Source organism: Mixophyes fleayi, chromosome 7 (genome assembly GCF_038048845.1).
Source record: "Mixophyes fleayi isolate aMixFle1 chromosome 7, aMixFle1.hap1, whole genome shotgun sequence".
NCBI lineage: Eukaryota > Metazoa > Chordata > Amphibia > Anura > Limnodynastidae > Mixophyes > Mixophyes fleayi.
Window position 1 is genome coordinate 5,831,489 of NC_134408.1, and position 71,601 is coordinate 5,903,089.

The 71,601-nt window shown below is 42.5% G+C and overlaps 4 protein-coding genes across 10 annotated transcripts; 3 read left to right on the forward strand and 1 right to left on the reverse strand.

The window, feature by feature from the left end:
- Positions 1-11,161: 11,161 nt before the first annotated feature.
- On the reverse strand, positions 11,162-23,094 carry PPIL3 (peptidylprolyl isomerase like 3). Of its 2 annotated transcripts, XM_075178798.1 has the most exons (7): positions 22,916-23,094; positions 22,777-22,796; positions 13,095-13,169; positions 12,922-13,015; positions 12,098-12,165; positions 11,892-12,010; positions 11,162-11,600 (listed from the first exon to the last, which is right to left on the reverse strand). In XM_075178798.1, the coding sequence occupies exons 2-7, from the start codon at positions 22,777-22,779 to the stop codon at positions 11,474-11,476; spliced, it is 486 nt and encodes a 161-aa protein (XP_075034899.1). In that variant the 5' UTR covers positions 22,780-22,796; positions 22,916-23,094; the 3' UTR covers positions 11,162-11,473. The 2 variants fall into 2 exon arrangements, with proteins under 2 accessions (XP_075034899.1, XP_075034898.1); XM_075178797.1 differs by lacking the exon at positions 22,916-23,094 and having other exon boundaries at positions 22,777-22,886.
- A 118-nt stretch (positions 23,095-23,212) lies between these two features.
- NIF3L1 (NGG1 interacting factor 3 like 1) lies at positions 23,213-26,713 on the forward strand. Its single transcript, XM_075178796.1, has 7 exons — positions 23,213-23,315; positions 23,751-24,211; positions 24,530-24,683; positions 24,760-24,886; positions 24,963-25,101; positions 25,411-25,494; positions 26,361-26,713. The coding sequence occupies exons 2-7, from the start codon at positions 23,785-23,787 to the stop codon at positions 26,543-26,545; spliced, it is 1,116 nt and encodes a 371-aa protein (XP_075034897.1). The 5' UTR covers positions 23,213-23,315; positions 23,751-23,784; the 3' UTR covers positions 26,546-26,713.
- A 2,836-nt stretch (positions 26,714-29,549) lies between these two features.
- Positions 29,550-41,604, forward strand: PFAS (phosphoribosylformylglycinamidine synthase). 2 transcript variants are annotated; one of them, XM_075178799.1, is made up of 28 exons: positions 29,550-29,620; positions 31,235-31,372; positions 31,821-31,956; positions 32,076-32,181; positions 32,921-33,107; positions 33,307-33,412; positions 33,539-33,679; positions 34,045-34,169; positions 34,279-34,539; positions 34,642-34,770; positions 35,040-35,113; positions 35,226-35,382; positions 35,505-35,566; positions 35,719-35,880; positions 35,962-36,072; positions 36,157-36,288; positions 36,375-36,605; positions 36,691-36,871; positions 36,979-37,062; positions 37,180-37,335; positions 37,416-37,535; positions 37,630-37,775; positions 38,975-39,185; positions 39,276-39,367; positions 39,447-39,561; positions 39,675-39,827; positions 39,910-40,062; positions 40,686-41,604. In XM_075178799.1, exons 2-28 carry the CDS (start codon positions 31,255-31,257, stop codon positions 41,042-41,044), a joined length of 4,008 nt encoding a protein of 1,335 aa, XP_075034900.1. In that variant the 5' UTR covers positions 29,550-29,620; positions 31,235-31,254; the 3' UTR covers positions 41,045-41,604. The 2 variants fall into 2 exon arrangements, with proteins under 2 accessions (XP_075034900.1, XP_075034901.1); XM_075178800.1 differs by having other exon boundaries at positions 37,630-37,697.
- Positions 41,605-46,432: 4,828 nt separating this feature from the next.
- On the forward strand, positions 46,433-51,955 carry LOC142097175 (very long chain fatty acid elongase 4-like). 5 transcript variants are annotated; one of them, XM_075178802.1, is made up of 8 exons: positions 46,433-46,535; positions 47,264-47,515; positions 47,814-48,001; positions 48,362-48,442; positions 49,164-49,220; positions 50,147-50,261; positions 50,968-51,095; positions 51,510-51,955. In XM_075178802.1, exons 2-8 carry the CDS (start codon positions 47,458-47,460, stop codon positions 51,678-51,680), a joined length of 798 nt encoding a protein of 265 aa, XP_075034903.1. In that variant the 5' UTR covers positions 46,433-46,535; positions 47,264-47,457; the 3' UTR covers positions 51,681-51,955. The 5 variants fall into 5 exon arrangements, with proteins under 5 accessions (XP_075034903.1, XP_075034902.1, XP_075034907.1 ...); XM_075178801.1 differs by having other exon boundaries at positions 47,420-47,515; XM_075178806.1 differs by having other exon boundaries at positions 47,428-47,515.
- The last annotated feature ends 19,646 nt before the right edge of the window (positions 51,956-71,601 follow it).

The window sequence follows — 71,601 nt, forward strand, 5'->3', positions numbered from 1 at the left end:
ACATTGACAGAACTGGAACTAACCTGTAACTAATCACATCATTAGAACACTAACAGAACTGGAACTAACCTATAACTAATCACATCATTAGAACACTAACAGAACTAGAACTAGCCTATAACCAATCAGATCATTAGAACACTAACAGAACTAGAACTAGCCTGTAACTAATCACATCATTAGAACACTAACAGAACTGGAACTAACCTGTAACTAATCCCATCATTAGAACACTAACAGAACTGGAACTAACCTGTAACTAATCCCATCATTAGAACACTAACAGAACTAGAACTAGCCTGTAACTAATCACATCATTAGAACACTAACAGAACTGGAACTAACCTGTAACTAATCCCATCATTAGAACACTAACAGAACTAGAACTAGCCTATAACCAATCAGATCATTAGAACATTGACAGAACTAGAACTAGCCTATAACCAATCAAATCATTAGAACATTGACATGGCTAAAGTAACTTGTAACCAAATGAACCATTAGTAATTTTGGTGACTTGAAAAATGTATTTAAAGAAGATTGTATCATCAATTGAAAAAATGTTCAATGATTAGATAAACATACTGAGATAATGGATGTAAATATGTTTGTTCCATGGATGGTGATAACTCCAAGATCTAATCTTAGTCTTGTTTTCAATACTTGAAAATTAACTGTTTATATTCCAACATATCTTTTTCTTCCATTGTTTTTTTAAAGTTCCTTCAGGGTCCCAGATCTTTCATATCAATCACAGAATGATCTGAACTACAAAGCTGACAATAGTATATTACGTGGATAGTGAGGGTTGTTTATTTATCAGAACAACTGTTCATCTGCAGTACAAAAAACATTTTGTTGTAACTTGTATTTATTATCATTTCTATAGCGCCACAGTAACACAGATCTGTATAGAGACTATTTAATAATTCAGATCTGTCCCTTCCTCATTAAAGCTTACAGTCTAAATTCTTCACCAAACATAGACGTCAGGGTCCATTTTTCTCACCACTCAATTAACCTACAGTATGGTTTGTTTGAAGTGTGGGAAAAAACCAGAGCACCTGGAGAAGACTCACTCAAACACAGGGAAACATACAAACTGCCCACAGAGAGTGACCTAGTTAGAATCAAACCCACGGCCCCAGCACTGAGAGGCAGCAATGCTAACCACTGTGCCACCGTGCTGCTCGATGCATTTCATCTTCTTTTGCATGATTAACTCCCATTTATACAGACATGGATTAGAGTGCCATTGTGGAGGGTGCAAAGTTTTTGTAATTCTCATAGGAGGAGCTGGGCAGAATTGAGTGTTCCTTTGCTAAATGTGGGCTGTGGACTGCACTTTGCATTGCACCCGTGTACAAGAATGAGACTTCATCTTACAGAATTTGGAAACAGCATATTGTGGAGACATTCCTGGGATAATGGGTGGATGATTCACACCCTGTATCTAAGGGACATTCATGATGACTGCAACATCCACCCATTTACCCCTGTAATTAGCCCCATCCTACAGATTCACACCTGAAGGTGGACTGACTGATCGCTATCTAGCTGTTCAAGAAGAAATATGGGAAATGTGGTTTATGATTAGATCGGTCGCTAATGCTGTCCAGTCAGTTGACATCATCATCTTTCATCATCTATTTATTTATATAAACCCACTAATTTCATAGACCTGTACAGAGAACTCATTCACATCAGTGGGTGCCCCATTGGAGCTTACAATCTAAATCCCCTAACACACACAGACAGATTGAGAGAGACTAAGGGCAATTTGATAGAAGCCAATTAACCAAGCAGTCTGTTTCTGGAGGAAACCCATGCAAACACGGGGAGAACATACAAACTCCACACAGATAAGCCATGTTCGCTATTTACATACTGAGTTGGAGTTTGACTTTTCTGATCAGTTCTTACAATCAGTGGTGACAACTTTCTTCTCCCCTATAGAATGCCAGTGAGTGAACGTAATCTAGTAATGGCGGGACACAGAGGAACGGTGGACCTACCTAACTAGCTGAGGCTGTACAAAGGTGTTCAACTTCTTCAAGTGCAGCCATGTCTACCTGGAACCAGTCCCTTGTTATGTGTTTCTTTCATGTTCTGCTAAAAGAATTGAAACATTGATTACATGTTGGCTTCTACAATTATAACAGTGAAGTATTTTGTGCTTTCAAAGGATACTTTCATTTGTTTAATGCATCCTGGTCAATTGGTTCGCCTCTCCCCTCCCCGCCTCTCTAGCTGTGCTTTGAGCTCACTGAGTTACTGTGATTATTGTTTACTGTACTGTGCTGTCTCACCTCGTATTGTATATTTGTTTGTCCCTGTACGGCGCTACGGACACCTAGTGGCACCCTATAAATAAAAATTAATAATAATAATAAAATGTCCCTACCTGTCTCTTGCTCACAGAATTCTATTTATTTAAGTTTGTCCGTCTGCAGCTCATTCCTAATATTCCCAGTGTTCTAATGCTCTACATGCAAATGAGCCATTTCCGTTTCCTGTCAAATATAAATAAATTGTTTTCTCTTTTACAAGAGTGGATTACAGTCATGTTTTAATGCAAATGCTCCAACATGAACTCTGATTTCCAACCTCCCACCTAATGCATTATTGCAGCTGTGCCAAATCAATTAATTTGTTTTACCATTGATTAATTAAGCATAGTAAACTGCAAAAAGTAAATTATTAGGAGCAGAACATATTTTTTTATGTGCAGGAGTCTCCCGGACATTCCAGGAGTGTAGACAACTATGCTTTTAATGGATAAGGACCCTAAATGGAATGAATACTAAAGAGAGTGATACAATGTACTGAGTGTTATCTTGGTAATTGAATGTTGAAATCTCTCTATAACAGAATGGGTGGATGATGTTTTTCAGCAAATAATTGCTCTTTTACTTTCTGTTTCATGCACTCTGCTGATTTCATCTGTCAGTTAATACGTATTTGGGAACAAAGACAGAGCAGGTTACTCACTGTAGACCCAGCTATGGATAAAGATGATATGAGACATTATATTCGGGATTTCAGCCTTGATAACTGTGCACATGGCAACCAGGGATATAACCGGGTTCTACTACAGCTCTTTGGATACACAGGTCACGGTAAATCCACCTTCATTAACAGCTGTAAGTATGTGGTGGATGATGGCCAGTACAAGGTCTATGCCCGGGTTGCTAGGTCAGAGAATAAACCTGAGACAATGATAAGGAATTCGTATCAGCTGACCGAGACCATCACACTGGTCGATAACCGAGGATTGTGACAATGAATAAGGATGAAGCTGTAGAGATATGTGCACAGCTAGGTAAGTTATCTTTACTCTTCATGTAATCAAGAAAGAAGTTCAGCATGATGATTGTAGACTAATTGATGTATTAGTCTTATTATTATATATTCACCATTTTAATGTAACATTGCTTCCAGATCATGCTGAGTGACCATTTCCACGTGGTACAAAATGCTCTGCTCACAAAACTTCCAATTTACTTTATCATTGCAGTTACTTGAGCTGAATAAATTAGTAGAAATATAGAGTGTTTTTAAACACCAGCAGCCTGATTCATTAAGGAACGTACTAGTTGATACGTGCCGTATTTTCCGTAAAATTACTCTACGCATTGTCAGCACCAGGCCATATGCCAAAAACGTTCAACTCATCTTCAACGCAAAGGACCCTTACTACAGTCTACTATATCAGGGTGGAACAGGGAGGGGACTGGGCGTACGCACGTAGTCAATGTACAGTTAGGGTGTGCCAAGCTCGAGGGCACGCAGCAGCATCTGATTCAAGCTTTGGGCGTCTCAAAGGTACGTGGTTTTTCTGTCGTTTCCTTTGTACCAGCTACATGTTGGGTATAAGTACTGATTACTAATGATGAAGGCTGTGTATACATGCTATAACATATGTTTGCAATCAACAAAAAATGAAGAAATGCATTTTATAAGTGTATTTTATGGGTGGATAAAAAATACTTTTTCTTTTATATTGTTTTCTCATTAATGACTATACAATTAACATGTGAAATTAATTGAATATTTTATTTCTGTGCAGTCTGCTGGGACTTTATATTTCACATGTGTATCCTGCAGTGTATTGTATGTCAGAGCAGAGTGCACTTGGACCCGTGCTCAAGAAGAGACGTTTCTTAAGATCTGCTCCTTGTTGAATACGGGCGTGCGTATGCCCGATTTATGTGCATTTTGTTTAAAAAAAAACAGAATTTACATTTGTTTTGTGTGCCTTAATGAATCAGGCACCAGATATTTAATTAGGTTTAGATAACTGCAGTAGGTAGGAGGACTAATTTGTGTGCTACAGTGTGCGCTACTCATACAGACGGAGCACATGCTGGAGCATGGGGTATTATCTGGCAGCCACCGAGTCACGGAACATGCGATCAGTCACACCATATGCAGCGCTCCATCACATGATAGATGCAGCAAGTTACAGGTATCACTTATAACAAGGGTCTCATCCTATAATGATACTTTTCATCTTCCAGTTACATCTCTGTGGTAACGGGTATTTCTATGTGCACTTTGATCAATGTAAGAGAAACTTTCAAACAAAAAAGTGACACATGTAATAAGGACAGTTCTAATATCCTATCACTTCCACCAGGCATATGTGAAGCGGCGTGCTGCCCTGAAAAGCACGGACAGGGCAGCACGGTGGCTTAATGATTAGCACTTTTACCTCACAGCACTGGGGTTCATGAGTTTGATTCCCGACCATGGCCTTATCTGTGTGGAGATTGTATGTTCTCCCCGTGTTTGCGTGGGTTTGCTTTCACAATCCAAAAACATAATAGTAGGTTAATGTTAACTTAATGTATCCTTCCAGGTATATCTACACCTCATTACAGCACCATTTTATCCTCCTTCTCATTTAGGGAACTTTCTACCACTGGACACTGAAGTTAAATGGTTCCAAACATATGCTGATATTTTGACTAAAGTGCTGGAATCAGAAAGAAATAATCAATTCACTGACTTCATAGTCCCTGTCTTTGTCTACAGGTAAGCCCTGAATCATAACATTATACATGTACGCATAAAATATCATAGGGCACATTATAAGATATCAGAAATTATTTATATGTCCATATTTAATTAGTAATAAATACTATTCAAATGAATACATTTTGATGGATTTCACTGTATTTGTGAATGTTGGTTAATGTGTTTTATCATTTAGTGCGGAAAAACTGATTGCTGGTGGTGAAGCTGGGGAGCTGAAAGCGTTGCTTGAAAAGGCCAAAAAAAATAACAGGTGCAGTATATTCCTCTCCCTGTATGTCTTACTGGGCAATGGTGATATTCCTAAGCGCTAATAGTGTTTGTTTATTTTTTAAATATGGGCTTAATTTTACATCACAACTTCAAGAGCAAGTGCAGCCACTAAATGAAATGAATATATATATGAATGACTGTGTATTACTGAGCTGATTAATATACATAGAATAACTGGAGTGTCATACTTAACTAAACATGACCACCATACTCTCACTGGATGCCATGTTAGGAGGGGGGTGACTCTCTAACTAAAGAGGCAGAGAGTGACTGACATCTAGACAAGGTTTGTATTGTAAAGGCAGAACCCGTGACTCAAAAAGTGATTTCAACTACATGAGATCCTATAAAGACACTGTGGGAGGGGCTTCAGCTGTCTGTAATATAGAAAGAGCCAATGAGGTAATACTGCAGTGGGATGTCAGAGTATATTTTACATACCTTTAGACTAGGAACAGTGGGACATATTCATTAGAGATTTATGAGCGATACTGCCCCATGTCGATGACTTAACTTGGAAGAAGCAGGATGGAGCTGAGAGGTGGTGATGAGCTCAGGGGAGATGTGGAGAGAAACTAGAAATACTCTTATCATTAGTGAATGCGCTATAAGACATAATGGGAATTTATCAATGAGCAGGTGTGATGACGAGTTAAAATCCACTGTACATCACCCGCAATTGTAACCTCCAAACCACAGGATTTATTATCCGAGGTTTGGAGGGTTGAAATGCAAATCACCTGACGTGCAGCAATGTGCAGTGGGTTAGTCACTGGTGATTTAGCTGGTTTACTGAAAACCGTCGTCATTTGAGCCCCCGATGCGGGTGGATAACAACTTGTTTTATACCAGTGGTGCCATATCTTATGGTATTTATGTATGGCTTTCCTACTTCTCTACCTCTCATGCCTCTCAGGTCCAAACTTTAGTAACTAGATTGATCCAGTGAGGTACACTAGAGGGTTCAGTTGCCATCCACCCCCCTACCTATAATAACCTTAACCAGGGAGGCTTAGTTAAATATATATTTGAAGAGCGGGTTGCTCAAATTCTTTTCTAGTGCAGTGCCAAACAGACATATCTTAGGGCATAATGAAGGGGTCTCAGCTGCAGATACTAGAAGAATTGGTTGTTGGGTAACGGGAAGGCCGCTCTTAATTGTTCATATGTAGCTAATTGACTGGCTATATATTTTTGACCAATGATGTAAATTCCTGCTCCCTTTCACAGCACTGAACCTTCCAACCCCATCAGCTTCTTGAAACCAGTATTGAACCACAAGGGAGTATCTGGGTCCCTCCCTTCACCTCCTATAAACGCATGTGATATTGCCCAAATCATTGATGCCTGACTTATTATAGGGGCCACCTGCTTAGGTCTGTGCTTAGATAACAAAACCTGCAAAGCTCCAAGGGAAGGGTCCGTCCATTCGCCCAAGAAGTGTCCGAGAGAAGAGTTCCAGCACATGTCAGAGATAGCCCCACTCAAACGAGTCAAAGGCCTTGGCCGCATCGGAGGACACGACCACTGCCCTCTCGCCGGCCGACCGGGTCTTCTGAATCTGCATAGTCTTCTGATATTAGTAAGCGTAGATTTGCAAGGCATAAACCTCATATGATCTGGGTGGACAATCTTGTGAATGAACCCATTAAGTTGTATGGATAGAAGTTAAAATCTTGGCATCTGTGGTAATCAGGGAGATAGGGCGATATGAACCCGGGTACAAAGGATCTTTATCAGGTTTCAATATAAGGATGATTATTGCCTCAGACATAAAGGGAGGAAGTGAACCATATTCAAGCAATTTATTATAGATCTCTAACAGCCTAGGGACAAGGAATTCACTGTATTGTTTGCATACTTCTATCGAGATACCATCAATGCCCAAAGCTTTGTGGTTGGGAAATGAGGAAATGGCTGCTGCAATTTCCTCCTCCGTGAAGGGGGAATCCAAGAGGTCAACTGCTTCTTGGGACAACCTCGGGAGTTATATATCGTTAAGGTAGTTAGCAAGTTGAGTGGGTGTGTAACAAGTTTGCGTGGAATATAGATTACTAAAGTATTCATAGAACACACCCGCAATTTTGGCCCCTGTAAATTGTAACATTATATTTGTCTATAATAGCTGGGATTGACCTAGTGGACATTTCATCTCTCACTAGACACGCCAAGTAGCTCCCTACATACAGCCTCAGATGAAATCACAATACTGTGATGAAATGCTATCAGCAAAATTTATTTTCAAGTGAATTTCATTATTTGGATATCAAAATGTGACACTGTAACACTGCACTGGTGACATATGAAATCCCAGCAGAGTGGTGAGATGTATTACTAATCCTACTGAACAGTTTGTATGGACATGTTTCAAAGGAGACTCTTGACTAATTAAGCAATACAGCACATGGAAGCCTCTGAGGAAATCGGATCTCACGATGAAACGCGTCAGGTAATGATTTTCTTTTTAGAAATAGACTCCCAACTATTTTTTCTGCGGCTTTATGATACGACTCTTCCCCCGTGAAAAATACAGACAGATGCTGGATAATTTCTTTGAACACACGCTGCCGGAGACTTATGGAAGGAGAGTGTCTCTAGCATGCACGCTAAACACCAGCTACCACTTTCATTTTAGATACTTCATTTGCCGAACTGGAGCTATCTAATGTGCGCTGTTCATTTGAGATCTGTGGGAGCAGAGAAAGCGGGTTTGATCATCTTACCTAAGGTAACCCACTTTATAGGACTTTAGTGCTCATTTGCCTAGAGCACAGCTATATATGTATCAAGTGGAGCCTGTTTATTGATTCATTTATTGGTATGACACTTCCATTGACATTGTATTTGGAATATTTATTCACTGCAGAAGATACATAAATACAAGACCCCTGTGAAAAATATATCTCTTCCTTTTATTATTTGTGCCACTGTATTTGACAGTAAAAGATGGGTGGATACTAAACACAGGAGGAAGTATTACTGGGACAATTTGTCTATCAGTGATATAGCGATTACAGTATCGAATCTGGATTGAGAACTGTGATATTTGTTGATTAGTGTCTGCTTTTATGTGGTCAATTTGATTCAGATAAAACTATACCATCGGATATTTGTTGTACTGTTTGTGTCATATGGATAATGCTATTATAGAGTAATTATACTTTTATTGATGAGAGACTGTGAATTTAATATTTTAAATATTTTGTTTGTTGCATGTTTTAATAAAATGGTATGTTTATAACCACTTCATGAACTCATCTATTATCATTGGCAATTAGTTCCCAGCGCTGTTTTTACTTTATTCAATACAGCACATGGAGTCTGGGCTCCGGTTTCCTCCCAGACACCAAATACATACTGGTAGGGGAATTGGTTTCTGCCAAAATTAACCCTAGTCTAAAAGATAAGAAGAGTTTCTAGCGCTATCGCCTGTGTCCACATAAACTTAAATATCATCATCATCACCATTTATTTATATAGCGAAACTAATTCCACAGCGCTGAACAGAGAACTCATTCACATCAGTCCCTGCCCCATTGGGGCTTACACTCTAAATTCACTAAAACACACACACACACAGACTAGGGTCAATTTGTTAGCAGCCAATTAACCTACCAGTATGTTTTTGTAGTCTGGGAGGAAACCCACGTAAACACGGGGAGAACATACAAACTCCTCACAGATAAGGCCATGGTCGGGAATTGAACTCATGACCCCAGTGCTGTGAGCCACCGTGCTGCACACGAATATTCAAAAATAAAGTGCAGTGATGAATAAATCAAAAAACAATACTTATATTCCTATGAAGTGTAGACCCTTTTTTCAATGTCTTGTGATATTCACTTCATAAAAATTGCTCATAGTAGTGTTAGATAGAAAAAGATTGAAAACATAACACCGCGTGATACTGTTTCAAACATTCAAATGTATATTTAACATTCTAAACAGTTCAAACTGTTTATTTTAAACATATTTCATCTTTCCTTATTTAGATACATTATTTTATATATACAGAAACACAGATGATCATTTTCGTTATCGTGTATATTCATATGTTAAAATCTTCCTCTCCAGTTAATAAAATTATTGACATATATGCAGAGTTGTATTCACAAAATCTTTTTACATAAATCCATCAGAGCTGTATTATTAATTGAAAAATAGTCAACTTATGGTACTTACTGATGGAGCGCCATCTGCGTTCCACAACTACTTCCGTTTTGCGTATCAAGCCTCTCTCTGAGCTCCATTCCGCTCAGTGAAGCTGCGACACCATCAAATATATGTCGGAAGAAGGTGGACGCGACTTGCGTTCCACAACTACTTTTGGTTATTGCTCCAAGTCCCCTCTTGAAAGATTTTCTCTCGTCAATAGCTCAAAGTAATAAGAGGACAACTGGAAGAGTGTGGACGTGATTTGTGGGATACATTCCCGATTCTCTATAGAGCAGTTATACGAAACCTCTTAACTGAAATTGTGTCTCACCATAAAATAGAAGTTATACAATATGAAATGAGTAAACTGACCACTCAGATTTCCAGCATTCAGACACAACAAGAACCTGCAGGAAGATCTGCAGAGAGTGCAGTAAACTCTTAACAAACTCTCCCCGTTGCTATCAGGGCTCATTCACAGACAAAGAGATATTATTAGAAATATTACTAACAAACCCCACATGCTCTTAGCTGTAAAACCTAAAGCAAAATGCAATATGAAATGTATTCAATCTGTGGGATTCTTGCCCTGAATACCGAAGTTGTATAAAACGTAACTGTGACAGCTACAGGTCGATTTTATTGATCAACCAACATGTTAAAATCTTTGCAAACCGTCTAGTCCAGTGTTTCCTAAACCCAGTCCTCATGGGCCCCTAACAGTGCAGGCTTTCCAGATTTCCCTGCTGCAGCACGGGTGTAATCATTACTGACTGACACATTGTAACAGATACACATAATTATATCACTGGTCACCTGGAAACTGCACTGTTAGGGGGCATAAGGACTTGGTTTGGGAACCCCTAATCTAGCCCTGCTTCTTATATACTGTAAGTCATAAAGACAATGTTTTTCTTGGCCTGGTACCCACAAGGGTTAAACAAGTGTTATTGTGTATAATGTCGAGCGACCGCTCTCTTAGTTGAAAGATCAGCTTTGGTATTGATTTGAGGTCCTCATTCTCAAAGGACACTGGATCATGGATATCATTTTGCTGTGGCCTGGCTGCCTTGTGTGCAGTATGACGCTGCTGTTCAGAGACAAGTGCCATCTACATTTACAACAGTACGTTTGGAGGAGGGAAGTAGAACTAGTAATATTAGGTTTATGTTTTGTATGCCTGTTTCTCTCTAATGATAAGAGAAAACACAACGTTCTTGGAGCCTATGATAAGAAAATTGCCATAAAATGGGATGCTCAGATATAGATTACTATCACTCCCTCCATGCCACTAACTGTAAAGTATGATATAAAGCATCAACGCAGCTTCTCTCCTCTCCCGAAGTTCCACGGCAGGCGAACCGAAAGACGGCCCACTCTGCAAAAGGAGAACGGCCTTCTGGGTAAATTCCATTTAGACGGCAGTTCTGTGAGCTCATGCCCCGCCCATCGGGTTTTTATAGCAGCACATTGTCTTCTGCCGACACAAATCTGTTTCAACCTGCTTTAATCTCATCAGTGCAGGACACTAAAAACACAGTGGATGGAGCATCGCCTCACATAAATGTTATTTATACAGCATTTTCCAGAAGTCCTTCCTCCTTTTAGAGAAGCTCATTTGAACATTTTTCCCAGAAACCATTGCCTGTAAGTCTCTCTATTGCTACTCAGTGTTAGTCTAATTTATGTATGAAAATTCAATATAAAAAAGTTTATTTTTGCAAACAAAACAAAATTTCATATACAGAATAATACAGAATGCAGCAATGTGATGTCAGCACAGAATAGCTTGTAGTCCTGCACGTCATAGGCTCCCTCACAGGCCCCGGCCATGCAGGAACCTGCCACAGATCGCCGTAGTGCCTCCAGGAGTCAGCAGTGCAGGAAGCACGAACCCGTCCAAGGCTGCTCAGAATGTAGCATCTGATGGAGATGAGAGGTGCCGGATGGTGGCGGCCTTGTGTACGGCTATAGGCCGTGGCACTGGTGCTTGATCTGGTGGTAGAGGTCAGAGGGCGAAGGGGTTGGCGTGAAGCGTTACATCTTTTATTCGCACTTCCGTCAGGGGTCGAAAAGATTTCTCGTGAACCGGCAGCTTCTCCAGCTCATCCAAGGTGTCCAGCCCATCAATCACTCTGGAACAAAGGGAGAGCGATGTATGGGAGATCAGCCCAGTACGTAACCCCCAACTAATATATAATATATCTAAAAAATAAAGGAACTGGGTACAGCAACATAAATGTGCCAAGTAGTTATATATGGGATAATGTAACACCTGTGGTTAATTATAAGGATATGATAAGTCACTGAGGACTTCCGCAAACATATAAAGGACCTGGTGTGTAAGGTCCATGGAAGTGCTGACCGCTAACTGCAAACCCAGAGATCAATTAGTTTTTAGACCTAACTCCCAGCATTCCTCTTACTTTCCGAGTATGGTGTACTTCATGTCCAGGTGGGGCTGCTTGCCGTACGTGATGAAGAACTGAGAGCCGTTGGTGCTGGGGCCGCTATTGGCCATGGAGACCACACCGCGGACGTTGTGCTGGGGGCAGAGGAGAAGGCAGAATATAAAGGTATTATAGGGAGGGGGGGGGGGCTCGGGAACACCCCACTATACGGTCACACATACCTTCAGGTATTCACTATACTCATCTTCAAACTTGTGGCCCCAGATGCTCAGCCCTCCCTTCCCTGTACCTGGGGGGAAATAGGACAAGCAGCGAGTTAGGAGACAAACAGGACAGACGGGGGATTAGGTGTATATATAACAACATAGACACAAAGTGGAGAGTTGGATCAGGACGAGACGTTACACAAAGAAACACAGGTCAGAGGATTAGGTGTATATAACAACATATAGAGAAGAGGCTGAGGTTTGGATCAGGAGGAGACGTTACACAGAGAAATATTCAGCAGGGATCCAGTACAACAATATACCCTCCAGAAGATGGGATTTTACACTGGTGGGAGTACAATAGAGTGGGGGGAGGTCAGTGACGATCAGACAGCACCCCACAAATACACACCCACTTATGCCAGGGGTGCAAGTGATGGTTATGTCTTTTATTCATCACAGGGGTCAAGAAATGGCACCAAAACTGATCACCATTAACCATAGACAGAGCCCCTCACATGTATGGTTAATGGTAGGGGGGTTATTTTCACGTGTTCACGATGCCACCTCCCTTTACAATAAATATCCCCTTATCACCAGCATGTAAAATGAATGGAGGACTTCAGATGGAGCGTAATTTGTTGACACACCAGTTGTGTGGTGGGTGTACCTATGACTGTAATAGAATGGTTGGTGTATATCACAGTGCTATACTGTGAGTCAGTCGCACTTCGGGGATCCCCGTATTGCGACATTAGTCTAAGTAAAGCAAAACCAATCCGTGACTCAGCCACATTCTACACAAATATAAGTCTCAGGTCTATCCCGGGAGATCTCACCTGTGGGGTCTCCGGTCTGGACCATGAAGCCTTTAATGTTCCTGTGGAAGAGGCAGCCATTGTAGTAGTTACTGGCGCACAGAGCCAGGAAGTTCTATCGGAGACAGAGATGGACCAACGTCAGGTATGATCCGGTCACACAGAGACGGGGGCAGAGACAGTCGTACACTCACCTCGCTGGCCTTAGGGGCTCTCTCACAAAACACCTCGATTTTAAGATCACCCAAATCCGTGTGAAGTGTCACAGCCTGAAAGACACAAAGAGATGTAGAATACAAGGATATAAATAACAGGAGCTCAGCTGAGTATGACGAGAGCATTGTCAGAGTGCACCTAATACACGTACATTAAACACACATAAATGTCTTCATAACATCGTCAAATCAATTATCCAAATTACTGGGAGATAAAAACACAGAATGATCATGCTTCCCCTGTAAACTAAGAAGTCATCGCTCTCTCTCTTTTTGAGATTATACACATGAGTTTTTATCCTCGTTCCAAACAATAAAGAAGACTGACCATTCTCCATAGGGATTAATGATCCCTACTGCAGTGTACCGCCACTCTGGTAAAAAAAAAAACCATTATCTAGTAAGTCCCTCTTCTCAGCAGAGTGACCGGGGTCACATGTCTGGGAATCCCCGCAGTAGGTTACAAATGTGAATGTTAGTGTTGTGGACACTCGTGTGTCAGTGGCATGAAATTTCTAAATTCTCCTGACTCCTCCCGTGGGAAAAAAAAATGACATTGAACCCCGTCAAATAAGCTACTGGTGGAAATGTAAAGGTTAAAACAAGGTGAAAATATGGGGGCCCATTTCCTGCTTAAGATACAGCAGTACGGACTACTATTGACATTTATGAGAAAAATCCTGTGCCCCAAAAATTAGTTGAAATAAATGAAGTTATAGCACTTTTATATAGTGAAATTTATTAAGACAATAAAAAAGTTGCATAAAACTTAAATTTGGTGAATACAACAGACAAGATGACAGATCAATAAACTAGGGATGAGCGCGCTCGGATTTCTGAAATCCGAGCCCACCCGAACGTTGCGGATCCGAGTCGGATCCGAGACAGATCCGGGTATTGGCGCCAAATTCAAAAGTGAAACTGAGGCTCTGACTCATAATCCCGTTGTCGGATCTCGCGATACTCGGATCCTATAAATTCCCCGCTAGTCGCCGCCATCTTCACTCGGGCATTGATCAGGGTAGAGGGAGGGTGTGTTAGGTGGTCCTCTGTGCTGTTTAGTTCTGTGCTGTTTAGTTCTGTGCTGTTTAGTTCTGTGCTGTTTAGTGCTGTGCTGTGCTGTGCTGTTTAGTGCTGTGCTGTTTAGTGCTGTGCTGTGCTGTGTTCTGCAGTATCAGTCCAGTGGTGCTGTGTGCTGTGCTCTGTCCTTCTGAGGTCAGTGGTGCTGCTGGGTCCTGTGCTGTGTCCTGTTCAGTCCAGTGGTGCTGTGTCCTGTGCTCTGTGCTTCTAAGGGCATAGTTATTTCCCCAATATTCCCCTGTGTTTAAAAAAATAAAAAAAAGTTTTTTTTATAAAATACCAAAAACTACTTTAATATTTTTTAATTACCACAAAATTTTCACAACCAATCCTGCAGTATAAGCCCATTGGTACTGCAATATTACCAAGTTCACACATTCAGCAGTAAAAGTCCAGTGGTACTGCAATATTACAAAGTTTACACATTCTGCAGTATCAGTCCAGTGGTGCTGTGTCCTGTGCTCTGTCCTGCTGAGTTCCGTAGTGCTGCTGGGTCCTGTGCCGTGTCCTGTTCAGTCCAGTGGTGCTGTGTCCTGTGCTCTGTGCTTCTAAGGGCATAGTTATTTCCCCATTATTCCCAAGTTTGTAAAAAATAAAAAAAAAGTAAAAAAAAATAAAAAATTTAAAAAAAAAAAAAATATATAATAATTATAACCAAATTTGCAAAACCAATCCAGCATTATAAGTCCATTGGTACTGCAATAATACCAAGTTCACACATTCAGCAGTAAAAGTCCAGTGGTACTGCAATATTACAAAGTTTACACATTCTGCAGTATCAGTCCAGTGGTGCTGTGTCCTGTGCTCTGTCCTGCTGAGTTCCGTAGTGCTGCTGGGTCCTGTGCCGTGTCCTGTTCAGTCCAGTGGTGCTGTGTCCTGTGCTCTGTGCTTCTAAGGGCATAGTTATTTCCCCATTATTCCCAAGTTTGTAAAAAATAAAAAAAAAGTAAAAAAAAATAAAAAATTAAAAAAAAAAAAAAATATATAATAATTATAACCAAATTTGCAAAACCAATCCAGCATTATAAGTCCATTGGTACTGCAATATTACCAAGTTCACACATTCTGCAGTATCTTGTGCTACATATAATGGAGACCAAAAATTTGGAGGATAAAGTAGGGAAAGATCAAGACCCACTTCCTCCTAATGCTGAAGCTGCTGCCACTAGTCATGACATAGACGATGAAATGCCATCAACGTCGTCTTCCAAGCCCGATGCCCAATCTCGTAGTACCGGGCATGTAAAATCCAAAAAGCCCAAGTTAAGAAAAAGTAGCAAAAAGAGAAACTTAAAATCATCTGAGGAGAAACGTAAAGTTGCCAATATGCCATTTACGACACGGAGTGGCAAGGAACGGCTTAGGCCCTGGCCCGTGTTCATGACTAGTGGTTCAGCTTCACCCACGGATCTTAGCCCTCCTCCTCCTCCCCCCCCCTACAAAAAATTGAAGAGAGTTATGCTGTCAGCAACAAAACAGCAAACAACTCTGCCTTCTAAAGAGAAATTATCACAAATCCCCAAGGCGAGTCCAAGGGTGTTGGTGGTTGTCAAGCCTGACCTTCCCATCACTGTACGGGAAGAGGTGGCTCGGGAGGAGGCTATTGATGATGTAGCTGGCGCTGTGGAGGAACTTGATGATGAGGATGGTGATGTGGTTATTGTAAATGAGGCACCAGGGGGGGAAACAGCTGATGTCCATGGGATGAAAAAGCCCATCGTCATGCCTGGTCAGAAGACCAAAAAATGCACCTCTTCGGTCTGGAGTTATTTTTATCCAAATCCAGACAACCAATGTATGGCAATATGTAGCTTATGTAAAGCTCAAATAAGCAGGGGTAAGGATCTTGCCCACCTAGGAACATCCTCCCTTATACGTCACCTGAATAACCTTCATAGTTCAGTGGTTAGTTCAGGAACTGGGGCTAGGACCCTCATCGGTACAGGGACACCTAAATCCCGTGGTCCAGTTGGATACACACCAGCAACACCCTCCTCGTCAACTTCCTCCACAATCTCCATCAGATTCAGTCCTGCAGCCCAAGTCACCAGCCAGACTGAGTCCTCCTCAATACGGGATTCATCCGAGGAATCCTGCAGCGGTACGCCTACTACTGCCACTGCTGCTGTTGCTGCTGTTAGTCGGTCATCTTCCCAGAGGGGAAGTCGTAAGACCGCTAAGTCTTTCACCAAACAATTGACCGTCCAACAGTCGTTTGCCATGACCACCAAATACGATAGTAGTCACCCTATTGCAAAGCGTATAACTGCGGCTGTAACTGCAATGTTGGTGTTAGACGTGCGCCCGGTGTCCGCCATCAGTGGAGTGGGATTTAGAGGGTTGATGGAGGTATTGTGTCCCCGGTACCAAATCCCCTCGAGATTCCACTTCACTAGGCAGGCGATACCAAAAATGTACAGAGAAGTACGATCAAGTGTCCTCAGTGCTCTTAAAAATGCGGTTGTACCCACTGTCCACTTAACCACGGACATGTGGACAAGTGGTTCTGGGCAAACGAAGGACTATATGACTGTGACAGCCCACTGGGTAGATGCATCCCCTTCCGCAGCAACAGCAACAGCTGCATCAGTAGCAGCATCTACAAAATGGCTGCTCATGCAAAGGCAGGCAACATTGTGCATTACAGGCTTTAATAAGAGGCACAACGCTGCCAACATATTAGAGAAAATGAGGGAAATTATCTCCCAGTGGCTTACCCCACTTAGACTCTCATGGGGATTTGTGGTGTCAGACAATGCCTGTAACATTGTGCGGGCATTAAATATGGGCAATTTCCAGCACGTCCCATGTTTTGCCCACACCATTAATTTGGTGGTGCAGCATTACCTCAAGAGTGACAGGGGTGTGCAGGAGATGCTTGCGGTGGCCCGCAAAATTGCTGGACACTTTCGGCATTCAGCCAGTGCCTACCGCAGACTAGAGGCACATCAAAAAAGCTTGAACCTGCCCTGCCATCACCTCAAACAAGAGGTTGTGACGCGCTGGAACTCCACCCTCTATATGCTGCAGAGGATGGAGGAGCAGCAAAAGGCCATTCAGGCCTACACAGCCACCTACGACATAGGCAAAGGAGTGGGGATGCGCCTGAGTCAAGCGCAGTGGAGACTGATTTCCGTGTTGTGCAAGGTTCTGCAGCCATTTGAACTTGCCACACGAGAAGTCAGTTCCGACACTGCCAGCTTGAGTCAGGTCATTCCCCTGATCAGGCTGTTGCAGAAGCAGCTGGAGAAAGTGAGGGAGGAGCTGGTAAGCCATTGCGATTACAGCAAGCATGTAGCTCTTGTGGATGTAGCCCTTCGTACGCTTTGCCAGGATCCGAGGGTGGTCACTCTTTTAAAGTCAGAGGAATACATTCTGGCCACCGTGCTCGATCCTCGGTTTAAAGCGTATGTTGTGTCTCTGTTTCCGGCGGACACAAATCTACAGCGGTGCAAAGACCTGCTGGTCAGGAGATTGTCCTCTGAAGAGGACCGTGACATGCCAACAGCTCCACCCTCATTTTCTTCCACATCTATGGCTGCGAGGAAAAAGCTCAGTTTTCCCAAAAGAGGCACTGGCGGGGATGCTGATAACATCTGGTCCGGACTGAAGGACCTGCCAACCATTGCAGACATGTCTACTCTCGCTGCATTGGATGCTGTCACAATAGAAAAAATTGTGGATGATTACTTTGCTGACACCATCCAAGTAGACATGTCAGACAGTCCATATTGTTACTGGCAGGAAAAAAAGGCAGTTTGGAAGCCCCTGTACAAACTGGCTCTATTTTACCTGAGTTGTCCCCCCTCCAGTGTGTACTCGGAAAGAGTTTTTAGTGCAGCGGGGAACCTGGTCAGTGAGCGGCGAAGGAGGTTGCTTCCTCACAACGTTGAAAAAATGATGTTTATAAAAATGAATAATCAATTCCTCAATGAAGTACAGCACTGCCCTCCAGATACTACAGAGGGACCTGTGGTTGTGGAGTCCAGCGGGGACGAATTGATAATGTGTGATGAGGAGGAAGTACACACTGTAGGGGGAGAGGAATCAGAGGTTGAGGATGAGGACGACATCTTGCCTCAGTAGAGCCTGTTTAGTCTGTACAGGGAGAGATGAATAGCTTTTTTGGTGTGGGGGCCCAAACAAACCAATCATTTCAGTCAAAGTTGTTTGGTAGGCCCTGTCGCTGAAATGATTGGTTTGTTAAAGTGTGCATGTCCTATTTCAACAACAGACCTCTCAACTGCAGCTCATCTCTCCTCTGCGGGGATAATGTCTCCTGTGCTCTGACACGTCACTCTGTGTACTCTCAGCCTCAGGATCTGACACTACAGCTACCATGCCTATTGTAGCAGCCCTCACTCCAGGGCCTCTTCCATGTGCAGTGTCCCCCTCTCTCTTGGGTTCACTATAGTGGCATGGAGTTCTCCCCCTCATCCAGGGCACACATTCCTTGCCCTGGCTCAGTCACCACGCTCAGACTTCCAGGCAATGCTGGGGGAGCCTGGGAGCTTCCACCCCAGGTCCCCAGCTACAACTCTCCTCTCCTGTGTCTTCTCTCTCTTTCTGACACTTTAAAGATCGTGCCTTTAAATGAAAAAGTCAGTCTTCATTGCACGACTATGTGCAAGTGCAACAGGGACATTTTTTTGGGTTTACAAAGTCAAACAATAACACTACGACCCTGTCTGTCTGGGGTCTGTCAATGACGAATTGTCTGGAGCATGTTTTGAGGAGGTATTGTGGCCCCGGTATCAAATTGGGTACCGGGGCCACCCCACTATGCAGTCCAGATACTTGTTTGGTGGAATTCCGACACGTGGAGGGTTTTTTAATTATATTGTGGCCTCGGTACCAAATTGTGTACCGGGGCCACCACACTACGCAGTCAAGATACTTGTTTGGTGGAATTCAGACCAGTTGAGGGTTTTATTATTATATTGTGTGGACCACTCTATCTATACCACACTACAACTCTATACCACTCTATTTCCTACTTTAATTCTATTTAATTCTATTTCCTACTTTAATTCTATTACTAATTAATTAACATAAAGAGGAACAAAAATAACCAATTTTACCAAAAGTATAATATGACTTAGACTTACAAACACTACACTTGAAAGATCGTGCCTTTAAATGAAAAAGTAAGTCTTCATTGCACGACTATGTGCAACAGGGACAGTTTTTTTCTTTACAAAGTCAACTAATAACACTTGGACCCTGTCTGTCTTTAACATACTTAATGGGATCTCAATGACGAATTGTCTGTAGCATGTTTGGAGGAGGTATTGTGGCCCCGGTATCAAGTTGGGTACCGGGGCCACCCCACTACGCAGTCCAGATACTTGTTTGGTGGAATTCTGACACGTGGAGGGTGTATTTATTTTATTGTGGCCCCGGTATCAAGTTGGGTACCGGGGCCACCCCACTACGCAGTCCAGATACTTGTTTGGTGGAATTCTGACACGTGGAGGGTTTTTTAATTATATTGTGGCCTCGGTACCAAATTGTGTACCGGGGCCACCACACTACGCAGTCAAGATACTTGTTTGGTGGAATTCAGACCAGTTGAGGGTTTTATTATTGTATTGTGTGGACCACTCTATCTATACCACACTACAACTCTATACCACTCTATTTCCTACTTTAATTCTATTTAATTCTATTTCCTACTTTAATTCTATTACTAATTAATTAACATAAAGAGGAACAAAAATAACCAATTTTACCAAAAGTATAATATGACTTAGACTTACAAACACTACACTTGAAAGATCGTGCCTTTAAATGAAAAAGTAAGTCTTCATTGCACGACTATGTGCAACAGGGACAGTTTTTTTCTTTACAAAGTCAACTAATAACACTTGGACCCTGTCTGTCTTTAACATACTTAATGGGATCTCAATGACGAATTGTCTGTAGCATGTTTGGAGGAGGTATTGTGGCCCCGGTATCAAGTTGGGTACCGGGGCCACCCCACTACGCAGTCCAGATACTTGTTTGGTGGAATTCTGACACGTGGAGGGTGTATTTATTTTATTGTGGCCCCGGTATCAAGTTGGGTACCGGGGCCACCCCACTACGCAGTCCAGATACTTGTTTGGTGGAATTCTGACACGTGGAGGGTTTTTTAATTATATTGTGGCCTCGGTACCAAATTGTGTACCGGGGCCACCACACTACGCAGTCAAGATAGATAGATGCGTATCATAGATAAAGTACATTCAGTGGTGTGGGGCAAATTGAAAAATATTCAAAATGCACTGACATTATCAAAAACAAGAGGTTGTCACACGCTAAAACTCCAACATGTATATGATGGAGAGGATGGAGGAGCAGCCGTATGTGTAGTGTAATGCAGACCTGTTGAAGGTTTTTTATATATTTTATTGTGGTGCCCAGTGCCCACTCCTCTACGCAGTCCAGGTACATTTATTGGTGCGATTCATAAAAGTTCAGGGTTTTTAATATATTGTGGTGACCCACTCCTCTACGCAGTCCAGGTACATTTATTGGTGCGATTCATAAAAGTTCAGGGTTTTTAATATATTGTGGTGACCCACTCCTCTACGCAGTCCAGGTACATTTATTGGTGCGATTCATAAAAGTTCAGGGTTTTTAATATATTGTGGTGACCCACTCCTCTACGCAGTCCAGGTACATTTATTGGTGCGATTCTTAAAAGTTCAGGGTTTTTAATATATTGTGGTGACCCACTCCTCTACGCAGTCCAGGTACATTTATTGGTGCGATTCATAAAAGTTCAGGGTTTTTAATATATTGTGGTGACCCACTCCTCTACGCAGTCCAGGTACATTTATTGGTGCGAATCAAACAAGTTGATGGTTTTCTTATTATATATATTGTGGTGACCCACTCCTCTACGCAGTCCAGGTACATTTATTGGTGTGATTCATAAAAGTTCAGGGTTTTTAATATATTGTGGTGACCCACTCCTCTACGCAGTCCAGGTACAATTATTGGTGCGATTCATAAAAGTTCAGGGTTTTTAATATATTGTGGTGACCCACTCCTCTACGCAGTCCAGGTACATTTATTGGTGCGAATCAAACAAGTTGATGGTTTTCTTATTATATATATTGTGGTGACCCACTCCTCTACGCAGTCCAGGTACATTTATTGGTGCGATTCATAAAAGTTCAGGGTTTTTAATATATTGTGGTGACCCACTCCTCTACGCAGTCCAGGTACATTTATTGGTGCGATTCATAAAAGTTCAGGGTTTTTAATATATTGTGGTGACCCACTCCTCTACGCAGTCCAGGTACAATTATTGGTGCGAATCATAAAAGTTCAGGGTTTTTAAGATATTGTGGTGACCCACTCCTCTACGCAGTCCAGGTACATTTATTGGTGCGATTCATAAAAGTTCAGGGTTTTTAATATATTGTGGTGACCCACTCCTCTACGCAGTCCAGGTACATTTATTGGTGCGATTCATAAAAGTTCAGGGTTTTTAATATATTGTGGTGACCCACTCCTCTACGCAGTCCAGGTACAATTATTGGTGCGAATCATAAAAGTTCAGGGTTTTTAAGATATTGTGGTGACCCACTCCTCTACGCAGTCCAGAAAGATACCTTTTTGCAACGTTTTGGACTAATAACTATATTGTGAGGTGTTCAGAATACACTGTAAATTAGTGGAAATGCTTGTTATTGAATGTTATTGAGGTTAATAATAGCCTAGGAGTGAAAATAAGCCCAAAAACTTGATTTTTAAACTTTTTATGTTTTTTTCAAAAAAAATCCGAATCCAATACCTTAAATCCGAACCGAGACCTTTCGTCAAGTGTTTTGCGAGACAAATCCGAACCTCAAAAATAACGAAAATCCGGATCCAAAACACAAAACACGAGACCTCAAAAGTCGCCGGTGCACATCCCTACAATAAACACATAAATATATAAAACGTAAACAAACAGGACCGTTAGCAATGCCCATATATAAAAAGCCCAATGGGTAAAATTCAAACCCCTAATAGTTTAACAACACAAAGTGAATTCACCTGCGATGAAGTTATGAAGGTAGAAAATACATCTGCAAACCTTCCCCCTATGTATGAATCCAGCTATACACACTGTGCAGTTCTGTACAGCACGCCTGTCAGTCACTCTCTGCTTAGTAAAATAAGCTCCTCCCCCTTACATGGCAGCCTGCTGGGGAGTGAGGGACTTAGGAATAAGCTCTTTAGTTATTTCTTGTATTTGTATTTAGTTATTTCTTGTATTCAGCCGTTCATGTATATTAAAATAAAATATATTTATTTTAACATCCCACCCATCTGCCCCCCATTGCACTGTCATTCTCATACGTTATCAGTGCTCCTCACAGTTACTGCAGCAGCAATTATTGACTTTCTTATCATTGTGGTTTGTCCATACACAACTGAACAGTCCCATGAACTGACCCTCTGTCATTTAGATGTTGGGAGATTACAAATATCCATATAAACACAATTTAACATCAGTTGTTGAATGCTGCTCAGAGAACATTGTGTTATGCTGCAGAGTGTGGAACATACAATGATAGGAAATAACCTGATGATCAGGACTCACCATTGTGTCCTTACAGCTCCCTGTAAATAAAAGAAACATAGATTACTATACATGACAGAGAGCAGCATCAAAATCACCCCACAATAGACCTAACTCCCCCTATATCATTATAATACACATAACCACACAATGTACTTACTCACACTGCTCCTGCACTGGGTGTACCAACATGGACGCCGCGCCTTTTCCTCTCCCTCGCCTTCTATTGCTTAGGTGTAGAAAGATGGCAGCCTTGCAGCACAGGAAGTGACTTCTTGTGGTTAAGGTGTAGTAAGATGGCCTCCGCCGAGCTCATGCGCCCGTCGAGGAGTGGCGACACTTTGGTGTAGAAAGATGGCGGACCCTCCAGCACTCCTGTAAGCGGTTGTGCTTTAGGTGTAGTAAGATGGCCACCGGTTTTCTCATGCGCCGTCAAGGAATGATGACACTTGGGTGTGGTAAGATGGCGGACCATGCTGCACTACAGGAAAGGGGAGGGCGTTAGTTGTAGAAAGATGGCCGCCTTGTAGAGCTGCCAGGAAGATAACTGGTCATGTTGGGTAAGCACATGTCGTGTCATGACACCGCAGTGACTAATTATATGTCAAGTTGTGAGGCAGCCAAGTCTCTACATGCAGGGGGACTACAAGTCCCAGCAAGCACTGCCAGGGCCATGTACTTATAAATACTTGTGAGGTAGACAGCCTGTAATTATCCCACTTGTACTTATAAATACTTGTGAGGTAGACAGCCTGTAATTATCCCACTTGTGTGGAACTACAAGCCCCAGCAAGTTCTGACAGACATAGACTCACGGGGAATGCTGGGACTTGTGGTTCCACAACTGAAGAGCCTCAGGTTGCTGTACATTGATGATTATTCTACATTCACGTTTCTATCCTGTTAGTTGTAGTCACATTTTATTGAAAAGTGCAAAACAAGTGTATAGAAAACAATGTAATTAACATGTCCCTAATTTTATTTATGTCCATCAGAACACAGTTTCTAGACCCGCTCTCCTCGTCCTGAATGCTGTTGGGTTGGGCGCTGAGGTTTCGCCTTGGTTCATCGTTGCATCGGTGGGCTCCTAGCCGTCGTGTCATGGATCTTACTACGGTGGTCTCCCATCTGAATGCCTTAGCCCCTCCAGCGCTGGCTGAGAGCTGGGACAACGTTGGCCTTCTGGTTGAGCCAAGTCCCCCGCACCAGGTCCAGAAGCTGCTGCTGACCAATGACCTGACCGAGGATGTCCTGGAGGAGGCGGTGGGGATGGGGGCAGACATGGTCCTGTCCTATCACCCTCCCATATTCAAGGCCCTGAAGCGTCTGACGTGTGGGCACTGGAAGGAGAGACTGGTGGTGAGAGCCTTGGAGAAGCGCCTGGCTGTCTATTCTCCGCACACGGCCTGCGATGCTCTGTCTAATGGAGTCAACGACTGGTTAGGAAAAGCACTTGGTGAGGGACTCCTGTGTCTGTTCTCCCATCGCTCTCTACAAGTCGTGATAATGGTGCCCTCTATGATTAGATAGAAAGTCTCTTACTGGCCTCCATGTTTCTGTGTTTCATTAATATAGGGGGGGGGGGGTTCTGCACCTCTTTCTGAATGTTAATCCAATTAATAAGCTTAACTTTCAGAGTTGGGTATTTATAGTGGAGGAGAGGGGTTTTCTCCTGTACCATCCATGTGGGTATCTATATGACTTGCCCATCGGTCTATACCCACCTCCCCCAGAATCCTCTGCTCGGCCATCACTTCTGTCTCATTCTCTACAGGACCCTGTGGTTCGGTACCCCTCCGGGCCTCCACATCCCTCTCTCACCCCAGTGGGTTCGGACACCTGTTGGAGTTCAGTAGTAACGTCTCAAAGAGTATCCTGACCAGAGTGAGCTCCCTGCAGGGTGCCTGTATACGTACCTTCCCGCTCAGGTACTATATAAATATATATTTATTACTATCATACAGAGAGTGCACTGTATACACCTATTGATATCCCTTCATCTAGGAATGATAAGGAAGATGGAGCTCGTGTCCGTCTAAGCTGTTCCCAGAGTGCTTTGCGGCAGGCCTTGGCCATCCTATCGGAGGATCCACATGCCTATAGCAGTGTTGAGCTGCTCACCCTGCAGAAGGTAAGAGATCTACTGCAATACAGTATTGTCCAGCTTAATATAGAACCTCCGGAATTTCATCTCTGTGTCTCTCTAGCCCCCCCTGTTGGACACGGGAATGGGGCGTCTCTGCAACCTCGCAGAACCGGTGTCCATTTCAACTGCAGTGGAGCGGGTCAAAAGTTACCTTGGACTACAGCACCTGCGTGTCGCCCTGGGGAGGGGAAAGACTCTAGGTGGGCAATAACTTTATCTTGCACTTTTATTACCCCTATATCTGTCTCTGTTCCCCCACCTTTGTTATATTGCTATCACTCTCCATAACAGTGTTGGCTAACCTGTGACACTCCAGGTGTTGTGAAACTAAAAGTCCCAGCATACCCTTGCAGCAATAAGCTGCTATATATTGGCAAAGCATGCTGGGACTTGTAGTTTCACAACACACAGGTTAGCCAACACTGGTCTATAACGTTCTGTCCCTCAGCTACATGTCGTCTATAACAGTCTATGTAAGACTTACACAGATATCTTTTGTCTGTTGCCAGAATCTTCTGTAAGCACGATGGCCGTATGTGCCGGATCCGGGAGCAGCATCTTAGCCGGTGTCCCTAGCGATCTCTACCTGACAGGTAACGTGTCCTGCAGCTTCATGGTGTGTGTGTGACTGATAGGCAGGCCATGATTTAGGGATATCCCTGGTGTTGGACTATTCCGGCTCTAATAGCAGCTTTTCGACCTGCCGATGGTCCCCAATGATGGATGTGACCACCACTGCATTAATGAGACCATGTCGTGTAAAAATGTCATCAGTGATGTTCCAGACATATAAATGATCTTGGATTGCTGCGTGTAGAGATCGAATGTTTCTACAAGAGCCCCGAGCAGCAGTCAGTCTCCTATGGTCTCATTGTTTCCTCCATTCACCTAAATACCGTGACTTAGCCTACTTGGTTTATTGGCCACAGTAATTAATGATCGTATGACAATGGGAAGTCTGACTGAAGGGAGATAATGAAGCTGGTTACACTCTGTATTATTGGCTATAGGGCCTGGTAGTGTACCTGGGCGCAGAAAGACCGATGCCGGAAGAAAGTTTGGTAAATTATGTTGGCAGATGACCGCTGTTGGTCTATGTGTACGTGGCCATCTGCTGATTCCACTCACAGGCTCCTACAATGGTCACTCCGCACAATCACGGAAGCATCTAATGTAACGTCTGATCCTGATCCTTGGACTCCTGGGACAACTCTGTGTCCAGCTGGATAGAGATGTGTAGCTCCATCATGTGAAGAGACGTATTCCTAGCATAAAGTGATAGTGTCCACAGTCTTAATGACCTTTTTAGATTGTGATCTCTTCGTTAGAATTTATAAAACCAAGGCCAGGGGCGAGTAGGTTTCAGATTGAGACTTTTGTATATTTTGTTGCTGTGCAGAAATAACTTTCACCCTACCCCAGCCAATTGAGCATACACCTTTTATCTGTCTCTCCTCAGGTGAAATGTCCCACCACGAGGTGCTGGACGCGGTGGCTGAAGGTCACAGTGTCATCCTATGTGAGCACAGTAATTCGGAGCGGGGGTATCTGCGGGATCTCTGCAGTCAGATCGCGGAGACTTTGGAGGGGAAGGTGGAAGTAGCGTTGTCCCAGGCAGACCGAGACCCCCTGCTGGTGATGTGAGGAACAGTCGGACACTCTGACAATAAACCCCCAGGAACATTTATGTGACTCTGTCTTTATTTACGCAGGTAGAGAATAATATTTGTAAACAATGTCTGGTTGCATTTTTGTAATTGAATTGTGCAATAAAAGAATCATTCTTGGCTTCTGTAGCTGGGCTGTGGAGAACATACGTGTGAAGCGTCGTACAGCAACACAACGTTGTGGGGTATAATTAATGTATGTAGCAGACTTTGATAAATTGTTCCACAGGTAACTGTGAAGCAAAAGTGCTTTGAGCCTTGGAAGCCAATCAGACGCTTGTGTTCCATCTTCTAAACATGCCAGAATCTGGTTCCTAGAGATTCAGACTAACCTATCTGTCTTACAATGCCACACTGCTTGAACATAAGGAGCATTTAACCTATGCTCCTGTGACATAGAGTCACGCTGATTCATATTATTCCTTTGCAGATTCTATGTTCATACGTGTATGTTCGATGACTGTTATGTTGTTATAGTAATTGTCCATAGCACCTGGCCTACCGATGTTCATGTCAATATATCCTTCACTACCACTTTTATGATTATTACCATTTATTTATATAGCGCCACTATTTCTGCAGCGCTGTACAGAGAATTCACATCAGCCCCTGCCACATTGGGGCTTAAAGTCTAAATTCCCTAATATACACAGAGACACACAGACTAGGATCAATTTAATAGCAGCCAATTAACCTACCAGTATGTTTTTGGAGTGTGGGAGGAAACTGGACCACCCGGAGGAAACCCACGCAAACACGGGGAGAACATACAAACTCCTCACAGATAATGCCATGGTCAGGAATTGAACTCATGACCCAAGCGCTGTGAGGAAGAAGTGCTAACCACTAAGCCACCACGCTGCCCAGATGATGACGACATTGGTATATTAAACCATAGGGGACTGAAAGTGAGCTCCCTGATACATTTTATATTGTTGTGACTGAGGATTTTCAGCTTGAACTTGCCAAATTGCACAGTGTTACTAACTAAGGACACACAGCCCATCATCACCCGGTATTTTGGAGCGCTGAGACGATACTGTATGGATCATGGACATTGCCTTCCATTCCAATCTCCTTCCCTGGCCCTTTTCAAGAGGTGAATGAAGCTCAGCACTTTAGGTGGTAATGGAGCTTTAAAAGGACAATTTATGTTTAAAATGGGTCACAACAGAAATATTGCCACAAAAAAGAAATATGTGCAGAGAATTTTCCATTTGCCGGTTCCACCAGAACCGGCAGATGTCCGCACACGTTTTAGACCGCTGTGTTCTTTAACGTTCCAACACATCATTGCCATTAGGAACCGTCACATGAGAGCATGTTACCCCTCACCCTCATGTAGGGTGTTGAAGTGCTTCTCAGACATCACCTGAAAACGGCTGCCATGTTTTTCCTGCCATATTTTAGTTGGTGTCGCTGTCTATGGAGAGCGCTCTCCTGCAACGTGAGCTGAGCTGCCATTAACACAGGAGCAGACCACGACCTCGATGCTCACCTCAGTCTACGGCTGAATATTACTAAAGTCATGTGACCTCAGGATCTAGCTGTCGTGTATCTAGTGAAAGCTAGCCCCTGATTGGTTGCTGTGGGTTACAGCACCTCAATTTCCCCAGTGTGAAACATTTATAAAAAGCTCTGCAAAGGAAAATGTACTGTTGCATGTAGCAACCAATCAGATCCTACTTATTGTTTGCTTAGTGGAGTTCAGGATCTGAAAGCAAACATTGGTTCGCACCAGTTATCCCCACTGTCTCCATGTTGTGTTCATTTAATGTAATATAAGGTCTAACATTTCCCACAAGACTATGTCAGTGGTTCCCAAACTGTTTGCCTAGGCTCCCTGGGGTGCCTCGGCCAGGACCAGTGGTAAGCAAGGCGGGGGACTACTTGGTAACAATTTTGGCGTAGGGGTGCCTTGAATTGAAAAAGTTTGGAATCCACTGCTCTATGCAATATGTTCACACAATCCATCTGTATGTCCTCCTCAATAAAGACACACATAGCTACGTTTGGAGATTGTCACTGACAGTCTCCAAACGTCAACGTCAAAGAGCTTACACTCTAGTGATCTAGTGTGAACGTGTTCCCTGCACAAAAACCCGGGTTAAGAATGTCTATTGGCATAAGAAAGTTTTACACCTAAACAGCTGATGATCAATCAACATACAATGAAACAGTACAAAGGAGCATGGAATAGATTGGTATAATAGAGGGCTGTCCAAAAGAGCTTACAATCGATTGTGCTTTAAAACTGATCCCAAGAACATGAAATATATGTATATAACACAAGTGAATATTATCTATTTACATGTTATACATTTATTAAAACTTGTAGGAAAATGTGTTTGAACCAATGATTGTTAGATTGTTTAAAGCAGCTTATTAACTGAAAGCTATTGTCTGATATAGGTTACAGAACATTTTTCTTATTCACAAGTTTTTCTAAATGTCCCTACTTTTATCAGTTTCAGCATAAACAATACTTAATGAATTACAAAGAATAATAAACTCCTCGCTGTATATTATAAGAATAGTAAGAGCTGAGATGTATGTGCTCTGTATATTATACATTTATATGGTCACTGATTCCATGTGTCTTAGTCTACTGATGCTGTAATTCACACACAGAGGTATACATACAGAATCAGTGACTGTCCCAAAGAGCTTGCAGTCAGTTGTGACTGTCCCTGAGTGTTTAATACAATGACTTGATAGAAGAGCTGACAATTTAGGTCGGGTGTTTATTTAGGGTCACATGAGGACATCACGAGTCCTGGATATAACTAATCTACAGGGGATGACACTCACAGGACAGGAAGCCTCATTCACCAGAGTATAACCCCTCCACCCCCTCCCCAAACTCTTCCCCCCAGTGTCAGCCTCCTCCCCTGTTTTTACCTTTGCACTGTGAGATCCCATTCACCGCCCTCCTATGTGTCCTCCCCAGTCTCAGTCTCCTCCCCCGGTGCCTCCTCCCTCAGTGCCTCCCCCTCTCACCTCCCCTGTGCTTCCTCCTCTTGCAGACTTACTCTGGCAGCACATGCTGTAGGTGAGTAATGCCTGGTACTATGTTAGTAATAATGTGCATGATGGGAGTATGTGCAGATTACATGTGAGGACAGCTGAGGGACAGGGCAGGTATGCACCTCACAGGCACTGACCACAAGAGCTTGCAATCTACAGCACGGCATTTGCATGTTGCAGTGTGTGTATTACTGCGCAGACGCTGCTGATTCTGTAGTACAATGCACTGACCCCGGGCCCCCCCCCCCTCACTGCTAGCTCCGGGGCCCCCCACACTGCAAGCTCCGGGGCCCCCCACACTGCTAGCTCCGGGGCCCCCCCACACTGCAAGCTCCGGGGCCCCCCACACTGCTAGCTCCGGGGCCCCCCACACTGCTAGCTCCGGGCAGGATGAGTGAGAGATTAGGGACCCACGTGGGATAACACCAGTATTATTATTATGTATGTATGTTATTATGTATAGTAAGTGCTGCCCGCTGGAGGTGACACTGAGCTGTGCCTGCAGGACTACGACCCGGGGACAGGGGGGCAACACCACCTGTAAACAGATAAATCCTCATAGATAAGGGAATCTGTCTGGGCTGGTTAAAGGGGCAGGGGTCTGGATTACCCCCTGCCTGCATGTGTCTAATATAAAAGGCAAGAAAGCCCCCTATAAGATGTATACCATACCATCCTCACTACCTCTAAGTGTCATTGTGTGCAACAGCTCATATAGAAGCTAGTGATGAGCAATAAACATTATTACTACTAATAAACATCCTGTTTCTGTGAGACACCTATACTTGGTGTGTTCCTGTGACCCAAAGAGCTAACACTCCTATATATCCCTTCTTGCTTTGTTCCTGTGACCCAAAGAGCTAACACTCCCATCTATCCCCCGGCTGCCAGTGTGCTGAGTCCATGCTGCATGGCAGTGTAAGCCATCAGGTCCAGGATAACTCACGCTGCGTGTATATAAATATATACATCTGTAAGGTAGGGAGCATAGATGTATGAATTAGCTCCCTTGGTGTACTCCTCCTACAAATGTGGTACTAGGCAGGATTGGGGACTACAAGTGTGTATATAATAACCTCTGACATCCTACATTGAGGAGATCAGAATACAAACTATGTACAGTGACATGAACAGAAGGTTATGGTGCCCTGGCCAAAAGAACTTACGATCTGTATGTAAGAGTATATTTAATTAATAAGTAAGCAACCGATCAGATATCAGCTTTCATTTGCCTGACTGCCCTAGACAATTAAAATCTGATGGATCCTATGGGTTACAGTAGAACATTGCTGTTTGCACCCTGGGTTTTTATTAACCCTCTAGTGTAAGCAGCAGGGTATCCTGTAGAGTAAACTGCATTGGCAATGTTGTCTGATTGTGCAGCGTACACCATCCATTTACCAAAAACTTATCTTCCCCTATGTGTTACTCCTCCATATCTTGTATGCGCAGTCCCTATAGCTATGCCACACAGTACATGTATTCTCATACAGCGCTGATGTATGTCTTGGTACTATGTAAATATGTGCACTCCCATCCTAGAAATCCTGAAAACATGGCCTGTTGAGGTTACTGCGAAGTTTACAGTGTCTGCTCTACCGATTCAATCCCATTCTGATTGTGCTTGTCTTCCTCCCAGGGCCCCCTCCATCAGTGAGAATGGTGGTCTTGCACTTTTACTGTTCCATCCAGGAATCCACTGATTCCCTCCGTCTCTCCGAGGCAAAGGGTGTTCAGAGTGTCCAGAGAGAGCTGTGCTACAACGTCAACTGGACGGGTGAGTGATCTCCGTGAGCTCCTGCTGCTTCGCGCTGTCCAGACATATAGACGATCACGTCAGGAGACCTGGTAGTGTGTGTGTGTGTATATATGTATGTGTATATATATATATATATATATATATATATAAATATATATAGTGTGTGTGTTCACTGTACGAACAGTGAGATCCAGCTCTATGCATACCCATTCCACCATCCTGGCACTGCCCCCAGATCCCTGCTGTTATCACTAACGGGACCTTGACATCTGCCGCCTGAATTCATCTCTGAGAACTTTCTTCTGTGCTGTTCTCAGCCGTCGTGTGATATAATTAGGATTAGTTAAAAAAAAAATTGGTGCATGTATCCAATATCTGAGTATTGTCTGTGGGTTACAGTGTTATTAAACATGCCTCTTGTCATACAATATGTTCTGACCATGTGTGTGACACTCGGTTCCTGCAGATTCCTCCTCACCATCCAGTGAGCAGAACGACGCACTGCGCTGGCTCTTCAGTTGCCCATTTGACCAGCAGAACATCTCGGACGCCTCTTTTCTTCACCCCGACCCCTCGGATCTGCTCCTGGAGGTTGGACCAAGGTTAGTAACTGAGAGATTGTACTCTGGCCTCATACCTCATTCAGTCCTTTATGGCTGCGTCGTTCACACAGTTATTGAAGACCTCTCCCACCCACCACCGTCTCTCGATTCTTCTCCAGGCTGAATTTCTCAACCGCATCCTCCACCAACGCTGTGTCCATATGTCGCACAATCGGTCTGACCAGCGTGGACAGGATCGAGTGTTCAAAGAGATATTTGATAAAGGTGAGAAGAGCTTTTCATTGACTGATCTAAAACATTCTTATTACAAGGTAGCTGGGCTGCTGCAGATGGGTAATGAGAATATCTATTCAGTAGCGTCACTAATATATTACTTCCTTATCCAAGATATCTCCTGTGCTGCCCCCACCAGTGGAGGAGTCTCCCTCGTTCTATCAGACTATCCCCGAGTCTGTACAGTTTCAAACAGTCACTGCAAACCCACCTGTGTATAACAGCCTACCAGCCCTCCATCTCACCATGTAGTACACCTCACCCTCCTTCATCCTCCATCTCTCCCCCTCTTGCTTCTTGTCCTCAGATCCCCTTTCATTAGCTCACCCCCATGTGTCTGCCCCTTTCCCGTTAGATTGTAAGCTCTAGTGAGCAGGGTCCTCTTCCCTCTTGTTCTCATTATTTATAACCTTTGCTCACCAGTTACACTGCGCACCTCCTCCTCGGGCTCTCTGCCCATTGACTCCACTCCTACATTATGTTCGCACCTCTGACTGGCTCTAAACCTGTTCATTGCACTCGCACTAATGGGCACAGGTCTCAGCCTGCGCTGAATATACCCCTTGTACCCCAGTAGCTGTGCTGAGAGTTGTAGTGTTATCGGTTTACTGCATTGTACTGTTATACCATGTACTGTCTTGTTGGTTGCCCTCTGTACAGTGCCGTGGACCTCACGCGACGCCCTATAAATAAAGGATAATAATAATAATATAGTCCTTCCAACCACCAGTTTCAGAAGGAACCAGAGGAAGGTGAGAAGCAGAAGCTCGTGGTTTCGCTGTATGACCGGATGACAGAGTGCGTCTACCCGGAACCGGTGACCAGTTTTGACATTTCTGTGCGGCCTGAGCAGGTGTACGAGGTGGACGTGATAGGACAAGGGAGGGCGGCACTGGAGACGGCAAACACAGAGCTAGGTACGTGTGGCACATTACATCCACCGTGGCTGTGCCAGGACTGTGCCAAAACTATGTCATTATAGGGAGATTCATCTAGCTCCGAGCTGCGATATGGGGCCCAGGAGTGTGTGCTCGATACTGTCTCAGACTTTGGTTTTTGTTTTTGTTCTCTTCATTTTCTCCGTAATATTTTACTTTCCTTTCGTTCCTCTTACAGGTCTAGCGTTCGATTCCTGGGACCTGGATTATTATACTGCTCTGTTCCAACGCGTTGGCCGGAACCCCAGCAGTGTTGAGTGCTTTGATCTAGCGCAGTCTAATAGGTCTGTGCCCCTCACCTCTGCCCATGTCTGTCTCAGTCTATATCTTCTCTAGCATCTCTCTCACGCTGCGCGGTCTCGTAGCGTACACCAGTAACTGAGCGCTCTCTCTCTCTCTCTCTCTTGCAGTGAACACAGCCGACACTGGTTCTTTAAGGGCAGGCTCCTGATAGACGGACAGGAGAAGGAGCTCTCGCTGTTTGATATGATCATGAAGACTCAGGACACCAGCAATCAAAACAACGTCATCAAGTTCTGTGACAACAGCAGGTTTGTGTCTGTGCTGCAGTGCACAGCGGAGCATTGTGATACCCTAAGGTGTTTGGCTACTGTTGACGTTATCCAGTTTGCATACACTGGATAGTTACTTGATTGGTGTATCCAACTGTAAATATTTCTTTGTGATAGCGGGGGGGGGGGATGCTGCTCACATAGGTAGGGTTACCAGCATGGATGTGGTTTCAACATCCCTTCTCCCTTTGAGTCACAGCCTCCATGGGGGCAGGGTGCTGCATGGTATTCACGTTATATTAAAAAAAATAAAATGAACATGTTAAAATGATCCTTAACACGCATTCCTCTATAAAAGCAAATTCTATATATATTGGCCACTAGTTGTCTCATTGCTTCTGCAGCGCAATCCAGGGGAAGGAGGTGACAAGTCTAATCCCGGCTGACCCCTCACGCGCTGGCCCCTATCACCTGCAAAGCTCCACGCGGCATCTTATCTTCACCGCCGAGACTCACAACTTCCCTACGGGTGAGTTCAGGGCACAGTCGTTTCCCGATGCAGGGCACAGCCGTTTCCCGGTGCGTCTTTCTATACCTGCTGCTAACCTGAGGTCCTTGTGTCACTCTTCCCATAACAGGAGTGGCTCCGTTCAGCGGTGCCACCACAGGCACCGGCGGCCGTATTCGGGATGTCCAGAGCACAGGGAAGGGGGCGCACGTCATTGCTGGAACCGCTGGGTACTGCTTTGGGAACCTGCACGTTCCAGGATACACTCTGCCTTGGGAGGACGCCTCCTATCTGTATCCGAACCAGTTTGCCCGGCCTCTGGAGGTAGCCATTGAAGCCAGTAATGGAGCCTCGGATTATGGCAACAAATTTGGGGAGCCGGTGCTGGCAGGTAAGACGGCTACAACGCTCCATGAATTGTTGGCCAATCACTTGTTGTCGTTGGTGAGTTTATATTAAGTTTCTACCCCAAAATCTCTGTTTATGGCCGCAGGATTTGCTCGTTCTTTTGGTCTGCGCTTGCCCTCGGGGGACAGAAAAGAGTGGGTGAAACCTATTATGTTCAGCGGTGGGATTGGATCGATGGAGCATGTTCATCGGAGCAAGGAAGCTCCACAGCCTGGTAAGGATTCTCTGAGAGAGAATGAGTGACAGTACTTGATTCTAATGAGTTGAGTGCTTGGTGAGAAGTGATTTAATTTAGACTGAGTCATTGTGAAAAGCAATAGACTTTACATCCTGAAAGGTGTAAGGGAAGCCATGGGTTTTAGTTTGGCTCGTCTGAGTAGGATCAGAGAGGGTAATTATTGGCATTGGGAGTTACTTGTATCTAATGTGACCACGTAAACACTAGTGAAAGAAAGATCTGAAGTATATTTCTCTTCCACTCAGAAATGTGTGTGGTGAAAGTCGGGGGTCCCGTCTATAGGATTGGAGTAGGAGGTGGTGCTGCATCTTCCATTCAAGTAAGTGTTGTCTATGTCGGATCTTTTCATCAACTTGGACATGAAGGATCTCCATGAGGTCCTTCATGAGAAGATGAAGCAAATGCCAATGCCGTTCTCCTTGGATCTCCAGGTTCAAGGTGACAACGCCAGTGATTTGGATTTTGGAGCAGTTCAACGAGGGGACGCTGAGATGGAGCAGAAGATGAACCGAGCTGTCCGGGCATGTGTGGAAAGAGGAGAAAAGAATCCAATCTGTAGTATTCATGACCAGGGGGCAGGTGGCAACGGTGAGACTTTAGTAAATTTACATTTCTTCCCCTTGTCCTTTCAGTTTTCTGCACTTTATTGTCACCCCAAGCTACTGTTGGCTAGTGCCTCCATACTGATTCACCTCTTGTCTTCTCTACAGGTAATGTCCTTAAGGAGCTGAGCGAACCCCAAGGAGCAGTCATCTACACTCAAAATTTTCAGGTATAAGCATCATTATATACTTGTCTTTGCCACCACCACAGCCCCCCAAGGCCAAAGTTGTGTGACCACCGCTGCCTTGGGGAACCCCTTAGCTTATCTGGCCTTACACAGAAAATTGTAGTAGATACTATGCTTATTCCATCTCTCTGCAGTTGGGGGATCCCACCTTGAGTGTACTGGAGATTTGGGGTGCAGAGTATCAGGAATCGAATGCTTTGCTCATCCGTCCGGGTGATGCAGAATTTCTGCGCTCCGTGTGTAGAAGAGAAAGGTCTCCCGTGGACTTTGTGGGGAAGATCACAGGCGATGGCAGAGTACGGTAACTACATGTATGTAATGACCTTGGTGTCATGTAAAGTACAGACATTAAAATGTACATTCTCTCTTCCTTGCAGATTGTGTTGGTGAATGGAAGCGAGACAGGTCCTGTCCCCGATCACAACGACCGAAATTGTGTCCCGGTGGACCTAGAGTTGGAATGGGTGTTGGGGAAGATGCCTCGTAAGGTACTTTGTCATATTCTGGTGACATCAGATGTTTTCATTACACTTTTTTTTTTAATTGTATTCCATGTTTATTTGTACAAACAGGAGTTTGTGCTAAATCGTGTTGCTCCTGAACTGCAACCTTTGACCCTTCCCATTGACCTCACTGTCAGACAAGCGCTGGAGCGTGTTCTTAGGCTGCCGTCTGTGGGGAGCAAGCGATACCTGACTAACAAGGTGAATCCGGCTCGGAGCCCCTCTGCTTGGACCTGTGATGAGTTTTTTCCAACAATGTGTAACCTCCGTCCTACCTCCTCCTACAGGTCGATCGCTCGGTCACAGGTCTTGTGGCCCAACAGCAGTGCGTAGGGCCCCTTCACACCCCCTTGGCTGATGTAGCAGTGATCGCTTTGTCCTATACGGGCACAGTGGGAGGAGCTACAGCAATCGGGGAGCAGCCAATAAAGGGACTCCTGGACCCAAAAGCTGGAGCTCGGCTGGCAGTGGGCGAGGCTCTTACCAACCTCATGTTTGCCTTGGTGACCGACCTGAAGGTAACTGACCCATAATGGCTTTTATTATCCACTTAAAGTGTTGCTTCCAGTGCAGTCGCTAATCCCTCTCTCCACTTTTTCGTAGGATGTTAAATGCAGCGGCAACTGGATGTGGGCAGCAAAGCTGCCAGGAGAGGGCGCTGCTCTGTACGATGCCTGCGTGGCTATGTGTGACGTCATGGCACAGCTCGGTGTGGCGGTGGACGGAGGAAAGGATTCCCTGAGCATGGCAGCAAGAGCCGGAGCAGAGACTGTGAAGGCCCCAGGTGATCAGGCGACTAGGATAACTCTCACCTATGCTCTTTGTATCTCCACCTTCTTCTCTTACATATCTTCATCGCTCCTCGAGTTTAATACAGTCTCTTGTGTCCAGGGTCTCTGGTGATCTCTGTGTACGCAGTGTGCCCCGATATAAATGCCACGGTGACCCCGGATCTGAAGACCCCAGGACAGAAGGGTAAGTAGCTTGGAGGGGCGAAAAAGGGTTCTCATAAAAAATTAAGTTATACCAACCCAGTGTTATAGTGAAGTGTTGGCCATTGTAAATTTCAGTATGCTTTTATTTTGGCTTCAGGTGTCCTTCTGTACGTCCCCATCAGTCCCGGTCGGCATCGGTTGGGTGGAAGTGCCTTAGCTCAGTGCTATTCACAGCTCGGAGACCAGCCCCCAGACCTGGATGACCCCCAGAACTTGGTGTCCTGCTTCCAGGTTACACAGCAACTTCTCCAAGGTGAGCCCATTCTCCAGACTCTAATGGAGGAAGAACCCCCTTTTTGCCACATTTTCTCTACTTTCTTTCAATATCCTCAGCACGCTCCCTGAGTGCCGGACACGATGTGAGTGACGGAGGTCTCATTACTTGTCTCCTGGAGATGGCGTTTGCCGGGAACTGTGGTCTGGACGTAGACATTCCCTCTGCAGACACCAGCGGTGAGTCTGTACATTATGTTGTGTGCACGTATCTAGCTCAAGGTTCATCAATGTATGGAAATCTTTACATCTGATGTTCATTCCTGTTTCTCAGCTCTGGACCTGCTCTTCGCAGAGGAATTGGGACTGGTCTTAGAAGTCCCAGAAGCAGCATATGAGCAGGTTATTGAGCAATATGGAACATCTGGGCTACAGTGTGTGAGGATTGGAAGTACACAGGGGCAAGGGCCCAGCTCCAGAGTAAGTCTCGTGGTTAATTTTAATGTCTTCACAAAGATCATCATCATCAGTTATTTGTATAGCGCTACTAATTCCGCAGCGCTGTACAGAGAACTCACTCACATCAGTCCCTGCCCCATTGGGGCTTACAGTCTAAATTCCCTAACAGACAGACAGAGAGAGAGAGACTGGGTAAATTTGATAACAGCCAATTAACCTACTAGTATGTTTTTGGAGTGTGGGAGGAAACCGGAGCACCCGGAGGAAACCCTCGCAAACACAGGGAGAACATACAAACCCCACACAGATAAGGCCATGGTCGGGAATCGAACTCATGACCCCAATGCTGTGAGGCAGAAGTGCTAACCACTGAGCTATTGTGCTGTTTTGAATGAATGATGTGAGCAGATACACAAGAACAGCTATATGGATGATATCCCCCTCTGTCAGGACATGTATAAACAGCTGTGGAAGATGACTACCTCCGACTTCACTGCTGGTCAAAGAGGATTATATCTTGCCTTACCATGGCCATGTTAGGACACCACTCCACGCCAGAGAGTGATAGATGAAATACTTCAAACTTGTCCATATACAGGGTCTCCTTTGTGAAGCCCATAACAGCTGTGTAGCAGAGCAATCTCCTCTTTGGTTGTTTCCCTGTGTGTGCAGGTGCACCGAGAATTCCAACACAACCCACAACTTGCAAAGTGGATTTTCACTGAAGGTCAATTTACTGTATTGCTGTGTAACCATCCTGATTATTATTATTTTGGCCATTCCTCCGCTCGGTGCTCCGGCTCACCACTAATCAGGCAGCTGTACATGGAGTTCTCCCGGTGCTGCCGCAGCGTTACTGTGCTGGAGGAAAATTAACAAGTTCCTTAAACTTTTGCATAGTGTTTTTTGGTAACGGAACAGTAGAGTTTATGAAATTCATACGAATTCATTGACATTCGCAGCTTTGGAGTTTTTGCGTGTTAGTCGCACTAATACTGAGTTTTGGATCATTGTCTAGTATTGTAATTACTGAATGTTTTAAAAGGATCTATGAAAAGTTTAAACTTAAATATGGCACAAACGTACCCTATAAGGGTTGCTCTTGGTAATGTGTATTTCGGATTGCAAATACCCGGCACTTGCTCCATTAACGGTCTAGACTGGTGAATTGTGTCTAAAGGAGGGAGAAGTGCTTAACCTTTATTTTCTATTTCTTCCAGGTCAGAGTTTGTGTGAGCGGTGAGGAGGTCCTCTGTGAGGAAGTAGGGACATTGAGATCTCTGTGGGAGGAGACAAGTTTCCAGTTGGAGCGTTTACAAGCCAATCCCAGCTGCGTATCGCAGGAGGAGGCGGGACTCCGACAAAGGAATGGTCCAAACTATCAGCTGACTTTTAACCCCTCTGAAAAGCTCTCTCTGCCAGCTGACATAGGTACGGTGGTGGAGGGTGATAAGAAGCTATTTGTGTGGGAGAGGCCCAAGCATTCCTTCATCGATGACCACATGTATTACTTTGTTACAGGCTCCACCCAGCCATGCGTCGCCATTGTGCGTGAAGAGGGCAGTAATGGGGACAGAGAGATGGCGGCTGCATTGCTGATGGCTGGATTTGAGGTAATGATGATGTTCTATCAATCCCTGGATTTCTTGTGTCTCTGGGCCTAGCTAACGCTCTGTGTTCTCTTATTTCCAGGTGTGGGATGTCACCATGGAAGATCTCCTTTCTGGTGAAGCCAACCTGGACATCTTCAGGGGTCTTGTGTTTGTTGGAGGATTCAGCTACGCTGATGTTTTAGGGTCTGCAAAAGGTAAGTGCTAAACATTTAAAGTGTTCCCATCTGCTGAATGGGCCAAGTTTCTGAGTGATACGGAAATTAATATCCACTGGAGAAGCTGTAATTGTTTCTCCTGCGTGCCACAGGTTGGGCGGCATCTGTGAAGTTCAACAATGGTGTCCGTGAACAGTTTGAAACCTTCCGATGCCGGAGAGACACTTTCAGTCTGGGAATCTGCAACGGCTGCCAGCTCATGACCCTTCTAGGATGGGTGGGATCTGAAAACCCAACAGCTACAGGTTAGTGACACTCAGGCCTGGTATAGGCTGTATATGGTGTGTCCTCTGTGCTCTCTGCTTATACAGATTGTCCATCCCACAGGAAAACTGCCCACGCAGGGGGTCCTGCTCAGCCACAACCTCTCCGGACGATTTGAATCTCGGTTTGTTACGGTAATAATTGAAGAAAGTCCATCTGTTCTGCTGCAGGGGATGGCCGGGTCATCGCTGGGCGTGTGGGTGGCACATGGAGAAGGTAATCCGCACCCCAACATAACTGACACTTGTCTATGTTGTATAAGATGTTGCATTTCTATTGTTTCGTTATATAGTTGTCTAGATTCCTATTGAACGAAAAGACAAACAACATTCAGGGGCTCCTATTAATGTGTGTGTTATATTATCTAGCCTAGTCTGTGTACCATAAATGTGCAATGTTCTGCTGCTCCTGTATTAACTGGACCCTTTACCAATAGTTAAGCAAACAAGAAAGAAATGATTCCTCGCACCAACTCCACTTTCATTTCCGATGCATCTAATGGGTTCCTTGAGAATAGTTTTTAACCCTCTTATTCACATTTTACCTGTAGTTTCATCAATGATCTATTTTTTTAAATTAAATATTTTACCATGGTGAGAGGTCTAGATATCATGATTTTAATCAGTCAATGAAGTCTAGTGATTTTAATATACTATTATTTGACCATTCACTTGCTCTTATAATGATCCCTAATCTCACACATATATTATAAATAAGCAATGGGCTTTTTGAAGTTAAATGTTCGTTTTCTGCCCCAGGTGACTAGACAGAAGGGATCTCCTTGTTACAGACTTATTTTCTGAGTTGGACAACATCTATAAGTCCCTGTCTTCTTCTAGGTTACATGAGGTTCCGATCAGAGAAGGTCCTAGACCATGTGGTCTCCCAGCATCTGGCTCCTCTCCGCTTTGTGGATGACCATTCTGTCCCCACTGTGGAATACCCCCTGAATCCCAACGGTTCTCCTCTGGGCATAGCTGGGCTCTGCTCCCAGGACGGGCGTCATCTGGCCATGATGCCCCACCCAGAACGCTGCACCTTGAAGTGGCAATGGCCCTGGATGCCTGAAGAGTGGCGCAAGACCCTGGACGTCTCCCCATGGATGCGACTCTTCGAAAACGGCTACAACTGGTGCTTGAAGAACACTGTACGTGATGTGTACAGTAGTCCAATAAGTGAACAGTCCAATAATGTGTAGCCGGAGAGGCCCAGATAGTGCCCGATTGAATTTATAACGCACGGTACTCGGCCATGCTCAACCGGACTCCTACTTATTATTGTCCACTCCGCTCGGACACACTGAGCGCTATGATGGATGTGACCAGCAGAGGGCAGTGCGATGAGCGTGTTCCGTCATTTAACAATTTACATCAGATATCCTCCAATTGTATCGAGAACCACATGTGTGCCAAGGCTGGGTGGGGGTGTTGGTAAAGTAGATTGGCAGGAGTAACCTTATCCTAAGAGAATTACTGCGTTATCGATGTATAATAATCAGATCACGGTGCACACAGATATATTGCAGAAATTAGATTTATTGCAACTTGGTGAAAGTCTGAACAGCGATCCCCTCAGGTTCCTCGGTCTATTTCAAAAGCAGGGTCAAGGACGCCCACGGGCGCTGTCTCCAGAATGTGATACAGCGACATTCTGCGGCCATGGTACCTTCCTCAGATGGTGACAATTACTAGTGCACTAAGCCTGGTTATACATACTTATAATGTCATTGTTACAATATCAATAGAAATGTTTACAATATTAATGTTTCCGTGTCAATTATTTGAAGAAGAAAAAGTAATGAAATCCATTGAATAGTACCTGTATTGTTACTTGTGCGATAAACATTTTAATCCAGCGAATTATTACATCTACTGAGCTGAACAACATCCAATAACAAATCTAGAGATTACAAAGGTTCGACTGAGAGTTCTACATATTAATAGATTATAGTGTGCAGCATTCTGATGAAAGTGACACAGCCCTGATGTCCCCAAATGATTATTATTTATTACCTGAATGAAGGTGGAATAGCCAAACGTAGAAAGCGAATGAGGTGGACAGTGCAAAGGTCCCTTTTCACCTATACAAACTCACATACTTTAAAGTCCTAGACCAAAGAGCTCAATGAATGCGAATCAGTAAACAACATGTGGGGACTATTTACCTGCTACTTACTGTACACAGGGATTTTTTCCATTCATCTTTCTTTCTACGGCAACAGCCTATACATGTACTATAAACATTTCTGTACAGGTATTGGACACTAGAAATATTGTCATTGCCTCGTGGAGGGCACAGTGACTGGTCATTTATTAGGAACAATTGCCTCCTATGCGTTTCACTACTCAATGAGTGAGAAGCTCATGTGCAGACAATGCTGATTACAATGGATCACGCTTCTTGCTGCAATTCAGAGGGAGAGTAGGAAAGACATAGACCATTACCAGAGAAGCCCCCAGATGACGGTGGTCCTAATGAATAGGTGCTGGCTGATGTCGATACATCTAGTGCAGAGTAACACACAGGCTACAACTAGCAGCAGTGACATAGAAAGGGTCACATGGGAACACACAACTCGCCATACTGAGGGTGCGGGTGATGAGGTGTCACCCACTGAGCTCAACTTCTGTTGATGACAGAATAAAAGGAACGGGAGCCCTGGGGTAAGGAACGCTGGAGAATAGTGAACACATTTAGCCTTGAGTCTAATGGCTGTGTGGATGTAATGATGTAGGCAGTGTTTTTGTGGCCCCATCCACGCGTTTCACTAGGTGAGAGAGGAAGAATGTTTGGGTAATGCATCGGTGCCGATCAAGCAGAGCTGTTTCTTTCCATTGTCCTGGTATACAACACAAAGCTGCTCTCTGTGTATAGAGAGGGGAGCTGAGCCGTATGCCAGCATAACACAGCCAACAATTTGCTTGATGATGTAGATACATGACTGCAAAGCACGGAATGGACGCCAGGATGGTCTATGAACATTGTGCTAAAACCAATAAGCAACAATTAGCAAAATAACTGGTTATTTAAGGATGATATTTGTTAGTAAATAAATACTAAGTAAACCATATTTCCCAACTTTTTATTCAACCACTGCGGGAGGCCCCGAAGGGGAGGTGAAGTGTGAGGACGGACGGTGGCCGGCCACAGCGAATTGTGTCATGGAGTCTGACATCCTGCCAACTTCACTAGGATGCAGTAGAGTGGCCTGCTCTCCCGGGAGACCTACTCAGAATTTGGGAGTCTCCCGGACATTTTGGTAGAGTGGGCAAGTATGATTTACACACCAGACATCAGCCAATACTTTCGATGGGAAACCACCTTTTGTGTCAAATATACTGATATAATATATATTAAGATGGGAAAGTACAAACACCAATGTATTAAATTTAAATGAACAAATGTGACTCATGAACTTTGCGCGAATCTGATGTCCCCTCACTCTGATTACTTATAGAAGACATCAATGAGATTTCAACAATTTAAAGAGAGCAGTCTCTTTTTATATGGAATGCACTACATAGCATTGTCCACTAGGGGTCAGGCAAGTGAAGCCCGATTACACTGGTGTTATGATTACCAGAAATAAGGGCTTACTAAAAGATTGTCCACTTTTGGTGAACAAGCCAATGTTTCAGAATTAAAGGGATTATACCAGGATGAGTCCAAATTAATACGTAACTGCAAATAACAAAGTCATGTACATAACTGACTGATCCACACCAATTACCCATAGAGTGGATACGATTGTATAATAGTTGTCTCAGATTAGTTGCCCCCCTCTCCCCTTATACAATTTGTTATGTTCGTTTCATCGCTACCAATAAAAATTGTCCAATTCGATTATTGTGGTTCCAGCGCACAAAGAGATTTAATTGCAAAATATAGCAGGATTTACAGCAAGCCATTATAACGCATAAAAGATGTAATAAACAGGAAAGTATAAAAAACGAATACATTACATTATTGCTAGTGCTTCACCTGGGCCCAGGTTCATGTAGTTTTCAGTCAGGAATATAAAGAACAATGGCCCAGAAGCTTCCTTATATGCAGTGTGGATTAACATAAACAGTGATGATGTCACAATTATGCACAGGTAACACTCAGAGAGGTTTTCATTGGTCCAAGGTTAACGATGTTCCAGTTGTCTGCTGGTCATAGGTCAGTTCATTGGATCTTTTCCCCTAACTGTTGCCTACATGTCTTCCCACCGAATAACCAGTTCAAACTGACCCACAAACAAAGTACTTTTGAGTATTAATCTCATATTGTTCATAACTTGCGACCGCTAGGTGTGATCACTACTTTGTCGAAACCGGGTTAATGTCGGTGAAATAAGGTTTAATATGAGACCAAACTCTTTACCTTTTAGAGGACCTGAACCATAAATACCCTAACTTTAATATTATCTATGTATAATTAGTCTCTAATACATTTTACTAATAAATAAATGTGGATTGGAACCTTAGTAAATGTGTGTTATTTACAAGTGTAAGTGTGAATGTAAATGTGTGTGTTGTGAATCCATGTGATTGCGTCATTACACGTGGCGTATTAAGCCATCCACGTCTGGAGTAAGTGGAGAGACCCAGCTTTACAGGTCCAGGTGGGAAGAAGACACCACTATTTGTTACATGGGGGACAAGCTAAATTAAATAGGGATTGTCCAAAATGATACAACCCCTTTAAGAGCACACTGGAAGTACCAGTACCGGACGAGTCAAGCGTCTCGTACGTATGTATTTTTTAGCCGCATTATTTGCACCATTTACATATGTACTGTATGCACTAAGAACATACTGATTTATGTATTTAATGTAAAAAAATATATAATTATAAACACATTTTTATTAATGATTACTGTATGATGAGTTGGTGATTTCTTTAATAAAATTTGTTCTTATGAAAAAAACTGGAAACGTATCTGGAGATCCGCTTGTACTTGAATATGGGTGGATGAGCACATGTTCATTTATATGAAATGCACATTGTGTTCACATTGCATTGGAAGATGAGTCAGTCTCAGTGTCTCTGAACACCTGGGGGTACATTTACTAAACTGCGGGTTTGAAAAAGTGGAGATGTTGCCTATAGCAACCAATCAGATTCTAGCTGTCATTTTGTAGAATGTTCTAAATAAATGACAGTTAGAATCTGATTGGTTGCTATAGGCAACATCTCCACTTTTTCAAACTGACAGTTTAGTAAATATACCCCCTGGTCTTGTTATACCATTTACTGAACACATGAACTCTGCCCGCACCATTTACAACACTCGTTATTTAACGTCCGCCACCGGCACACAGAAGTGTTGGCTATTTTCTGCCCTGGACTTTCAGCCTATACAGTCATTAGGCGATAGTGACATCACGGAGGTGGCCTCCGTATTGGCCCATCCCACAAAATGGCTGCTTCCACTTTAACACCTGATTGGCTCACTAGAGGCAGCCAATGATCAGTTTATGGAGCTCTCATAGGAGCCAACTGCAATGTATCCCTGCAGAATGTGTATCTGGAGATTACAGGCCAAGATTAATGATGGTTGAAATTTTTTGATAGTGTTTCTTGAACCGATTCTAAAGTGGGAAAATCTGCTATAAATTCATTGTACTATTTGTATTAATTGAACATTACAACGACATTTGAACAAGTTAAACAGGTCCAATCTTAATGGTATTTTTAATGATTTTCCATGCGAACGTCAAGCTCAAACACAGTAACCCTCGCCGTTCAAATGAATTTTTTTTTAAATATTATAAAATACAGCCATTTAAGCTGGAGCCAGCAACATTTTATAGTTTATTTTGATGTCTTTAAACGTTGCCTGCAAACACAAACCTTGAACCACAAATGCAAGTCCAGGCCGCACAGTTCGAGGGCCGGGAGACCACGGTAATCACACCAGATCAAACCGACTGATTGTACCGCCAACAAGTTCGAGACCCTCAGAGCGGCCACAATCGTTCTACTTTTGATCTAGTTGGAATTTTTCACGCATCGCTAGTCAACCAAAAGAGGTTTTAAGAAAATCAAAAACGCAGAACTACAATTCACAAGGAATCGACAAAAATCCCACAGGCCATGTGAATCTCTATAACCTTTTCTTCTAACATATCCGGCATGCTCTGTTGATTCTATTGCATCATGCAGTCTTGGGGGTATATTTACTAATCTGCGGGTTTGAAAAAGTGGAGATGTTGCCTATAGCAACCAATCAGATTCTGGTTATCATTTATTTAGTACATTCTACAAAATCACAGCTAGAATCTGATTGGTTGCTATAGGCAACATCTCCACTTTTTCAAACCCGCAGATTAGTAAATCTAGCCCTTGGTGTGTGCTCCAGCTACATGTGTTATAACATACATGCAGAGGTGTGGGCAGCACTAGTGGGAACACGTTATAAAATGTAAATTACATATAGCTTACATATGCTGCATAGAAACAATGCATGTATTATAGAAACACACAATGCCAGGATTATACTCCAGCAAGAACAGCCCAGTGGCTGATTACTAGTAAAGGGTTAAACTGAGAGGCATAACAGAGAGGGGAGGGGTGTACACGTCTCTGCTTGTGTAATTACTCCATTCACTCCCTGTTTGAGGACACTCCAGAAGGGGAAAAGAGACTGTGAGAGACAGACGTACCAGGAGGGACAGGGTGACCGGTTCCCGGACGGGTGAGAGGTGGGACAGTTCACCTAAACGGTTGCATTCCTGGCCCAGTGTCCTGGGATTAGTTACCAGGTTACTGTACACCTCTGTGCTTCTCCTGTACAGTGCAATAGACTAATTGTCACCTGCACAGGGTCACACACAATATTCCAGCAAGGCATGTAGTATATGTAGTATGCACACACATGTAGTGCATGTAGTATATGTAGTATGCACACACATGTAGTGCATGTAGTATGCACGCACATGTAGTGCATGTAGTATATGTAGTATGCACACACATGTAGTGCATATAGTATATGTAGTATGCACGCACATGTAGTGCATGTAGTATGCACGCACATGTAGTGCATGTAGTATATGTAGTATGCACACACATGTAGTGCATGTAGTATGCACACACATGTAGTATATGTAGTATGCACACACAATGTAATGCATGCAGTATATGTAGTATGCACACACATGTAATGCATGTAGTATATGTAGTATGCACACACATGTAGTATATGTAGTATATGTAGTATGCACAGTGTGCAGAGCGGACTGAATCAGCTCTTGTAATATGTTTAGAAAGTTAATTACCAAAACTTGGCTCAGTCCCCTGATGTAGCTGATACTAGGCTGAGCTGTTATAAATGCTGGTGGGGTCCACAAGATACAAAATACACCTATATAAGAGCAGTTACCTGTGTTACGTCATACTGAGCCTTGTTGTCCTCTACGGCTGTCATTCACAGGTCTGCTGTCACTTGTAGTGCTTCCGGCCAACCAAAGAGGAGACGATCTTCTATAGGAAAAGACATGTACAAGGCTTAAGGGATTTATATTAGTGTCTGATTATTTGTATGTTTATCTGCTTAGTGGATTCTATTCCTGACTATAGTAATCCACAGGTCTACAGGGACACCCCAGGGTGTTACAGGTCTGCAGTATGGCGTCCACGTGGGAGACAATGAAGGATTTCTACCTCTGGGCTCTGGAAAATGGAGGTAACACAATGATGTAAAGAGTAAACTGCCCCACCTACTGCAGGGTGATACAGACAGAAAAGAGCTCTGAGACATGTGTCTGCTCCTCCCACTGCAGGGTGAGACAGACAGGAGGGAGCTCTGAGACATGTGTCTGCTCCTCCCACTGCAGGGTGACACAGACAGAAGGGAGCTCTGAGACGTGTCTGCTCCTCCCACAGCAGGGCCACACAAAGGCATAGAAATGGGGGCAATTGACTTGTGTTTGTGCTTTTCAAAATATCTATATGCTCTCCCACTTTATTCTCCCTATTTGCAGACAGTCGCACAGATCCCTGGCTCCTAGTTTACTCTCCAGTACCTGTGATCCTGATCTTTGCTATCTACCTCCTTATTGTGGCCCTGGGGCCCCGAGTGATGGAAGGGAGGGAAACCTTCACACTGCGCTCAGTCCTCCTGGTCTATAATCTGTCACTGGTGGGGCTGTCCGTCTATATGTTCTACGAGGTAAATCTGTGCTGTGCTGCATAGCCTGACCTGACCTTGGTCTGCTGCATAGCCTGACCTGACCATGGTCTGCTGCATAGCCTGACCTGACCTTGGTCTGCTGCATAGCCTGACCTGACCTTGGTCTAGCTGACTGTATCTCCTATGTCTTAACATTTTGTCCTATGTTCTCTAATACAATCTAGCAAATATCTAACCATATTCCAAGGGGCTCTGTACTGAGCCTCTGTAGCCTCTGTCCTAATCTACAATATCTGTTCTGAGCCTCTATTTCCTCTACACCCCTCTCACATTCAGCTGCCAATTACTTTCATGAAGTCTTGCACCAATTCTAATTGATATTCTTCTGTGCGTCCCCAGTTCCTGGTGACTTCGGTTCTAGCGGGATACAGCTATTTGTGCCAACCGGTGGATTACAGTAACAGTGAGCTGGGCCTAAGGGTGAGTGAGACATATAAATCATATAGACCTGAGAGGCTGTTTGATGGATCTTTAGTCCTTCATCAGCAGTATCATGAGAAGTATAGGCCTCAGAACGTTTTCATGGACAATCCAGACCTCCAGACATGGAGCCATGTAAAAATAGATTGGAAAATAGTGTGTCGGGTCTCAGCGGGAACAGGAATTGTTAGCGCCGTATTTTGTCTGACGTGGCCATGATCAGGCACCTCGTTAGTTGTACACCCTCAGTACCATCCTAAACAGCACATAAATACAGTTCATGCGGGAATGTCACCTACATGAAGAGGCAGCAATTACGTTGTCAGTTCTTGAGCAACTATAATCAGAGACACAGATTATTTCAGGAGGTAAGTGTCCTGATCTTGTGATACACCATGACCCATGGCCTGATAAACTCCCTTCCGCCCGAAGGATATTTACTTTACCTCTGCTCCTCCCCTTTGTCATAAATCCCCAAGTCCCCAGCCAATCTCATGTATCATCTCTGGAAAATAAGTGTATTTAAATACATTTTTATCAAAAATAATGTGGTAAAATTATTAAATAAATTCTGTTTGCCACTCCTGTAATTCTGTTACCCGCGGCTCAAGCCTGATGGAACCTTTCTACAGATCCCATGGCTTGGTCTGAGAGACCAATAAGAAGGTTGACTTGGCCTGATGCTACCATCTTCTAACCTAAAGTATTGTGTCTCATGTAGATGGCGAGGGTCTGTTGGTGGTTCTTCTTTTCCAAGGTGATAGAGCTTCTAGACACAGTAAGTATGCTCATTTACCAGTATTTTAATCTGTCCGCCCACGTATGACCAGCTTCATCCACCCTATATGTTGTGCTCAAATGATGTACTCTCTCACCAACCCTGAAAGTCAACTCTCAGGGAGACGACAATAGTACAGAGCAGGAAGAGGAGACCAGTAAAGTGCGCTGTGAGCATTATCTAGAGAGTGTAAGGAGCAATTTGTATGTGTGAAATGCGTTAGTCCAATACAGGAGCATTAGACCTCTTCCAAATCTCCCACTGTGGTGTAGTGCGATATTGGAGATAAAGATGATGGACTGTTGCTGTACATCAGCACCTGCTTTGAAATGTGGTATCATTTGAATTATGGGAGTCCATTTGACAAGGGCACAGGACTCCATTCTCCATGTAACCGGAGTGCTATATTATTTGCTTCACACTTATGTCACCTGGCTCATTGTGCAAATTCTCCATGATGGAATGAGTCAGTGGAGAAAACAATACACAAGACATATGAGTACAAAGTCACACACATTGTTTCCTCTGTAATAATGGAAGATTAACACTTCTCTCTCCTGTCTCTGTCTGTCTCTCTGATTCTATGCCAGATATGACCACAAGTCCCAGCCTCTGACCTGTAAATCAAGCCTTGTGAATGCTCTAACTGTTGGCTAAGCCTTGTGAATGCTCTAACTGTTGGCTAAGCCTTGTGAATGCTCTAACTGTTGGCTAAGCCTTGTGAATGCTCTAACTGTTGGCTAAGCCTTGTGAATGCTCTAACTGTTGGCTAAGCCTTGTGAATGCTCTAACTGTTGGCTAAGCCTTGTGAATGCTCTAACTGTTCCTGTCGATTTGTTTTCTCTAGTTTCTGTCTCCATTCCGTGTCTCTCAGTATTTGTACGGTATGGATATGTACATTATATTCTCTTTTATTCCATCCTCAGATCTTTTTCATCATGAGGAAGAAGTTTAACCAGATCTCCTTCCTCCATGTTTATCACCACGCGACCATGATCTTCAACTGGTGGGCTGGGGTCAAATACGTTGCTGGAGGACAGGGTAGTTATCAAACAACATCTCTATTCCCTAAACTCATCTCTGGGCCTCCATGTCCCATCTTTAACCCTGTGTGGGAACAACAATTTCTCTGTCAGAGGAAACAGTACAGCATTATGTTGTCTCTCAGTGTGTGATGTAGACAGACCAGCACAGTGTACATCCACAGACATGTCTTTTCCTGGTGCTATCTGTACTCAAGCTGTATCTTTTCCCCTAATCCCCTCACATCATCTCATTTCTAGACACATGACTGTCTATATAACCCCCTCACCCATACATCAGACCCAGCCAATACATCACCCCATTTTTAGACACATGACTTTCTATATAGCTCCCTCACCCATACATCAGACCCAGTCAATACATCACCCCCATTTCTAGACACATGACTGTCTATATAACCCCCTCACCCATACATCAGACCCAGCCAATACATCACCTCCATTTCTAGACACATGACTGTCTATATAATCCTCTCACCCATACATCAGACCCAGCCAATACATCACCCCCATTTCTAGACAAATGACTGTCTATATAACCCCCTAACCCATACATCATACCCAGCCAATATATCACCCCCATGTTTAGACACATGACGGTCTATATAACCCCTCACCCATACATCAGACCCAGCCAATACATCCCCCCATTTCTAGACACATGACTATATAATCCTCTCATGTTCTCCTCTTCTTGCCGGCAGCATTTTTTATTGGCATGTTGAATTCCTTTGTCCACATCTTCATGTACCTGTATTACGCTCTCGCCGTGCTGGGGCCGTCAGTGCAGAAATATCTCTGGTGGAAGCGTTACCTCACAATGCTACAGCTGGTAACTATTCTTTGCCCAACATTACATCACAGCTCGCATCGTTATATCACAGCTCACATCGTTATATCACAGCTCGCAATATTACATCACCAAACATTATATCTCAGTTGTCAAAATGATGTCACAGTTCTCTAAGACATTACATCACAACTCCCTAAGTTACATCACCATTCTCAATGATATACCACAGCTTGCAACATTATGTCACACAAATATTCCATTACAGCTCTGAATGTTATCTTACACCTCCTGATACGACATTACAATGTCTAATGATATATAACGCATCCCGACATTATATAACACACTACACTGATATCACAGCTATGATGTAAAGTCCATAGTACATTGAAGAGCATTAAATAACTCTTTAGTGGCGACGTTAGTTTGAGACGTGTCTTTTTATCCCTACAGACCCAGTTTGCCGCAATCGCTTTCCATTCTGGCTACAACCTCTTCACAGACTGTCCCTTCCCTGATGGATTTAACGGAGCCGTGTTCTTCTACATCCTCACCCTCATCATCCTCTTCCTTAACTTCTACTACCACACCTACCTCCGTCGACCCCACAAGAAGAAGTTGTGAGCGGTCGGGGTGGCAGGAAGAGCCAGAACCTACCTCACAACAATCTACTAGCTGGGGGCATGAAGGGCAAATGTTGCATAAGCTGGGAAATATCATCCAGCAAACAGGGGCCACACAGTGCCCGGATATTACATTCATACACTGTTCAAGAGGGCCACACAAATCTCAGATATGACATTACAGAGAGCCCGGCCATTCCTCAGTCTCTCTCCATACAGACCCCGGTGTCCGTTCTATGCACTATAACTATACTATCAATAAAAGTGTTTTTAGAACTGGTTAATTTCTTCATGTCTACACATACATGTCATTAGTATGGCACTTGTAGGTTTACGTTCCAACACGCAGGTCTTTCCCTATGTGACATATAGACAATAAGATATTTAATGGCTGGTAGTATACTCAGTTGTGTACTTGTATGCTGAAGAACTTACAGTATAGGGGAGAGAGTTACTAGCTGACTATCACATACAGTAATGGCCCGCAGGGTTTACATTTCGGTGCATGTGATTAACATATAAACATTCAGCGGCAATAATTACATTCCTTTGTAAATCTCATGAGAGAGAGAAAGAGAACAGCCTGGTACATTTCCTGGAATTGTATCTGATATTTATATGAAAGCAAGACGGAAAGGCAGAGGGGGAACATTTGTGTGGCCAGACTTTCTGGTTTCATTCTTAAATATTTCATATGTAGATAAATGAACACAAATAATCTATATTTGCTATGTGAATAATTCTACATACTCATTACATGTGTACAGAGTGACACAGCCTGACCTCTGACCCACCCAAACCATGAACCGATCTTCCTATACCCTTTCACGTCCTTTGTACTACAAGAATCTGGACTGTCCAATGACATTCAGGACAATTGGGATGTGTAAAGCAGATACAAGGCTGTTTGTTCGGGGAGCAACGGGCGTTGTTTTAACAACCAGTGTAGATACAGCCTTCAGCAATGTTCACTGTTTAGAGTGGCAGGGGATGTTTTATTCACAAACCCCTACATGGCACATAGAATTGGAAATCCCAAATTGGGGATTAATAGAGGGATTTAGGGGTCTTGGATTGTGGTAGCCACTAAGATCTTGGGTCTGAATTATAGTAATTCACTGAGACCTGGGGGCTGCATTGCAGTAGCAACAAGCAAACTGGTATCTGGACTATCAAAGCCACCAGAAACCTGGGTCTTTTTTGTGGTTACCACCAGAGATCTCGGGTCTACGTTGTGGCTACCACAAGAGATCTCTGGTCTACGTTGTGGCTGCCACCAGAGATCTCTGGTCTACGTTGTGGTTACCACAAGAAACCTGGGTCTATGTTGTGGTTACCACCAGAAACCTGGGTCTATTTTGTGGTTGCCACCAGAGATCTCGGGTCTAGTTGTGGTTACCACCAGAGATCTCGGGTCTAGTTGTGGTTACCACCAGAGATCTCGGGTCCAGTTGTCTACCACCAGAGATCTCTGGTCTATGTTGTGGTTACCACCAGAATCCTGGGTTTATGTTGTGGTTACCCACAGAGATCTCGGGTCTACGTTATAGTTACCACCAGAGATCTCGGGTCTGCGTTTTGGTTACAACAAGAGATCTCGGGTATGCATGGCATATTGGCCACCAGGATACTCTATATTGAATACTGTTCTTATAGTTTTGCATTGGATTTATATTTTTTCATGTATTTCACTGGCAGTGTACATATAACAACACCCACATTAAACATGTATGTAAATGGAAAGTAAACTGGCTATGGACATCACCGGCACGGCTGCCTGGTGGAATGAGATGATGGTAGCAGTGAAGGTTGAAGTTTTTGCAGACCCAGGTGGATCAGGGGTACCGCACATGTTTCATACACTGCAACATTGTGTTAAAATTACAGAATGAAGGTCACCCCAAAATTTCTCCATCCATGGTCCACCCAATGCTGGCCCTATCCCAACTTACTTTCGTCTTAAGGATTTGTGTTTGCAGCTTCATCGAGTCCACGGGTGGTGGCAGCATTGAGGGAGGATAAAAATTAAGATACTGACCTTTGTCTCAGTACCCCATTACAGTATCAGACCTTATATAAAGTATCCCTATTGTCAGGAGAACCAGCTAATTATATTCTGGGATGAATATTTGGGGTAGGACTAACTTGGTTACAAATCACTAAAAAGGGATTTTTTCCCCCATAAAACAAGTGAATATTTATTCCACTGTACTATATAACCAAAAGGTACCAAAACTCTATCAGTTACAAAATAACACTATAAAATTCAGACATGTATACTAAGAAATAATAAAGTTGCTTTTCCATTGATATATGTATAATATTTGCATTGGGATAAAAGCAGTAACTTCTCAGAAACAGCTGCCCTAATAAAAGGCTTACAAAGATTACATAGATTTAAGCTCCCAGTAGTGTGATAAAAGGAGCGAATAACCCAGAGACCAAGGCCACCCCATAGGCTGCAGTGTGTGTCACCTCTGCAGATATGGGTGTCTCCGGTGGGATCCTCACAATTTGTTGTAGTTCTCTTTGTCCATGAGCATGACAGGTATCAATGAGATACGCACTGAGCCAGATTGGCAGGGGGTGCAGAATACCGAAGCGGGACTCAGGAGTCATAGCAGTGGCATAGAGAGAACGCTACATTACAGGAAAGGGATAGAGGGCACTGTATTCCTGATATATATGGCACAAAGCACTATATAATACTGTACATACATAATGTCTGGGGGGGTTTAATATGTAGAGCTGTCTGAGTTCAAATCAAAAGCAGAGGCTGGAAAACTGTGATATTAATATTACAATACATTTAAGTGGATTTAATATTCAATGGACACAAGTTTACAAAACAGAGAATTCAGGAGGATCACATAGGTTTTATTAAATTTATAACAACACAGTGAACAAACTGTAGGTAGAAGTACAAGGTGCTCACACATGGTAACTAATTGAAGCACTCTTGTGCTAGCAGTCCTTACTCTATAAAACCTAAACACAACTTATATAATATACTATCACGATTTGGTAATTAATGGATCCTTCGGTTTGCCTAGATAAGCACTACTCAAGTAAGGCGCGGAGTCTAACGGGGAGAATGTTTTCACCAGGGGCCGCCGCGGTTTGGTCTTTGCTGCGTCTGTCCCACAGGTCGCGGCCCCTATTAAGAGTACCAGGCGAAATCTTTAGGGGAATGTGCAGAGATGGTCAGCAATGACGGACAACATGAGGAGAGGAGAAGTAGAGGTCAGCAGGTTACCACTGGAGGAATGGCGGTGAGATACTCTGTAGAGCGTCAGCTCTGCGGTCTGCAGGTTGCCACTGGAATGGCGGTGAAATGCTCTGTAGAGTGTCAGCTCTGCGGACAACAGGTTACCACTGGAATGACGGCAAGTACACTGTGGAGTGTCAGCTCTGCAGTCAGCAGGTTGCCACTGGAATGGCAGTGAATTCTTTGTAGAGTGTCAGCTCTGTGGACAACAGGTTACCACTGGAATGGTGGTGAAATACTCTGTAGAGTGTCAGCTCTGCAGTCAGCAGGTTACCACTGGAATGGCGGTGAAATACTCTGTAGAGTGTCAGCTCTGCGTACAACAGGTCAAAATAGAATGCAATCCACCAGAAGGAAGAAAACACAGCAGGAGAAAATGGAGCCACGTCTAGCACCTGAGAGGTAACTAAAAGAACAGGCACCAAACATCAGGAGGAGGTGCCTTTTGAATTTTGGAGCCAAAATACATTAGCAATACATTAGCAATAGCAAAATAGAATAGAAAGTGAGCAGAGGGAAATAAATAATAATATATATAAATTTTTTATTAATAAAAGATTTTTCTATCAAACACATACCCACGACAATAAATAAATAAAACATCCTTCAACGATATTTGCAAGTTTAATTACTGTTATCTAAAGATGTATTTACATGTTTGGTCATTAGCATCAAAGATGTAAACTGGGTTCCATATATCGCTGCAAAAGCACACTGATCAGATCGACGGTGGGTAAGAGAAGGAATTTGTGTCTATATGTAAACACCTCTACTAACGCATTTCAACCCTATACAAGTCTTTTCAAGGCATGAGGTGTGTGAATTCTGACACACTTAAAAGTGTGAATGTAAAACAAGTGAATATATTATTTGTATGCAAAGAACACATTTTGAACAAATATATATAACTAAAAACCGTGTTGGAGTTTTCCTAGAGAAGACTCGCATAGAGTTCAAACTCTGCATACATTACATTTAAATTACCTCAAGTCCTAGACATGAACCTGCATCAAATAATCTCTGATCATTCTCCTCTTGTTCGGAGAATGTTATAACTCCCTACACCAGTGATGACAGCACGTGGATCTAGGGCCACATATGGCCCTCCGAGCCTTTGTCAATGGCCCCCAGCTTCATCCTGCTTTATTGACAGATTTATTTGTTATAGCGTGTAACACTAGTATAAAATACACGCCGATGTGTTATTACAAATAGGTTTCTCTTTATTTGATTAAATCTATTGTTTTGTCTAATTACTGGGATTGAGGGTGATGTGTTGCCCTTTGTAAGGTTAGAGGGCCATAAAGGTGACCCTGACGTGTATCAGATTACTATCACTGGCACACACAGGATAATTTATAGCAGTCGAAATATCCTTGCTCGGAAGATTTTATACATTGTACTTTGGGATACATTTGTAAGTGCAAAGAAGATTGTAGGTCAAGTAATGTAATCACTACACTAATGTGATCTTTGCACTGTGAACACTAATCTTACACTGATATCATAAAGCACAGCTCATCAAACAGCACACAGCACTAAACAGACAATAATATACAAGGAGAGAGAGGACTATAAACATATTGGAGACAAACAGACTTTAACAGAGTTTATTGACACAATATAGATCAGATCATTACATAGACAGCTAAGGCTGTGTACCCACGATTATTGGGCCAATAAGATGATAAACGACCAATGGACCGATATCACATTAGTGTGTACACTGCAACAGTGAAGGACGAACGTTCCAAAGCACATTGTATCGTTGAACGAGATTTTTAAACTGAACTAAAAATCTCGTTCAACGATGGAATGATGACGTTCCAATTCTACAGTGTGTAAGCACGCAGGACGGGCAGTGTCCTTAGATCTCTATGGGGTGTGTAGAGTCTGTAACTTCTCAAATGAAGAGCACAGATCTGACAGGAAATTGTGTAAAACTTCATCAGCGTGTACACAGGAATCGGCTGCTGATCGGGACTTTTTATTTCAGTTGTAAAATCATTAAAGATGTCGCATCGGGAGAAATTTTCTTCACCAGCAGGAGGCGCAGGATGAGATCCCACTGAAAAAAACATGTAAATTATTCCCAGTGTTTAACGTGAAGTTCTGCTTTCCTCTTACACGTGTGAATGTTGTGTCATTGCTATCTACACCAGCACCACCAAATCCGCAGCGCTGTACAGAGAACTCACTCACATCAGTCCCTGCCCCGTTAGAGCTTACAGTCTAAGTTCCCTAACACACACACAGACACACAGAAACTAGTGTTTTGTCAGCAGCCAATTAACCTACCAGTATGTTTTTGGAGTCCGGAGCATCCAGAGGAAACACGGGTATAACATACAAACTCTGCACGGATACTGCTCCCAGCGCTGCGAGGCAGAAGTGCTAACCATTAAGTCACTACGCTGCCCACAACATGACATGACATGACAATGCAGCCTTAGAACTTTTAATTTTTTTTTTTTTTTTAAAGAAAGAGTTAGCTGCAGTTAATTAATTATCCACACAATGAAAGTTAGTCTGACCTGTGTGCGACATCTATTTTCAGTACAATAACAATTATATTTATGATGTAAAGAGAGCAGGGACTATCAGTAATAATAACTAACAGGGTTTTCTGGTGTGGGGGCAGGGCCGGATTAAGGGAACGGAGCCCCCTGCTCTAAGGGGGCCTCCATTGCCCCATGAGGCCCCCCCGTGAGCCCCCACTGTGAGCCTCCTACAGCACCAACGCGTTTACCTCCTTCTTCTGTCACTGTAGTCGTTCCGCGGCGCGCTGTAAGCTCCTTACTGAGGAGATCTTGTGAGAGTGACACTCATAGTTACACTCTCACTAGATCTTCTCAGTAAGGAGATTACTGAGCGCCGGGGAAGGACTACAGTGACAGGCTCAGCAGCATTGATCGGGCCAGGGGCGCCCCCGCACCAATCAATACTGCTGCTGAGCACTTTTAAGGGCCCCCTGGCCCGAGGCCCCTGGCCTGTAGCCCGGTTAGACCTCAGGTTAATCCGGCCCTGTATGGGAGTCTCCATCTAATTGTTATACAGGGGGTCACTACGAAGGGGATTGTCCCCCAGTCTCTAACATCATGAAAGTAGCAGAAGAAGGTTTTCTATTACAAAGGATGTTTCTTTGTGGAATTTTCATTCGCTCTCCATCTGATTCACATACAGTTGCCGCCGGCATTAACACCACATATAGAAAAACGAAGTTTAGCAGAGATCCTGTCACCAGATTTCTTCTCCGTCACATGAACTGACATTCTTTGTAAATGGTGATAGATTTACTCTGTGTAATGTTCTTTTTAGCAACTAGGAGATGTCAAATTCAAGGAAAATCTTTAGCTTTTATGTGAATCAATCATATTTACCCAGTCTCCCAGAATGTCCTGGAGTAATCCCGGAAGAACAGTCACTCTCACGGAACCTGGGAGAAGTTTGGCTCAATAAAGCGTTTAACCCCATTTAATTCCTCCATACACTGCCGTGACTGGAGGTGGGGCTATGGTGATGCCCCTCCCACATATGCACACTGACCTCCCTGGAGGGAAGACCTCAAAAGTTGGCAAGTATAGAATTAATCACAAATTTATATATAGTTTTGTGTCACATTATATCACAAAAATGTACACAATTTACACAATTTTGTCTTTTAGATCAGCTTCATGATGAATTATCTCCCTCCCACCGCCTCTGGCGTGTGTCATGCTACCTAAAGATGTGTGTACTGTGAGCAAAGAATTTACCTTCTCTCTATGTCACCTGTGACCTCTCTAATGAACAGTATGTCCCCTGCACAGGGCTCCAACCATGTAATAGAGTTATCTGAACATAAAAATCATCTCTGTATTAGTTTACTTAGTACCATTCACATTTAACATTATTCAGGTTGTTATACACTGGAGGTTGACGGAATTTCACCAGTTTAAAGATCATGAACATTTTCGTAGTAGAATCATAAATAGACCCTGATTCGATATTGCAATACGAAATTTGCTCCATGCATTCAAGACTTGTGACTCACATTTGTGATAAAATTTGTGCTTCTAAACCTTTTAATTTTACACACTATTTAAATATTTTTTTAGATATTATTATTATTATTATTATTATTAATAATAATATTATTATTTTTTATTAACATCTATTTATAGGGCACCACATGAGGTCCGCAACATTGTTCAGAGGGCAAACAACAAGACAGTAAATTGTATAACAACACAATACAGTAAACAAATGACAAAAAATCTCAGCACAGCTACTGGGATACAAGGGGTATATTTAGCGCTGGCTGAAACCTGTGCCCATTAGCGTGGGCGTAACTAAGAGGTTTTGAGCCACTGAAAGAGGTGCAAAGACAATGGAGGAGAGGAGTCAATGGGCAGAGAGCCCGAGGAGGAGGAGAGCAGTGTAGCTGGTGAGCAAAAGTTATAGGTAATGAGAACAGGAGGGAAGAGGGCCCTGATCACTAGAGCTTACAATCTAAAGGGAATGGGGCAGACAAACGGTTGACACTTGGGGGTGAGCCAATGTAAGGGGATCTGAGGGCAAGATGCAACAGAGGGAGACATGGAGGATGAAAGATAGTGAGGTATACTACATGGTGAAATGATTAAGTGGAGGACTGGTGGGCGTTTTCTAAACAGGTTGGGTTTCAACTGAAGCTATACAGGCTAGGGGATAGTCTGATAGAATTTGGGAGAGCGATCCAGTGGTGGGGGGCAGCACGGGTGAAACCTTGGATAAGGGAGTGAGATGTAGTTACCAGAGTGGAGGAGAAGTAATGGTCATTGACTGACCATAGAGTAGAGGGGGAGTATGTATGGAGATGAGGTTGGAGATGTAGGGAGCAGTGGGTTTGGAGAGGGCCTTGTATATGAGGGTGAGGAGTTTGAAGAGGATTCTGTAGGGGGGGGGAACCCAGTGTAAGGTTTAATACAAATGTGCTTTAAATTTTATTTCATTGAAAACATGCAAGCACTGTTACAGAGAGCATTAAGGAATAGTTAGTCATTAGATAGAAGGGCTGCGTAATCGTTGTTTGTGTAGGATACACCTAAAGCATATCAAACAGAACTGTATACAATTTGAATATTATTGCGAGTCACCTGTCTTAAGATATGAGCGGCTCACAGTAATAAGTAAACCATGGGCACTACGAGACAACGCAAGCGCTAATTGTGTCCAACTGTATGTAAGGCCCAGAGCTCCCATATGTAACTGGGGCACTACTGCTAGACACAAGCAAATCTCCCACAGTTTGGCTCTCACTATTGTTCTGTTAGTTCTCTTATTACTGGGTCATGCAATGGACATCATTTTAGAAAAAGGTGTAAGGTGTCTTTTCAATCATTTTTTTTATATTTTTAATATTTTTCTGAAAAAAATAAAGTTTTTTTTCTAAATTTGAAATGTCTTCAAATGTTTTTTGCTCATCTTAAATATTTGTATTCAGTGCAACACTTAATTACTGATACTGCAAACATACAATGAGAAACATTTTTTTTTTTCATATCGATGGAGGAATAATGTTGTATTTTTTTTTACACCTCTGGACACATTTTTATTTTATTTTAATTTCTATGTTAATAAAAGTTTGTTTAAATTTTATAAATTATTTTACAGATAACATCGTCCGCATCCGGTTTCAGGATGTCATGAAAACCATTATACATGCACTCATTTCCCGTCTTGATTACTGTAACCATCTACTCACCGGCCTCCCCCTCTCCCACCTCGCCCCCTCTCCCACCTCGCCCCCTCAGGTCTATACTTAATACGGCTGCGAGACTCATCTTCCTCTCCCACCGCTTCTCTTCTGCCTCCCCTCTCTGCCTTGCCTTACACTGGCTCCCCTTCCCCTACAGAATCCTTTTCAAACTACTCATCATCATCATCTATTTATTCACCCTCACCTACAAGGCTCCCTCCTACTCCACTGCCCCGTACATCTCTAACCTTCTCCCCATTCACACTCCCTCCCGTTCCCTGCTATCGGCCAATGACCATTGTCTCTCCTCCACTAGGATCACCTCATACCACTTCATAATCCAAGACTTCTCTTGGCCTGCCCTCCTCCACTGGAACGACCTCCCTCGCTCCATCTGACTATCCCCTAATTTGTGTACCTTCAAACGGGCACAAAAATCTCATCTGTTCCTCAAAGTCTACAACCCATTCACCTAGCCTTCTCTCCATGCTAGATCTCCTCTCTCTCCCAATGTTCCTATTTTCATTTCCCTTGCAATTGTTCCCCTCTGACTCCCCATTGTGCCTCCTGTCTGTTTGCCCTCCCTTTAGGATGTAAGCTCTTATGAGCAGTACCCTCTTCTCTGCTATGTCTCTATCATGTCTTCTACTCCAACTCCACTGTGCTAGCTTTGTTTCGAGTTATTTAAGTACTGGTATTTTTATTTACTGTTCTGTACTGTTTTACCCTGTATGGTCCACTGTCTGTTTTCTTTACAGCGCTGTGGAAATCTTGTGGAGCCATAAAAATAAAGATTATAATTTATAATATATAACATTATTTTTTAGTCATCTGCTAAAGCGAAAGTATGGCACCAGTACATTGTAAATTTCAGGGAAGCTAACCTGATTCTGACCAGGCTGCTGATCTCGGGCTACCAGCTGGGATTCTGGCCCAAGGTTTCCTATGGAGAAAGTTCTCACTGGCTGGAATTATCAGTGCGATAGTTATAGAGATAATATGGGATGTGGTGCCCACTGTGTATGTGTTATCAGCTCTCCTGGTCCCTTCTGTGTACATCTCTGTTTTTTCATGAAGGATCTAAACATTAAAAGGTTAACATTTCTAATTAGAAATTGTCCCTTTCAGATACAGCAAAAGAACAGGTTTAACTTAAAATCAGTGTGAAATATAAGTGTCATAAAATTGGTCACAGCTTTTTTCTCCAGAACTATGGCTGATCGCAATGTTGTATATAGACCCCTAACACACAAAAAGACACAGACATACACTAGGGGCAATGCTGTCAGCAGTCAGACCTCAAAAGTTGGCAATTATGGAGTTAATCACAAAAACATTTTCTAGTCTATTCCAAGGGGGGAATTCATATTTACCGTGAGGTTTTTTTAACACTTCGCTAATTTATTTTAACATGGTTTTTTATCATTTTCGAGCGGGTTAACTTTACCCGCGATTCAATTACATTTTTAGCGCAGTTTTTTTTTTCCATCAAACGGTCCTCTCGCGCTCCAGTAGAAGGTCTATGGAAAGTATAGGGTAGGCGAGAGGCAGCCGCGTTAAAAGCTATTCAATTGTTTTTTAACGCGGCGCGTTAAACAGGCCAATATGCTGTTTTATCTCGCACCTCTTTGGGGTGTGCTAAAAATAAAAAACCTAAGAAAACTATTTGAAATCATGTGCACGGTGGCTAAGTGGTTAGCAATTCTGCCTCACAGTGCTGGGGTCATGAGTTCAATTCCTGATAATGGCCTTATCTGTGTGAAGTTTGTATGTTCTCCCCGTGTTTGCGTGGGTGTGCTCCGGTTTCCTCCCACACTTCAAAAACATACTAGCAGATTAATTAGCTGTTATAAATAATAAAAAAAAAATTGACCCTAGTCTCTCTCTCTCTCTCTCTCTCTGTGTGTCTATATTAGGGAATTTAGACTGTAAGCTCCAATGGGGCAAGGACTGATGTAAGTGAGTTCTCTGTACAGCGCTGCAGAATCAGTGGTGCTATATAAATAAATGGTGATGAATAATGAAAAAAATATATAATTTATGTTTATCAGTGATGCAAAACATGAAAAAGTTGATTTTATTTAAAAAAAAAAGAATAAAAAAACCCCATAAAAAATAAATAAATCACTAATTAATTATATTTATGAATGTTATTTGAACTAATATGTATGTACTGATGTGTTTTGACATGGCATAGATGATTCTATAGTAAAAAATAGTGAAATAAAAAAATATGCTAAAAGAAAGTACCGTATGTAGATATTATCAAATAAAAAGGTTGTGTAATGCAATCTAATGTATGCAAATATATGCCAATCCTTTTTTTTATATATATACATGACCGCGTTAAACCCCCCCTAAAAATTTGCTAGCACCAATGATTAATGCGCAGGGTCAGCGTTACCTCTTTTTCAATTGACATGCATGAGTTTTAACGCTGCGTTAACTAAAAACAGTCGCTATAGCAGTTAAAAACCTGCGCAGGATTTTTTTTTTCAATGCTGCGGGTTAAAAAATCAACTCACGGTCAATTGAATCCCCCCCAAAAATAAATATATTGTGAATATGGAGTAATACGTGCTGCTGTTCATATAATGCAGTCAGACCTATAACCTCTTTCTCCATTGTTATATTCTAATTTCATGATTACACACTTATTTGCTTTAAATGGCAATTTTTACAGTTTTGCCCTTTAGTTCAGCTTCATGATGAATTATCTCCCTCCAACCGCCTCTGGTGTGTATCACTCTACCTACAGACGTGTGTACTGGGAGCAAAGGATTTACCTTGGTACATTCAACATTATTCAGGCTGTTATACACTGGGGGAGGAAGGCCATTGATATGTTCACGGTACAATTATAAATAGATCCTGATTCGAATTTGCGATACGAAACGTGCGGCACCCATTCAAGATTGGTGGATCGCAATTGCGTTAAAATTTGTGTTTCTACACATTTTTATTTTAAACACTATTTGAAGAATATTTTTTAAATAGTACAAATATACTTTAATTTTTTTTTTAATTCAATACTGTTAGAGAGAGCATTTAGCGAATGGTTAGACATAGGATAGAAGGGCTTGTTAAGCTTTTTTTTTGGGGGGGAGGGCATACTTTTAAAAACAACAATGTATTAATTTAACAGCCTTACGGGCCGTTGGGTAGGATACGCCTAAATCGTATCAATCAAAAAATGTGCTCAATTTGCATATTATTCTGAGTCACGTGTATTTTAAGAAATATGCGTCTCAGAATACTAAGTAAACCACAGGCGCTACGGGACAACGTAAGTGTTAATTTCATCCAGCTGTACGTAAGGCCCAAAGCTCCTATGTATAACGGAGGCCATACTGATAGAGACAAACAAGTGGCTCTCGTTGTTCTGTTAGTTATTTTATTACAGATTCACACAATGGAAGTCATTTAAGAAACAGGTGTAAAAGTTAAAAAAGAAAGCCATTAATGTACATTTCTTCAATTTGTTGCTATTTTTAATATTGTTCTGAAATCAATGAAATATTTTTTTTGTAAATCTGAAATTTCCGTAAAAACGTATTACTCATCTTAAATATTTTTATACAGTGCAGCATTTAATTGCTAACACTGAAAGCGCACCCTAAGAGAAAAAAATATATATTTTTCATATTGATGGAGGAATAAAGTTTTTGGGGGTTTTATTTGGGTTACCCCTCTGGACAAATTTTATTTTAGTTTTCTATGTACTTATATTACATTATTTTTTAGTAATTCGCTGAAGCGAGTTTTTGGCACTATACATTGTAAGTTTCGGGGGAACCTAACCTGATTCTGACCAGGCTGCTGATCTGGGGCTACCAGCTGGGATTCCAGCCTGAGGATTCCTATGGAGAAAGTTCCCACTGGCTGGAATTATAACTGTGATTGTTATAGAGATAATATGGGGTGGGGTGCGCACTGTGTATGTGGTATCTGCTCTCTATTCTGTTTACCACTCAGGTTTTTCAAGAAGGATCTGAACAGAAAACAGTTAACATTTCTAACAAGAGATTGTCCCTTTTAGATACAACAAAAAAACAGGTTTATCTTAGACAAGAATTATCATGTAAATGTGCCCAGGAAGCCATGCATTGAACCTGAATTTTAATACAATGGATGGGTGAGCTCTCTATGATATTTCAGTGCTTTGAAGACCTTATCTTGTCCTGGGGGCCTTGTTGGACTTGTCTGAGGCTCTATCCTCCATAGTAATCGTTGATGCAATTTGCTGATATCTGAGAAACCATTGTCCATCACTGAGATGTGGATTGTGGAATGAGGGCAATAGGGAGCTGTTCATTAGGGTCATGAAAGTTTCTAGGTTGGATCTGATGAGACACAGGATTGAAGATTTTTTTCCCCAGGATCAGACAGTCGTCTCCTCTGTCTCTACGCAATGATGGCTCTACAGCTTCTCATTCTAAACCCACCAAGAGGCCTTCTCGATGGTAAACTCAGCCGTTCATTGAGCGTTATTTAAATATAATGTCTTTGAACAAGGAAGACAAAAATGGAACATCCTCAATCGGTGGCTTAGTGCTTAGCACTCCTGCCTTACAGCACTCGGGTCATGAGTTCAATTCCCGACCACGGCCTTATCTGTGAGGAGTTGGAATGTTCTCCCCGTGTTTGAGTGGGTTTCCTCCAGGTGCTCCGGTTTCCTCCCACACTCCAAAAACATACTAGTAGGTTAATTGGCTGCTAACAAAATTGACCCTAGTCTGTCTGTGTGTGTGTGTATGTTAGGGAATTTAGACTGTAAGCCCCAAAGGGGCCGGGACTGATGTGAGTGAGTTCTCTGTACAGCGCTGCGGAATTAGTGGCACTATATAAATAAATGGTAATAATAATCTTCCCCTTATTTTAAATATTAAGCTCAACGATCTGTATGTGTGAAGCCATAATTGCTGTCATAACTACATTGCAGGAAAGTTGGATTTAAACAACTCTGACATGTGAAATCAATAAGGATCTCACAAAAACATGAATGACGGTAATGAGAACAAATATGAAATATAACCAACCTAAAAGGGTGCAAGTAGAAAATCAATGATCACAGACAAACTTTAGGAAATCAGTGATGTGGTAAGATGAGGGAACAGAAACGGTCAACGCTACCAAGTTGTTATATTCTAATTTATTGTACAGAAAGGTTCATATCCGCACTAGGGAATGTCACTATGGTCCCAAAGTAGATACACTAATATGTAATCTGCATCTCAGAGTTCATATATTTAGAAGGACTGAGTGCCCCTTATAAACATTTCTCTTTTTCCTTGTATATATTCTAATATATATTACAATTTGGCAGATGGTAAACGTTAGCTGTGCTCTGATGCACCCATATAAACACTTCAGGGAGAACTTGCTTTTATAAAATGTGAATGTGGGGGATCAGAGGTCGTGAAACGAGGGGTGAGAAGTCACATGGGCCACTGAACACAAAATGAGAAAATCTGGTTTAAATTCTGATTCTCATCTCGATCCTCAAATCCCCACCAGCTGTATTCCACATTGGGCTTTAACTCCCCCTGACACAATAATCCACATCATCATTTATTTATATAGCACCAGCAAATTCCATGGCGCTTGTCAAGACATTAAGGACTACTTTGATAAAAAAAAAAAGTTTGACGCAAGCGGACTTGACATTGTGTTGCCCTAGATATCCCACAAACATTACCCACACCATCCTTGGCTTTTTAGCTCAGTAATTAATATTAAACTCTTTGTATCCCCCCACTCACAATGTGTCTATTTGATCCAATCCATTTCCAGGTTCTGTTTGCCGAATAAAATACACATTGTTACATATAAAGAGAGTCCATATAGACTCAGTAGAAAAATGTCCAATTCCTCTTCTAGTCCTGGAGGTCTATAGTTCATCCCAGCACAAAGAACAATATTTCCCCTTTCTTTCCAGGATCAAAATACGTGTTTCAACTTTATCTCAAAAACCCTGTATTATAGTCATTTTTATGTTCATTTTTTTTACGTTAAGAAACACTCCACTGTGTGTATATAAATATATACGTACATTTAGTATATTATTTAAACAAATACAACAGAGTCCAACCTGAGTCCTCCAGGGGCAGCTGCTGATTCTACAAATAAATAGTGAAATAACAACACATTGAAAATTAAATAAATATACACTTTATTATCAATATATATATATATATATATATATTCACAACCACTTTATTATGATATTATATAAAGCTGTTGAGAATATATTTGGATGTGTATTGACAATAAAGTGTATATTTCTGTTATATTCACACTGTTGGTACTTTAATATTTAAGAGTTTGGCTATCCTCAGCACTGTGTTTAACCACAAAGTGGCTGCTTTGTCTTTGTGAAGTCCACTGAGTTGCATCCAGCTCTTCCACCTCAACAATTGTGTGTGACACAGCCTGGGAGTCTGGGAACCTGGACTGAGAGTGTAGGCAGGAAGACCCCTCCCTTTTTCATTACATGCACAATCCTGCCCTAAGGTGGAAACTCTACAACTTCAAAGAGTAATAGAAGGACCATACGGGATAAATGTGGGTGGAGCTATCATTCTTGTATTGTAGTTTGTTCATTGTCTAAATCCTCCCTATGTTTCTTAAAGGTGACATGGACCCACCCTGCTCTCTTTGTTACAATGCCCTTAGATGGTAATACCTCCACAAACACCAACCAGCCCGCACTGTAAAGCCTCATTCTCTCCGATCCAGGATCTTCTATCAACAGCAGTCAGGAAACAATATGCAAATCTTACAAGGAAGCAATTAAGTAACTAGACATTCATGTGTTCATTTCTTCAAGAGTAACAAAGAAGATTCAAGATTATTCTCTATGTTAAATAGAATTAAAGTTATTTTTCCCATGCTGTAAATTTACAATAAGAAGCATCCAAAGGTGTGCTCTGTAAAGAGGAACATAGATTATAACGACAAGAAAGAGCTGATTGGCCTATCTAGTCTGTCCATTTAGTTATTGAGAAATATTGTTATTATTATTATTATTATTATTATCATCATTTATATTATTATTATTATTATTATTTTATTTTACTTGTTAAGCTTATTTGTTTTATTTTTGCTAATGGATGGGAAGTGAAAGAGTAGTTATTGTAGTTACAAGTTTAGCATTATGGTCATTATTATTTTATTTACCTATAACTGTTCCTTGTATCTGTCACTCTCTCAGCAAATAATTGTTTCCTAATGTTACCCATCAGTCTCCCCCCAATATAAGCAGATGGATTGAGTACACAAATCCTCATTTTAAGTTTAATTGAATGGGAAAATATAATCTTAAATGCGTCTGTCACCAGTTTTGTGCCTTTATGTATCAGGAGGCGCCGAAACCGAACCGTAAGGTGTTTTGGGGCATTGATGAAATTGCGCTCTCCTGGTAAAGCGAAATGTTGTGATGTAGTAAGAAGATGGTCTTAGAGAGGATTGCTTGTGGTTCATCTCCATAACACTGGATGTTAGTATCTTTCTATTTTCAATTCTGATTTTACAAAGTTCAACAAACATATATAGCTTTACATATATATAAGAATAAACTAAATACTCTGTAAGTGGAACTCCTAAGTGACTCATAATATCCATATCCATAGAATTTACAATACGAAGTGAATTATTCCATATATATATATTTATATGTAGGTGAGGAGTCTGTTGTGCCTGGACCAGGCTTATTATAATAAAGGAGTATATTGATCCATTCCTTTCTCAGTTCGAGGCCTCCTTAGGGTCTCCATAAGTTTTTTCAAGGCACCCCTAAGCCAAATAAATTTCCAAGTAGTCCCCCGCCTTGTTCACTACCGCTCGGCACCCCTGTGACATCGCGGCAGCACCCCAGGGAGCCGCAGCGCACAGTTTGGGAATCACTGCCATAGGGCGTAATATTATGCTGTACTAATATATATTATTTATGATAAATTGTATTAAAAAATTACATGGGATGATGGCGTTTTAAGCATAGTTATGTACACCTGAGACTGTTTTCTATGCGTGGAAATATGGCTTTTCTCTTTTTCTATTTTTACGTAGGATGGATGGCAGTAAAAGCATAGATATGTGTACACCCTTGTTCAAGAACACAAGCAATCATAAATAAAACATACTGTGTATAAATATTTTAATATATACCATTCATTTTCAATGGTGTTCTGTGACTTTTTTTCTTTATAATATAAAATGTTTAAAAATGTTTCTGTATCCTAAGTTTTTGGGCTGTCTCCTAGATGTGAAGAATATATACCAAGCCCTGTTTGGGACATTCTCTGTCCTTCTCCATTCTTATCTTTGTTTCATCTTGATTATGTCAAACCTTTTAGAGCTCTAACCTATTATATCAGTGTCCCCATCTATGCTTAAAACGCCATCATCCAGCATAAATATAAGAGATATAGCCATCGGCCCACTGTAAACGCATAGAAAACAAATATTGAAATGTTTACATTTTATTATGTTATTTTGGACCTACAGGCATGTAGAATAAAACGGAATTTACTCATTGTGCATTTTTAAAATATGCAACAAATTGTAGACATAAAAGTTTATTTTAAAAGCAGATTCTGTAATATGTGAGTTACTTTTCCTCTGTTTAAAGCTTTGGGCGAAAGAAAAAAGGCAAATACGAAATGTTGGTCTGTCCTCTGTGAAACCCATGTTCTTTGTACTACTGATTTCTCCTGAAACGCTCATTGTATGCGCAATTTCTGTATTCACATCTATGTGCGCCATGACATCATCCTCCATCACGAAACGTCGCCAAGCCTTTAAGCACGGTACCAACAACGTCATTAACGGCATTCTCTGGTTTTGTGCCGACCCGCGTGCTTTAAAAGTTGCCTAATTATTGATAAGAAAAAAAATCAATGATGTGATGATTAATATTCACTGATACAAAGTTATTTTTAGCATTTATTATTATTCAAGTGACTGTTATAGAAATAGTCTTGAATGGTGGCCCTGTATCTGTGGGAATCATTCATCCCTATGATATAATACATGTTCCGTTCATATAGGATATTTCCAAAATGTTTGGTTTTTAAAAACACGGAAATATTATACGTAAATTCTTAATCTCGCCTGTAAAGTAAATTTATATTATGATGCCAGAGATTTACTGCAATAGTCTGGGAGATTGTAGTGCTTGATTTACCATCTAAAAGCAAGATCTCAATCTATACCTGGCTAACAAGTACATAATGAAGATTAAAATGTCTTTTAATGTAGATGGAAAAAAAACATTTTAAAATAAAATGAAGACTCTTAAAGCCTCCAGCCTGAGGCCCTCACTGGTGATCCATACAAATCAGGATCGGTCACACAGTGACCGTGTGGAGCTGGGCATTGTTCTGATACGTTAATGAGCAGGAACTGGTCTGACAGCTTGTCCCCAACGTGTCCTACAAATAGACAGCAGTGCTGAGCAGATGGGAGACACCAGCCGGAAGCCCACGGCATCTACACCAGCACCATGCACAGGCTTCTGGTACCTGCCGTACTGCTCTTCATACAAGGTAAGTACATGGCTATAACCGTCCACCTCTGACTAGGCTTCCAGGCTGTCATTCACCTTTATAACGAACATTGATCCCATAGTACAGTGTTTGCTTATTTGCAACAAGTTTTCTTACTAGAGGTTGTTTACTCACTTTCAAAAAATGACACATAATCACGAATACCAGAAATATCTAAAATACACCCAGCTGTAGTTATTGTGTATGACTCTTACTTTGTCTGTGTCTGTTCATTAATGTTCTGACTGTCTACACTCATGTAGTCATGTATTTATGTATTATTTAAGTAAACTTTCTATTCTGTTGGATGATGTTTGATTAGTGAAGGTGTATGGTGATAGCATAGTAATATTTTTGTCTTGATATATATATATATATAAAATGATCTTGTTGACACAGTAAATCTAATTAATCCTTTTTTCTCTCCCTCCCTTGTCTCTATATCTCCATCTTTCTCCAATTTCTCTCTCCCTCTCACCTCTTCTACCATCACCCTCTCTCGTCCTCTCTCACACCCCATCCCCCCCTTTCCTATCCATAATCTCTCCCAGGGTTTATAGGAAGTCTGGCGCTGACAGGTAAGAAAATGTTTAACTTATAACAATATAAATATTAAAGATAATGGGTCTGATTCATTAGGGAAACTAAGGCAACAAAAATGAGTAAGTTTTCTTCTGGAACAAACCATGTTAAAATGCAAGGGGTGCAAATAAGTTTATTAATTTGCACATAAGTTAAATACTGGCTGTTTTTTCATGTATCACACAAATACTTGATAGCTTTATTTTTACACTGAAATGTAAAGTTGATCTAGGAAATGTCCTATCCCAACTATAAATCTTAAATTTACTTCCCCCTGCAATGCAACATGGTTTTGCTGGGGTGCAGTTACTCATTTTTTTGCCTTACTTTCCTTAACAAATCAGGCTCAATGTATATAGTACCACCATATTATGCAGCACTATGCAGAGAATATTTGTCATTCACAATAAGGTTTAAGCTGCCTGTAGCTTCTCAGCAGCTGTGGAACAACAAGTTCCAGAATGCTCCGCCGGCCTCTGCATTTCACAGCACGAAGGTGCTTATAGTTTTGCTACTACTGGAGAGTCACAGGCTGCCTTCTCCAGTATACAGGAAAATGAAACTTAGAAGATATGTTAAACAATCATTGTTTGATTACTAGTTGCAATTTCCATTAAAAGATAAGAACAACATATCAAGAAGGCTTCTATCAAGTTCTGGAGGTGCTCTATTTCTTCCATAGTGAATGCTTCATCCAGAACTGCATAGTACCTCAACAGATTTATTTAGAATTGTGCCTTCCTGAACATCTGTCTCCCCCCTATTTAGCGCACCCCCCCCCAAAAAAAACCATCTCACTTTCAGTTTC

Coding starts and splice junctions, on each gene's coding strand:
- PPIL3 (XM_075178797.1), bottom strand. CDS start 22,815: ATGTTTCTTTTATTTACAGGGAGCTGTAAGGACACAATG. Junction 12,011..12,097: donor AGTATAGTGAATACCTGAAG/GTATGTGTGACC, acceptor CTCTGCCCCCAG/CACAACGTCCGCGGTGTGGT. Junction 11,601..11,891: donor AAGTACACCATACTCGGAAA/GTAAGAGGAATG, acceptor CCTTTGTTCCAG/AGTGATTGATGGGCTGGACA.
- NIF3L1 (XM_075178796.1), top strand. CDS start 23,785: ATGCTGTTGGGTTGGGCGCTGAGGTTTCGCCTTGGTTCATCGTTGCAT. Junction 24,887..24,962: donor AGCTGCTCACCCTGCAGAAG/GTAAGAGATCTA, acceptor GTGTCTCTCTAG/CCCCCCCTGTTGGACACGGG. Junction 25,495..26,360: donor TAGCGATCTCTACCTGACAG/GTAACGTGTCCT, acceptor GTCTCTCCTCAG/GTGAAATGTCCCACCACGAG.
- PFAS (XM_075178799.1), top strand. CDS start 31,255: ATGGTGGTCTTGCACTTTTACTGTTCCATCCAGGAATCCACTGATTCC. Junction 36,606..36,690: donor CCTTGGTGACCGACCTGAAG/GTAACTGACCCA, acceptor ACTTTTTCGTAG/GATGTTAAATGCAGCGGCAA. Junction 39,186..39,275: donor CTCTCTGCCAGCTGACATAG/GTACGGTGGTGG, acceptor ACTTTGTTACAG/GCTCCACCCAGCCATGCGTC.
- LOC142097175 (XM_075178802.1), top strand. CDS start 47,458: ATGGCGTCCACGTGGGAGACAATGAAGGATTTCTACCTCTGGGCTCTG. Junction 48,443..49,163: donor ACAGTGAGCTGGGCCTAAGG/GTGAGTGAGACA, acceptor TGTCTCATGTAG/ATGGCGAGGGTCTGTTGGTG. Junction 49,221..50,146: donor TGATAGAGCTTCTAGACACA/GTAAGTATGCTC, acceptor TTCCATCCTCAG/ATCTTTTTCATCATGAGGAA.